The following is a 72,089-nucleotide window of genomic DNA, read 5'->3' as shown; positions in this document are numbered from 1 at the left end:
AAAGTGAGGAGAACTATGCATTGATGGCAAATGCTGATAAATCAAGTTCTGAGAGCAGTTCTGAAGCTGCTGAAACAAAGGTACCTCAGACTACTTATGCTTTTCATACTGATGATATTAATGAGTTGAGAAGATATCTTAAAACCATGTTTGTTAGTTATAGAGATCAAACTTTAACATGTGAAAGATTAACTTCTGAAAATCTTGCTTTTAGGAAAAGAAATGATTTCTTAGAAAAAGAGTTAGTCATGTTCCATCAAACTCAGCAGGATAGAGATGATGCTTTTTATGTTAGGGATGAAGTGCTAAAAATGAATGAATCTCTAAAAACTGAGTTAGAAAAGGAGAGAGAGATTATCAGAACTTGGACTAACTCTGGCAAAACAACTCAAAATTTGCTAAGCAGTGGAAACTGGAAAGAGGGCTTAGGTTATGGAGAAAATAAAAATGAAAAAGGAACTGTAGAAATTAAGCCTGTTGATAAGCAAAAGCCGAAGTTAAAACCTGTTAAGTTTGTAACTGAAAAATCTGAAAATGAGAAATCAGAAGTTAAAAAGGAATTAGCTTCTGACAAACTAAAACAGGAAAAGACAGCTGAAGTTAACATAGGCTTAATGACAAAGAAGCAGCTTAAGCATAAGCTGAAAGATGTTAAGAATGCAAACAAGGTAAAATCACCTAGGAAAAACAGGAATGGAAAGGAAGGTGTGAATAAAAGCAATAACTATAAATCTGTTCCTGATGCTCCTAGGAAAGCGTGTCATAACTGTGGAAGTTCTAACCATCTGGCTTCTTTTTGCAGGAAGAATAAGAATATTAACTCCTTATCTACAAAATCAGGAGTTAAGAGTCAGTCTGTTAGATACAAACCACAAGATCCTTGTTTTCATTGTGGTAGTTTATGGCATTCCATTTATACTTGTAAGGAATATCATAGTTTGTACTATGATTATTATCAAATAAAACCTTCTTTAAAGAAAGTTTCTGTTGTTCCTTCTAGTGTAAGTTCTGATTCAAAGTCTGGTAGTATAAGTTCTGATAAGAAAACTGTTAACATAAAATCTGATGCTAAATCCGCTGCAAATGTTAACAAACCTAAAAAGGCCAAAGGATCCAAGCAAGTCTGGGTCCTTAAAACTAATAATTAGTGGTCTTTTTGATTGCAGGGTAACAGGAAAAATATTTTAGTTCTGGACAGTGGATGTTCAGGACATATGACTGGAAATAAGGCCCTGCTATCAGACTTTGTGGAGAAAGCTGGCCCAAGTGTTTCTTATGGAGATGGCAACATTGGAAAAACTTTGGGATATGGCAATATCAATCTTGGGAATGTCATCATTAAAGATGTAGCTCTGGTCTCAGGACTTAAACACAACTTACTGAGTATAAGTCAAATCTGTGACAGAGGTTATCATGTTGATTTCTTTGCAGAACATTGTGAAATAGTTAGTAAATCTAAAGAAAAAATTGTTCTGAAGGGATTCAGGCGTGGTAACATTTATGAAGCTAAGCTTTCAACAAGTTCTGATGGTTCTGGAATCTGTTTAGTGAGTAGAGCCTCAACTGAAGAAAGCTGGAATTGGCACAAGAAACTCTCTCACTTAAATTTCAACAAGATAAATGAACTGATCAAGAAAGATCTTGTGAGAGGACTGCCAAAATCAGTGTTTGTTCCTGATGGTCTTTGTGACTCATGTCAGAAGGCTAAACAAAGAAAATCTTCGTTCAAGAGCAAGACTGAATCATCAATTCTTGAGCCTTATTATCTACTTCATGTTGATCTATTTGGTCCAGTGAATGTCATGTCTATTGCAAAGAAGAAATATGCGTTGGTCATAGTAGATGAGTTCACCAGATACACATGGGTGTATTTCTTGCACACAAAAGTGAAACTGCATCTATCCTGATTGATCATGTCAAACATCTGGATAAATTGATCAAAGATTCTGTGAAAATTTTGAGGAGTGATAATGGCACTGAATTCAAGAATCTGATAATGGAAGAGTTCTGCAAAAATCATGGAATAAAGCAGGAATTTTCTGATCCTGGAACTCCACAGCAAAATGGAGTTGTTGAAAGGAAGAATAGAACTCTCATTGAAGCTGCACGAACAATGCTTGAAGAAGCAAAGCTTCCAACCTATTTCTGGGCTGAAGCTGTGCAGACTGCTTGTTTTACTCAAAATGCAACACTCATTAACAAGCATGGAAAAACACCATATGAGATGGTAAAGAACAAGAAGCCAAATCTCAAATACTTTCATGTATTTGGATGTAAGTGTTTTGTTCTCAAGACTCATCCTGAACAGCTATCCAAGTTTGATCTAAAAGCTGATGAGGGAATCTTTGTTGGATATCCACTTTCTACAAAAGCCTTCAGAGTCTATAATTTGAGAACAAAAGTGGTCATGGAATCTATCAATGTCTCTTTTGATGACAAGAAGATCACTGGACTTGAAGATTGCATTGATCATGATCAGCTGAGATTTGAAAATGAAGATTCATATTCTGATACCTCAAGTCCTGACAGTCTAAGTCCTGATACTGTAAATTCTGATGGATTAAACTCTGATGTTATTGAAACTGTGGTGACTACGTTAAAGGAAGATGCACCAATGCAGGGGGAGCATACTCAAGATATTATCACATCTCAAGAAGCATCAGAACATACATCTGGCTCTTCAAATTCTGATTCGTCAAGTTCTGATAAGTCAAGTACTGACAGTACTGAAAAGCTAAATACTGAAGGATCCAACTCAGAGAGCATAGTTTCAGGGGGAGCATCAGAAAATGAAATCGAAGACAGCATGAATCATGGGGGAGCATCCAGTTCTAGAGAAAATCTTCCATCTGCAAGGAAGTGGACAAAATCACATACACCTGATTTGATAATTGGAAATCCTGAGGCAGGTGTCAGAACTAGAACAGGTACTTCGAATGAATGTCTTTACAATTCTTTTCTCTCTCAGTCTGAGCCAAAGAAAGTGGAAGAAGCTCTTCAAGATGCTGATTGGGTGCAAGCAATGCAGGAAGAGTTGAATGAATTTGAAAGAAACAAAGTCTGGACCTTAGTGCCAAGACCTAAGAATAGATCGGTTGTTGGTACAAAGTGGGTATTCAGAAACAAAACTGACAGTGATGGCATAATTGTAAGGAACAAGGCAAGGCTGATTGCAAAAGGATATTCTCAACAGGAGGGAATTGACTATGATGAAACATTTGCGCCAGTTGCTAGGTTAGAAGCCATAAGGATATTCATGGCTTATGCTGCTCACAAAAAGTTTACTGTCTTTCAAATGGATGTGAAAAGTGCTTTTCTCAATGGAGAATTGGAAGAGGAAGTATATGTTGAACAACCTCCAGGCTTTGTAGATTCCAAACATCCAGATTATGTCTACAGGCTTGATAAAGCACTTTATGGACTTAAGCAAGCTCCTAGAGCATGGTATGAGACTTTAGCTCAGTTTCTTCTGGAAAGTGGATTCAACAGAGGAACTATTGACAAAACACTGTTCTATCTCAACCATGGCAAGGATTTACTTTTGATCCAGATTTATGTTGATGATATTATTTTTGGGTCTCCAAATGACAAACTTTGCAAAAAGTTTGCCAAACTAATGCAGTCAAGATATCAGATGAGTATGATGGGAGAACTTAGTTATTTTCTGGGCCTTCAAGTCAAACAGAGTGAAGAAGGAACTTTTATTTGTCAATCTAAGTACACCAGAAACTTGCTGAAGAAATTTGGAATGCAAGACTGTTCAAGTGCATCCACTCCCATGGCCACTGCAACAAAACTGGATAAGGATACTGGTAATTCAGTAGATATTACTGATTACAGAGGTATGATTGGCTCACTTCTCTATCTAACTGCTAGTAGACCAGATATCATGTTTGCTACCTGTCTTTGTGCAAGATTTCAAGCAGATCCAAGAGAACCTCACTTAACAGCTGTAAAAAGAATCTTTAAGTATCTTAAAGGAACAGCTGATCTAGGATTATGGTATCCTAGAGAATCAGATTTTAAATTAATAGGTTACTCAGATGCAGATTTTGTAGGTTGCAAAATTGACAGGAAAAGCACAAGTGGTAGCTGCAGTTTCTTGGAGGCAGGTTGGTTTCTTGGTATAGCAAGAAACAAAAGTCAATTTCCACATCAACTGCAGAAGCAGAGTATATTGCTGCAGGAAGCTGCTGTGCACAGATTCTCTGGATGAAGAATCAGTTACTGGATTATGGGTTAACATATTTCAAAATCCCTATTTACTGTGATAATCAAAGTGCTATTGCTATGACAGGTAATCCAGTTCAACACTCTATGACAAAGCACATCAGCATCAGGTACCATTTCATCAGGGAACATGTGGATGAAGGTACAGTGGAATTGCATTTTGTTCCCACAGATCAACAAGTAGCAGATATCTTCACAAAACCACTGTGTGAAGCTACCTTTACAAAATTGGTAAATGAACTTGGAATGATTTCAGGTTCTTTCTCTAAATCTGCTTAAACTTGTTCTATGTTATCAGACTTTATGATCAGTATTTACAGAATTAATCTCTTTGTATATTCTGTGCATTAATTGATAAATGTCTTTAAGTACTGACTGTTGTCTGATATATGTTTCTAAACTCTGATAAGTGATATGTCTGTTTCAGTAACTATTCAATCCTATGAGGATAATTGTGCTAGATACTGACCTACTAGTCTTCAATAAACAAATGATCCCATGAAAGAAGTAATTATTTCAGTGGAAATCTTATGACACTAGCAAATTCTGATAACTGAGCTTAGTTAAGTTTACTTTGTATATCTTATTACTAAGTCACAAATTAGAATAATGCTACTCATCTGTTAAGTTCTGATACTAGTAAAACTGCTGAATGTACTAAGTGCTGATAGACCTCTCTTATTAAAAAAAAAAAAAAATCAAAGAATAAAATCAGGTACTCCTTTGAGATCTAGAGTAAAAATGTGAATGGGACGACCCAAGTTCATAGCTGGTATTAAGTAAATATGCATTAGAAAAGCAAAATATTTTTCTTGGTGACTGTTCACACTCTATGATTACTGGAGAAATACTCTGATAATAGCATAAATTCTGATAAGCAGTCGTGACTCACTTACACTGAGAAGCCACTGTAAAAGAGAATTTTAAAGATGCATAAAATTAGCACAAAAACAGTTGAGGTGGACTCATGCATGAACTCATTTATCAGTAGGTTTCAGGATAATGACAGCTCTTTAGCAAAATTTTAATTATGACTTATTTCTAAGATGTACTGAAGTAGATCAGACTTTACTCTTTGTCTGTTATTTAGCTTAATGCACACACTAATCACTCCATCTGAATGATGAAAATTTCTATGGTGGTCTATGTTATTTTAGATAAACAGTCATTGTGTCATTTTTGCACAAATTCTGAGGACAAGTTCTAGTTACACGTTCTGATGATTAAGTTCTGACGTTCATAACTAAGAACTTGTATGAGTATTTACTAAGATGAGCATTCCTTTTTCGAGTTTAGAAATTATGTTCTGATGACTGTTAAGTTCTGGTATAGGTCTAAGTTCTGATTTCTCAGTCTAATCCTTTACTTGGCTTATCTTTGAATGAAATTTAATAACAGTCTCAGTTTGTACTCGCATATGTTGAAGTGGAAGATTAATAGTCACTATGATTAGGATTAATGGTTTTGTACTTGAACAGTCCACTGTTTCTTTGAGAGATGAATCAGATTCTGAGGATCATATTCCCTCTTCAGAACCTGTGGTAAATGAAGCTGAGAAGGCAACTTCTCAGAAGGATTCTACAATTGGGGGTTCTAGGCTTCTCAAGAGGCTTAGACGTATGACGGTTCCTGAAACTCCCAAGGAATCCAAATCAACAAGGAAGTACAAGAAACAGAGGGCACAAAGGCCAGTTTCAGATGATGAGGAGGAAGCAGCTAAGGAAGGGGATCAGGAATCTCTGATCTCACAAGACAAGGAATTTGCTCCAGTCACTTCTTCTCCATCAACTCCATCTCAGGAACCTGTATCTGACAAGGCTAATTCACCTTCTATGTCTCTTGTTGATCCAGGCACAAGTGCTGAAATTGATATTCCGAACCTGGTTGTGCCTGAAATATTTTTCTTAGAAGCTCCAACAGCAAATAATCCTTCTACAACACCTGTTACTGATGCTGTTCAAACTCCTGAGTTATCACTAACACCTTCTCTGCATCAAGATGCTGATGATCAGATTTTAGGTGAGCATCAGGATATGGCTGTTGATCAGAACTTAGTATCAGATCAGCAATTAGAGGATGTTGAAGCCTCCATTGCTACTCACACAGTTGTCTTATCAGAAGATACTGATTCTCTAAGTTCTGATGCTGCAAATGTTGGAGATACTGGTGAGGCTGCTACAACTGTAGATGCTGATGAAGCAGGTCCTTCAGGACATACTCCTCCACTGACTCTTCCTAAGTCTGAACTGGTAAAGGAGTTTGTTATCAGGGATGCACCAGTACCTTGGAGTGAAACTCCTGCAGGTCAGGAGTGGACTAAGGAATGGAACTCAGTTTCATGTGTTCCAAATGCTTTACATCTTGCTGAGCACTTGACTAAAGCTGATGAAATGTTACATTCTGATGATTTTAAAACCCAGCTTAGAGTCACTGCATTGAGTACTAAACATCTACAAGGTCTTCATTCCAACACTCATGCAGAGCTACACAAGATTCAGGAGAACTTTATCAAACAGGAACAAGTTTGGAAAATTGATAAGAAAAAGTTCTTCCAACCTACCATTGACAGGGTTGCTTATATTGAGAAAACTCAAGAGAAGCAACAAGCTCAGATTGATCAAATTCTGATAAATCAAGCTTCTCAGCAATCGCAACTTACTGAAATCCAGACCTCAGTGGAACTACTTATCTCTCTTTTATTACCTGCTGATGCCAAAAAAGGGGGAGAAGGTAATTAAGTCCAAATGCAAAACCAACAAGTCACTGCAAGGAAAGGATGATGGAAAAGATGACCAAGGAAACTCTGGAATGGGTAGTGGTCATAGTCAAGGTAGAAGGTTTACATCAAGACAAGCTAGTCACAGAACAAGTTCTGATACTGGGAAAAGAATAAGTTCTGCTGCTGGTAAAAGGATAAGTTCTGATGAACTTCTAGATCTTGATGAGGAAATGTCAAGACAGTTATTTCTTCAAGAAAATCCAGGGATGGACTTGGAAAGTTTAAAGGAAGAAGAAGCCAGACTTAAATCAGAGAAAGTCACATCTAAATCTGAAGCTTCTGGTAAAAAGTTACTTCCAAAACCTAAAGGCATTGTGATCAAAGAAAGGATACATACTGAAGAAACTTTGGCTAGATCACAACCACAGATAGATCCAAGATCCAAGGGTAAAGAAAAGGTTGGTGAACCTATCAAGCCTTATGTACCTCCTGAGGAAGAAGAAATTACTGATGGAAAAGATGATCTTGCTCTGACTTCAAGAAAAGTTCTTAAAACAACCTCTGACATGGCTCAAGTTGTTCAGAGTCAAGAAATTGTAAGTTCTGATATTCAGAAGAAGCAAGTAACCTCTGACAGTGCTCAAGTTAACTTGATATCAGAAAATAAATCTAAAACACTCCTACCAGGATTCACTAAAGCAAAACAGACTGAACCTTTGAAGACTACTGCAAGTCGTTTTGAAGCTAGAGTAGTTACTGGAAAGGAAGCTAGAGATAAAACTGGATTGGGAAGTGCTGATGAAAGAAGAGTACACAACACTACCGATGATCCAACTTCCTTGAGTGAACCAGGTATTGGAGCAACTCCTGAGAGATTGAATCAACTAGAATCTGTACAGATGGTTTACCATACCTACTTGAAAGAATACATCATGTTGTATTTCATGACAGATGGTAGGGTTTATCATATAAGACAAAATGCCATTCCTTTGAAGTATTTTGAAGAATTGGAGCATGTACTTTTCTTACTTCAAGTGGATGACAGAATAACCGAGACTGCTGCAAACTACTTAAAAGAACAGATTCAGAGACAGAAAAGACTTTATTCTGTTAAGTCTGACAGCAGATATGTTCCAAAGTACAGAAATCACAATGGTGATATTGTTGATATGAAGCCTAATACTGCACAGATCAGAACATATCTTGGTATTAAGGGGCTTGAATTCAATCTAGAGTCTAACAAAGCTTATGTCATAAGACTAGATCGGGAGTTGAGAAAAGCAAAGATTAATGATCTCAAAGCTGCAATATTTCAAACTGGTGAAGATACTGCAGAGCTTAAAGATGTCAAACGGAGAATGATTGATGAACTCAGATATGCTGAGAAATGTTTGTTGAAGAATTATCTCAGAACAACTCCTGACATCAGAGAGATCAGAAAATGATGAAGCCAAGTCAAAGATCTACAACTACTTAAATTCTGATGTGTATACAGACTAAAGTTGTTATCAGAAGTTGAATTGGTAAAAGCTTTAAGGACTGTAAGTTGTAGTTATCTTGTCTATTTCTCATGCATTTGTACTTAATGTTTTTGAAATCATCAAATATCTGTTAAACTTGTATATTTTGCTAATTTACAAGTTGGGGGAGATTGTTAGATATATTTGATAATGTCATGGCTAATATGTTTTATGTTTAGATTTCAGATCTTATTTGAACAGAACAAATCAGTACTTAACTGATCAGTACTTATACTGGACGACAGAACTTAAGGGATATCAGTACTTATGTTATCAGGAGATAAGCATCAGGAGATAGATATCAGAACTTAAGTGCTGAAGGACGATCAGATAAGGACAGTAGCTGATTGAAGTTAAGAAGATCAAGATAAACATAAGAAGAGATATGCATGAAGAAGGAATTCCGTGAAGAATGGAATACTTGGAATAGAAGATATATGATTGATATATATTAGGAAGCAGAATTATATTCCATATCAATTAGCGATTATCTTGTAACTGTGTAGTATATAAACACAGACATAGGGTTTACACTATAAGTGTTATCATTATCGAGAATATTATTTACTGTAACCCTAGCAGCTCTCGTGATATTTTGTTCATCACTGAGAGATAACAGTTCCAGATTGTAACAGAGTTTATTGTTTCAATAAAGTTTGTTTTCTGTTACATAAGTTCTTGAAGTTTGATTTGATTGTAATAAACACTGTATTCACATAAGTACTGATTTGATATCAGTACTTATGTTATCAGGAGATAAGCATCAGGAGATAGATATCAGAACTTAAGTGCTGAAGGACGATCAGATAAGGACAGTAGCTGATTGAAGTTAAGAAGATCAAGATAAACATAAGAAGAGATATGCATGAAGAAGGAATTCCGTGAAGAATGGAATACTTGGAATAGAAGATATCTGATTGATATATATTAGGAAGCAGAATTATATTCCATATCAATTAGCGATTATCTTGTAACTATGTAGTATATAAACACAGACATAGGGTTTACACTATAAGTGTTATCATTATCGAGAATATTATTTACTGTAACCCTAGCAGCTCTCGTGATATTTTGTTCATCACTGAGAGATAACAGTTCCAGATTGTAACAGAGTTTATTGTTTCAATAAAGTTTGTTTTCTGTTACATAAGTTCTTGAAGTTTGATTTGATTGTAATAAACACTGTATTCACCCCCTCTACAGTGAAAGTGTGACCTAACAATACCTTTATGGTATTGTGAATCACCTTGTGCTTCATGATAAATATTGTTTATGATCCAACTTATTGAACTACATTGGTTATCATATTGAATTGTTTTAGAATTGGATGGTTTTATAAATGTGGGCCAGATTCGTGGTCAGACCAGATTCGTGGTCCTAATAGGCCAATGCGTGCCTTGGATCCAGTATATAGAGCAAAGTTGGGAGCCTTGCTCGGGGTTAGTGTGTGACTGATTAGCATCCTAACCTTAGTTTTTAAAATGAAAAGTGAATATCTAATTCTAATCATTTCTTATTCAGAAACTTGATTCTTCTGAATCATTTCAATTGGTTATTGTTTAACCTCATTTATTGCTATTATGACTTGCTGAGCTAGTTAGCTCACTCTTGCAAATCTTTTTATGTTTTCAACAGTTGAAAAGGAAATTGTTAGTAACGAGGATTCCCAATCCAGTGTGTGAGCTAGGATTCCAGGTTAAGTTGAAACGAGCTAGCAGGAGCTTTATATTGTAGAGAAGTTATGCAAGATTGTATGAACGATATCATTATCAATTGTACATTGAACTAGTTGGGATTTGGTACGATGTAATAAAAGTTAAGGTTATGGCTTGTTTTCATACTTTAACCTGTTGCGATCCGTGGTTGTGTAAAGAAGGGTCAATGCATATAATACTGTATATACAGGTTTAAATATTGTGGTGTGTTGTGAGCCCCAAACTTCTGATACATTGATTCATAAGTAGCCGAGTATGAGCAAAGAAGATTGAGAAAATTTCCTGACCTTTTTAAAGGAAGAACGTTATTAGCAAATGAGGCGATATGTTGAATGATCAGCAGCATAAGCGAAATTTGAAGTTGTGACTGTAAATCTCGTAAAGCGTGAAAATAAGGTCGGATTATAGAAATATTTAACATGAAAGCGTAACGCAAAAGATACAAGACCCAGTACAGGGGAATTTATTCTAATGATTGATTTAAGAAAGTATTTCAGAGAACTTTCTAAAGTTAATATATGACTCATAATGGGATTTATTGATCGGACAAGCGTTGAAGTTGTAAACAGATAAAATGCGGATGGCGATTAATGATATCATTTTTTTCTTATCATTCTTATAAATCTCGAGTAAAGTATGAACTTCTTTCATGATCAGCTTTATAAGGTGATTGTTGAATCCCTTTCAAATCAGTCCTTCTTCAAAATATTGTTTTCTAATTGGGACAAGCAGTGTTATGGTGTGACGATTTGTCGAAACGACAAAGAGTCTGGTGGGACGCCACCTAATCATGTGCTGTGTGCCATATGGTATGAAAGACTGGCCATCTTGTGGTTGTCTCATTTTTATTCAAATCATTATTCATTTATTCTTCTTAAATCCTGATTTGTTGATTCATGAATTTCTCCGATTGTTTCCTTGTACTCTTATTCCTTACAAAAAGTTTCTAATCAGAATCGTATACATAAATTCCTTCTTGTGTAAGGTCTATCCTTTGAATTTTTTAAAAAGGAAGTAAAATGAACCCGTGTAGCAGATGGAGTTACGTAAAAAGTGTGGACAATTGCAAGCCAAAAAATGGTAGACATTTACTTGTAGAAAGGAATCATTATGTCGATAACGGGATTGTTGCGAGGACATTATATCAAAGGCGGAAATCTGTATACATGATATGTTGCAAGTATGAAATTTTGGCGTGAATTGAAGTAATTAGCAAATCGTATAAGGTAAATTAACTAGATAAACAAGAAAGTAAAGCCGCATGTATCAGATGAGGCAAATGATCGATTGGATAATGAAGGTGAATGAAGAAATTCTTAATAATAACCAGATAATCGATTAAAACATTGTAAAAATGAAGCATACCTCAATCATGTGGGAGATATTTATCATGAAGATTCAAGATCGAAGAAATGCTAGATACGAATAAACTTTAAGTGTGTTCATCAAGGGATGGTTGGGATTTCCCACTCAAGAAAGTGAGCTGTGGTAAAATTTACGCTTGTAACAGGATCAACAAAGAAGTTTCAATATGGAAAGACATAAGAGGAGATGAATGTATGGTGGTTTGACTGCAATAATTTTTAAGATGTGAAGCTTTAAAACCAAATGAACTCATTCGCAAGATTTTAAGAGTGTTGGTTGAGACCAGGTGTTGGTCATCAGAGGTTGAACAAGTTAATTAATAAGAACAAGTGTATATTGCCAAGGATGGACGAATTGTGAAGTAGAGAGCTTTATTTAAAACATGAACTAGAAGAATTCTAGAATAATTTATAATTATACTCAGTATTGATATTCTATTATAATCAGAAGATATGAGAAATGACATGGTATCATCAGAATCGTTCGCTATAATCCTAGGTTGAGCTAAAATATGGGTTGTATTGATTAACATTACATGAGATGGTGAAATGGTGAAATGGTGAGTTTAGAAAGTGGCAGTGGATTGGTACACGTGAGGATTGATTGTTGGTTGTTTAATTGATTGTTGGTATCGGCTTGAGTCCGACTGGTAGTCAATATGCTACCCAAATTTTCAGAGATTACCCTGCTTTTAAAATAGAATGTAAACTTTCGTATGTTATTGATATTCCTGTGATACTCCAAATAATTGTGATCTTGGTTCTCGAGGGAGGTTGTTACATCCAATCTGACTATATGTAATTGGTTTTTGATTTCATTTAGCTAGTCATCACCTGGTATAATTGATCAATTAAGTAAGTTAATTGGTTAATTTTACCAATTAATGGTCAGTTAGATGGAAATCGATTCCAATTAGATTAAGTCAAATTTTGATGTGACTTTCAAATCCGAAATCAAAACAATGAGGAATTGGGAAAAAGTAAGGACGCTAGTATAATTCATAAATTGCTGTAAATGTGTGAGTTTTTACTTGGATGAGTTTGCCCTTCATAATGGACAAGAGAAATAAAAAGTCATTTGTATGGATAAGTGAGAAGAATATTTTCAAGAGCTAAAGATTTAAGATGAAACAACGAGAAGAAAGGAAGAAGGGAGATGGAATAAAGTAGAAATTAATAACTACACAAGTATGGATTTCATTAGACAGTCAGGGAGATGTTATCATTTGCAACAAAGTTTTATCAAAGGACATCTTGTTTCTGATAATCATACAATAATGATTTGTCAAGTATTTCTGTTTTGGGATAAAGTATGAGATACAGTTTTAATTCAGTTTTCGAATGATGTTGATACTTAGGTTGTTGTTAAATATTGAAAGTGGTATTAATACAGATGATTGATGTTTACTTCAGAATGGGATGTTGTGAGCATCAAAGTTCGTATTAATATCTAATTTGGTATGACGATAAAATGAGTATTAATGTCAAGAGTTCGGTTTTGAATAAGCTATGAGAATAAAGAACGGAGATAGAAAAGGAAGTGGAATCAATAGGGTGATAAAGAAATTTCATAAAATGCCAGGAAAAGTAAATGTAGTAACAGATGCATTAATCAAAAAGGAAAGACCGAACGTGTCTACAGTGTCAGAAGAATTATAAAAGGAATTTCAAAGTTGAAATTGGAAGCCTGAGTTTGCAAACCTAAAAATGCAAAGATGTATAGTATGACTTTTCAGCCGGAATTGCTAGAGAAAGTAAAAAAACGTCAAGGAGAAATAATATATCATGATATTATCGTTAGAAATATATATATATATATATACTCAAAAGGATGATTAAAGCATTCCCAGATTTTATTTCAGAATATGGGATTCCACCAGTGACAGAATGGAAGAATGGAAGTTGACAAGAAGCTCACAACCCAAGATATTCAATCCATCCGTGGAGTACCAATATGTATAGAGATTTAGAGGAAAATCATTAGTGGCCAGATATGAAGAAAGAAATAGTGGGATAGATTAGCAAATGATACACGTGTGAAGGAGTTAAGGTGGGACATCAAAGACTAGATGGATATATTTCTCCAAGAAATGTCATGGTGATGTCACCTGAGAACCAAAAGTGAGGAAAGCGTTAATTGCATTATTATTGATAGGTTATTTAAACCTGATCATTCTTATTTAGGAATAAACTGTTTATCCCATAAGTGGGTTAGTTGCTGCTTAAAAAAATGGTGGTACGTCATCAGATCCAGAAACTAATTGTAGATAATCAATATTGTGTAATTTGAAATTCGACAGAAGTATTCACAATATGATAAATTATATCGAACTAGAATGGTATGTACTACTTCTAGATGAACGGATATTAAGTAAAGCGGAACTAAAAAGATAGGAATTTGGTTAAACAATGATAACTCAAGAGATTCAAGCTACTCCGAAGGTATGATACGAGACATAGATGTCAAAGAAGACTGTCTGATAGTATGGCATAAAGAAAGAATAAACGTTATATGTGATTAGACGTCAAGGAACATATTGCAGTCAATCTCGTATGAGAACTCCTTAGAACCAAAATAAATGATAATATAGGTTAAAAGTATGCCGGTGATGCCTCCAGGTTAGTGTACTTTCTTTAAAATGGTAAGAGATCTTCACTCGATAAACATCCTCGATTGTGCTTCAAGGAAAATAAAATATTGTGATAAGTCTGTGCGTTAGTCATATTCAGTCGAGATTTTCTCATTAATTTTTAACTCTGGAGTAATCTCGAGAACGTTAGAAATAGAATACGCCATAGTTCCAGTATATCATTCGCAGATGGACGAGAAGATTAAAAGAACGACTAAAGTGCCTCGAATGCGATTCGAAGTGATTATTAACTAAGTTAATTGAATAGAGAAACATGTGGGAATGAGGTTCAATAACCAGTAGCTATTGCAAATGTTCATGAGCACGGATTACTAGAAATTATAAAGAAATGCTAATTAGTAAGCATTATGATGGTCCCTTTTGAGACAGTAAAATAGTTAGGATAAGTGTAAGTAAGTTGGCTTCATCGCCACACGTTTAGCAGATTCATACGGTATTTTTACGTGTATACTTAGGAAAAGTAATGTAGCTCCATTATATATAAAATGGAGACTCGAGTTGGGTTATATGAGCAACAGATAAAATATGATGTCAACGAGAGGTTGTTAAGTAATGGTTGATGCTGCAAGTAAAAGTTTATGAAAAATGTAAGGTTGAAGAATAAACCCGAGAAAATGAGAGTGGGATACTTGAAGGTATCACTCTCTGATCCTTAGAATGATTCTGAGGACAAAATCCTTTTAAGGGGAAAAGGATGTAACATCCGGGATATCGCGTGTAATTATTTTGATTAATAAGTAATTTTTATATGATTATTATGTGATTTTTGGTGAATTATCTGATTATTGGTGTGAATATGTGAATGCTTATATGTGATACAGTATAAGTTTGTTAATTTTATTATGACCAGAATAAAATATAGATAATTACGGTATTTTTCTGGTAATTTTTGGGCTGTTAAATGATTTTATATTGATTTATGAATTTATTAATTATTTTCCGAATAATTACAAAATTATTTTATAAAGCCGGGAATCGTCCGACTTCAACCGTTTTACATTTTTACAACCCGAAACTCTTCCGAAAACTCCTTCCTAACCTAATCTAGTAATTCTGGACATTTTCCGTGTTTTGACTTTTTCAATCTGGATTACGGTTTGACCCGTGCGCGGCCCGGCGCTAGATTTTCGATACGATAACCATCTCGGTGAATCATCAAAACCCGCATTCTCGAAACACGGGATATTATTACAATATTTTCATATAAAGTGTTTTATAAGAAACCCGGTTTGGATAATTATCCAGTACGGGTAATAAATTGGATCATTTTTGCAGTTACTTAGCGGCTAAGTAAATAATTTTTCGATCCAATACTCGTTTTTGCAGTTACTTAGTGGCCAAGTAACTAATTTAACGATCCAACACGAACTAATATTCCAAAAATATATATAGCCCTTTTATCATTTTATTTTATTCGAATAATCACAATCATTCAGTAAAACCCCGTAAAATACAGAGAAAATGTTGAATTCATGTCGTGTTCTTCATTATCAAACGTACGAAAGAAGGCGTTACCGAACTCCGATTCAAGCGTGCGATATATCAAAACGAAGCTCTCGAAAAGTACTTTCTGAATCAATCAACCATTTCAGTGCAGAAATCAAGGTGATTTTGTTATTTATTTATTTTAATTCAAATTATTTGATGATTAAAATATGAATTTGTGTTCTTGATGTTGTTGATATGATTTGATGATTCCATCATGTAGATAATATTTTGCTGGTCAGTTTGGTATATTATATGTCAAAAATAGAGTTCAATAACATATAGAAAAGGGTGTTTGATTCTCAGAAATAAAATTAGGGTTCTTGGTATGAATGTTCTTGATTGAAAATTAGGCGTTTCTTTGTGTGGGGTTATTTGTTATAATTGATTGTAGCTGATAATCTCATATTTTTGCATAATTTCATACCTATTTATTGCTTGCTTTCATATTTAAATAAATTAATTTGTTGCATTCTCATCATTTTGTAGATATTTGCAAAAATGAGAAATGTGAAGAAAAAAGGAGAAAAGGGCAAAAATGGAAGAAATATAATGTCACCAAACAACTTAAAGAAAAAGCCAAAAGAAAGAGTTGGTGGAAATCAATGGTCAAGATCAACAAAGCACACCTCTCACTTGGATGGCCAAGATTCACCCAACTCTACCCTAAACCCTACTTTTTAGCTATAAATACCCCTTTTCTCCCTTGTATTCATTACCTTAGTTTTTATCTTAGTTTACCCTAAATTTAGTAGTAGCCTCTCTTTTCAATTTCTAGATCTAGTTTTCATTTCCATTGTAGCGGCTTTCAATTTCTTGTAAACACACTCTCTTTAATTAATATCATTCAAGTCTTTTCATTACATCTTCTCCTCTACTTTTATGTCTTATTATTTTTATATTGGGTTATGATATCTTTTAATGTCACACAAGTTACATACTTGGAGATATGAAAGGAGCCCTTTTTAAATTTAGCTTTACTAATGAGTTAATTTTCTAAAAGAGTTGTGTTAAAATTAGCGATTTAAACTTTAGACTTAGTTTTAATGTTGGTGTAATCTAGTATTCCGGTAACTCAACTTATTCAGTCTATTATACTTCTTCACCAGCTTACTTGGTGTTAGAGGTTAATTCTCCCGATTATAAATTGCTCCGGCACAAACCTGTTTTCCGCTTTGGATGCTTATTTTAAAGCCTTCGAACTCATAGAATTTATTTATATATGTGTGTTTAACTATGCTTTACATTCTCAGTGGAGTTCAATTTTTTCTGTTATTTCGCTTTCTTTACTTTTTTTATGTTTACTTGTGTTTAGTGGTAGCATTGTCTTATTCATGAGTTCTTTTTATTTCGTTAGTTTATTTTAATTTATTTATTTTTGTTTTATTTCTTTTTTTCCCGCTTCTTCTCGACGTATCTTGATTTTTTACATATATTTACTGTTAGTCCATTGATGTTGCTAGAATGTATTAGTCAAGTAGTGTTATTTTGTTTTAAATTTAATTATGTAATTGTCACTTTTCTCAAACCCATTTTCATATTAATTAGTATGTTGGGTCTGATCTCTTCCTGGTCCAAACTAAAACATTTTATGTAGATATTCTTGGCGCAATTTCTTTTTCTTTGCTTTACTTTAATTAGCACTTAGCCCATTTAATTTTTGACCATTGCTGGCCCAAGCCCATGTTCCAACATACCTCTTGTTTTTTTGTTAAAGTCGTAGTTGTAGTAGTACTAATAGTACTTAGTTAATAACTGTAGTCATTAAGTTTTGACAATTAATTTGTGTTGTTATGTTAAGTGCAATTTAATTCCTATTTCAGTAGCTTTAATTAGTATAATCAATGTCTCTGTTTTATTATTATTGACCACCTTTTATATGTCTATTTTGTTCCCTTAATTTTCCCTGTCACATTCTTGTTTTAGTTAATATACATAGGTAAATAGTCCAACCATTAATTAATCATTATCTTCATGGTTCGGTATTAAATACTTCAATTATTGTTTCACTCATTTTAATTATTTGTTTTATTTGCTTTCCAAATTTAGACTTTGTCTCTTCTTATTTTTTTTCTCCTTGTAATTAATATCTTTGTTATTTAAGTAAATCAAAAATTTGTTAAAATTTTTGTTAAGTAATGCGAAAAAGTTGTATTCCTTGTGGAATGAATCTCAAAATATTAAAACGATGAATTGTGCGCTTGTAATTTAAAATGCTTATTTTTTGTACATCAAGTTTTTGGCGCCGCTGCCGGGGACTATAATTATTTTTCGCGCCTTAATTTTTAATTTTTCGAATTAGTTTTTCTTGCTCTCTTTGTTTAATTTTTCTAGGAAATTGAAGATTCGGAAAGCTCGTTGGAACTTCGGAAATTGCCAATGCTCTAAGTAATTTTTGGAAGCTTGCTTCGGTAAACCATATCTCTCTCTTTTCGTATTTTTCACTAGTTCTATAAAAAAATTGAAAATTCAAAAAAATAAAAAAAATTAGTTAAATACATAATTGTTGCATCATGCATTTAATCACTTAGGAGCACATCATCTTAGATTTTATTTTCTTGTTTTTAATTTTCCGTACCTTATAAATTGTGGTGATTGCTGGAGGACCCAAGGTACGTTAAATCTCTTCTTTTCTTTAGTTAGGACACGTAGTTTAAAGCATCCATACTTGTTTATAGCTTTTATATCTCGTTGTGTGTTGCATCATTTAAATAAATTTTAAGGGCAAAATCTCATCACAAGATAAGGGGAGGGATTTCATCACTCTTTCCTTGGCCCACAACCATTAAATTCATCATTTTGCATACCATAGCCTTTTTAATAAAATTAAGTAGACATTAGCCCCTAGGACGTCGCGCTCAACTAGAAAGAAAACCTGAAACGATCAAATCTCTAAATATTCATTCTTTGGTGTCTAGGCTAGCGAAAGCTTACCTGGCCATTTAGATTGGTGACTAGGCTGGTGTTTAGCCTCTTGGCAATGCTTGCACCTACCTGGCCAATCAGAAAGAATACTTTTAGTTTTGTGAATTTTAGTAATATCTTTTTGTTAGGAGCAAGTCTAGAGTTTTTTTTAGGGAACCATAGATTTAGAATTTTTCTTTCAATTTTTTACCCTTTCTTTTGCGTGTTTTAAATTCTTGTACTTATTTGCTACTTGGTTCATATCCTGTTTATGCATACTACGTGGATTAGAGATAATTCCTCTAGGTTAGTGAGACCAATTGAGCGTACTTCCTCATCAAAATCAGAACCCGTAGAAATTCTTGAACCCGTAGTAAACATGGCAGTTTCTCTTAAGGATCGTTGTTACCCCGCCCGTTCAGCCCAACCTTCTTGTATTACTCTTCCACCGGTTAATGGCAATAATTTTGAAATTAAAGGTCATCATATTAGCATGTTACCTAAATTTACCGGGATTGAAGGTGAGGATCCGTATATTTTTATTCATAAATTCGAGGAGGATTGTGCCTTACAAAAACTCCAGCAATTGACCGAGGATTCCATTAGGCTTAGATTAATCAATTTCGCTCTTAAAGAAAATGCTAAAAAATGGTTATATAGCCTACCGGTTATTTCTATTTCAACTTGGGAGGGATTCTTTGTCATTTTTCTAAAAAAATATATTCCAAACCATTAGACTACGAGACTTACAAATGAGATTAATCAATTTCATCAAAAGGAAAATGAGTCCTTTTGGAAATATTTTGATAGATTTAAAAATCTGTTGTCCCAATGTCCCCGCCACGGAATAAAAAAGTGGAGACTTTGTAAGATTGTTTATGAGGCCTTAGATAGTTCTATAATCGCGTTGTTAGAGTCTATGTGTCAAGGCAAATTCATGGAAAAAGACGAGGATCAAGGTTGGGAATTTTTCGAGGAACTAGCAGAAAAGACCATGTTGTGGGAGTCTACTAGGGAGCCGAATAGGGAGCCTAGTAAGCACAATGAAACACTCGGTTCATTAGCTAACAAAGGCTTGCATTTAGTTGGTAATTATATAGAAACCGAAGTGAAGTTAGCTACTCTCACTAGAAGATTAGAAGCTTTAGAAACCACTAATGCCCCTTCCCAAGCGTCTATGTGTGTGAACTATAACTCTCATAGTCATGGACCTCAAAACTTTCAAGAGTTTGAGCAAGTGAATGCTATGTTTCAACCTCGACCTAGGAATGACCCTTTTGCACCCACATACAATCCCGGGTGGAAGAACCACCCAAATTTTTCATGGACCCAAGGCCAAAACTACCAATCTCCTCAACCCACTTTTCAAAAGCCTAATCCAAACTCTTATCCCACTTCTAGTCAAAATCCTTATCCAAACCCAATTCAAGCACCCTTGAATCCTCCCGGGTTTAATGATTCAGATAAGAGACTTAATTCCTTAGAAAAGAGTATTGAGGCTTTGCTAAAATCTCAAACAAATCTGACCCAATCTCAACAAGCCTTCATGCAAACCATGACCCAAGATAGGCAATTATTGAATTCCAATGCCCAAGCCATATCTAAGTTAGAGGTTCAAATGGGTCAATTAGCTAACATGATTTGTGAGCGCGAGAAGAATAAGTTTCCAAGTCAACCCGAGGTGAATCCTAAATTTTCGCTTAATCAAAGACCTCATGATGTGAACGCCATCATCTCTCTATGGTCGGGAAATTAAGTGAGAAATCGAGTTAGTGTTGATGATAACGAAGAAGAGAATTCGAGTTCGAAACCTAATCCTTCACCTTTAAGTCCGAGTCTAGATCACTCAAAGCAACCCGAGAATTTCGAGTCTAGCGAAACACCTCATTCGATTGCACCACTTTCGAAACCTAGCCCCAATTTGTCTACTGAAAGAGTCTTTACACCGAAAGCTCTGTATCCTCAATGACTTATTTCGAACAAACAATCGGCTCAAGTAGACAAGATCTTAGAAGTTTTCAAGCAAGTAAAGGTCAACATTCCTCTTATAGATGCCATTCAACAAATTCCTTCATATGCTAAATTTGTAAAAGAGTTGTGTACTCATAAGCGAACCACTCATGTTCCGAAGAAAGCCTTTTTGACATATCAAGTTAGTTCGATTCTCTCGAATGAAATTCCCATGAAGTATAAGGACCCCGGTTGTCCTAGTATTTCTTGTGTCATAGGCAACACTTTTGTTGACAAAGCTTTACTTGACTTAGGTGCTAGTGTGAATCTTCTTCCATATTCTGTGTACCAAGAACTCGTTCTAGGTGAACTTCAAAAGACCAATGTCACACTTCAATTAGCCGACCGTTCTATCAAAATTCCTAAGGGAATAATTGAAGACGTGTTGATTAAGGTTGGTGATTTTGTTTTTCCCGTTGATTTTGTGGTCCTAGAAACTAAACCGGTCAAAAATCCTAAAAATCAAATACTATCATTCTAGGAAGACCTCTTCTAGCCACATCCAATTCTTTGATTAATTGTAGGAACGGTTTAACGAAACTAACATTTGGAAATATGACCATTGATCTCAATATTTTTCATGTTGGGAACCAACCCAATGACTATTTTGACCAACACATGGAAATTAATTTAATTGATAAAATGCTTGATCATGAAACCATGAGTGTCGATGATGCTCTTGACTTTTGCTTAAATTATTTTGGTCAAAATTGGGTTGATTCCGATTACACTAATGAGGTCAATGAGATGTTAGAGTCCACCATTCCTACAACTAACCAAGAGCTTGAACCACTCCCTTTATCCCTTTATCAAGTTAGTGAACCAGTTGAGCCAAGTCCACCAGAATTAGAACTCAAACCTCTTCCTAACACTCTTAAGTACACGTTTCTTGGTCCTAATAAATCTTTTCCCGTCATAATTGCTTTTAATTTGACCGCATCTCAAGAAGAGGAACTTTTAAGTGTGCTTAAAGAGAAAAGGAAGCCATAGGTTGGAGTATTTCTGATATTAAAGGAATTAGTCTGGTAATTGTCCAACATAGAATTCACTTGGTTGATGATGCTAAACCAGTTAGGGAGCCATAAAGGAGGTTGAATCCAACTTTGATGGAAGTTGTTAGGAAGGAAATTCTTAAGTGCCTAGATAATGGGATCATCTTTCCCATTTCTGATAGCTCGTGGGTGAGTCCGATTCAAGTAGTACCTAAGAAATCGGGTATTACTGTAGTGACCAACGAGAATGATGAGCAAGTTCCCACTCATGTTCAATCTGGTTGGACAGTGTGTATAGATTATAGGAAACTCAATTCTGCCACTAGAAAAGATCACTTTCCTTTACCATTCATCGATCAAATGTTAGAAAGGTTAGCGGGTCATTCCTATTATTGTTTCCTAGATGGTTTTTCCGGCTATTTTCAAATCCCCATTGCTCCCGAAGATCAAGAAAAGACCACATTCACATGTCCTTTCGGAACGTTCGCTTATCGTCGTCTAGCTTTTGGTTTGACCACGGCCCCTGCGACATTTCAACGATGCATGATGAGCATTTTTTTCCGATATGGTAGGTAAATTACTAGAAATTTTCATAGATGACTTTTCTATATTTGGTTCTTCTTTTCATCAGTGTCTAAACCACCTTGACCTAGTTTTGAAAAGGTGTAAAAAAACGAACCTCGTTCTTAATTGGGAAAAATGTCATTTCATGGTTAAAGAAGGAATCGTCCTTGGTCATAAAATCTCAGAAAAGGGAATTGAAGTTGATAAAGCTAAAATTGATCTCATTGCTAGTCTCCCTCCACCAAAATTGGTCAAAGCAATTCGCTCATTTTTAGGACATGCGGGTTTTTATAGGCGTTTCATTAAGGATTTTAGTAAAAAGGCAAGACTCTTGACCAATCTTCTTTCCAAAGATGTCAAATTCGAGTTCAATAGTGATTGTTTACAATCTTTTGAACACCTTAAGAAAAGAAATGACTGCATCCCCGATAATTAAATCTCCCGATTGGAATGAGCCTTTTGAGTTGATGTGTGATGCCTTCGATTATGCAGTTGGAGCAGTTTTAGGGCAACGAATCAATAAGATGCCTCATGTCATATACTACGCTAGCAAGACCTTAAATGATGCCCAACTTAATTACTCAACCACCGAAAAAGAGCTTCTAGCCGTAGTATTTGCCCTCGAGAAGTTTAGGTCTTATCTTATTGGTTCGAAACTCATTGTTTACACCGATCATGCCGCCCTTCGATATCTTTTCTCGAAAATAGACTCAAAAGCTCGTTTGATTAGGTGGATCTTGTTGCTCTGAGAATTTGACCTAGAAATTAGGGATAAGAAGGGGTCTGAAAATGTCATTGCCGATCATCTTTCTCAATTGGTAGTAGAGTCAACCGTTGACTTGCCTTTGAATGAATCTTTAGAAGGTGTGTCCTAAATCACGAGTTTAGAAGTGTCCTTTCTTTCTGTCATGATCAAGCTTGTGGAGGTCATTTTAGTGCCAAAAAGACGGCTGCCAAGATACTCCAAAGTGGTTTCTATTGGCCTAGTTTGTGTAAGGATTCCGCAGAATTCTGTGCTGCTTGTAGTAGGTGTCAACACTTAGGAAAGATCACAAGACATAATATGATGCCAATGAATCCGATCCTAATTATCAAAATTTTTGATGTTTGGGGGATAGATTTTATGGGTCCATTTCCTTGCTCATTTGGCAACCTCTACATTCTCTTAGCGGTCGATTATGCGTCTAAGTGGGTTGTGGCCATTCCAACTAAGTCTAATGATAACAAGGCCGTTCTTAAATTCTTAAAAGAGAATATATTTTCTCGATTCGGTACACCTAGAGCTATCATTAGTGATCAAGGCAAACATTTCAAGAACCATCATTTTGCGTCTCTCTTAAAAAAGTACTCGATCACTCATAAATTGGCCACCCCTTATCATCCTCAAACTAGTGGTCAAGTTGAAGTCTCAAATAGGCAAATCAAACAGATTTTAGAAAAGACTGTCAACTCGAATAGGAAGGATTGGTCAACTAAGTTGATAAATGCTTTATGGGCCTATAGGACCGCGTTTAAGACTATCTTGGGTATGTCTCCTTATCGGCTTGTGTTTTGTAAAGCTTGTCATTTGCCGGTTGAACTTGAACATCGAGCCTTCTGGGCCATTAGGGAGTTGAATTTTAATTTACCCACTGCCCGTAGTCATAGGAAGTTGTAATTGTCTGAGATAGAAGAAATGAGAAATGATGCTTATGAAAATGCTAGAATCTATAAAGAAAGAACCAAAGTTTTTCATGATAAATCAATTTTGAGAAAATCCTTTTCTCCCGGTCAAAAGGTTCTTTTGTACAATTCTCGACTTCATTTATTTCCCGGAAAATTGAGATCTAGATGGGAGGGGCCATACATTGTTAAAGTAGTTTTTCCTCATGGTGCTATTGAAATTGAAAATCTTAAAAATGGTGAAATAGTCAAAGTTAATGGACAACATCTCAAACCATTTTTAGAGTTGCCAGTCGATTCCGAGGAAGAGGTTGTTGTGCAAGACATGCCTGTATCATAACAAGACTAAGTCATACTGACAACCCTAAGATTAGTTATATTGTAACCTTCATCTGTAATTCATACTTGTAACACTTAATGTCTGTAAAATATAAATGGAGCAGACTGGAGCATTTTTCTCTGAACAGTGTCAAGCCTAAGAATTCTATCTGGAAGAAGATCAAGAAGATCATGCCTCAGAAGAATTATGAAGAATCTTGGAGTTGAATAAATCTGTTTGGTGTAAAACATTCTAAGTCAAGATCTCTACAAGTCACAGAATTAATGTTATAGAGAAATCATTCGAGAACTCCAGAACGACTTATCGAGAAGTCATTTAAACTCCAGAGAGTACCGACGGATGAGTAACATCTACCCGACGGACGAGCAATATCTACTCGACGGATGAGGAATGTCTACTCGACGGATAAACCATCACTACTCGACGGATAAGCAACATCCACCGGGTGTAGAGAACTCAGGAATTGTCTGTCGAGAACTCAGAGATATCGATAAGTAAACATTCATTAGAGTACTCTGAGTTATCGATAAGCCAAAGTCCATTAGAGAATTCTGAGTTATCGATAAACCAAAATTCACTAGAGAACTCAGAGTTATCGATAAGTCTAGGCAACAATGAAGTTTCAGAGATATCGACAAGCCAACATGCCTATCGAGATGTCGAGTTCTCTACGGATTAATTGGAGATCTCGAAGTGAAGAAATTTCTCTAAGTACAGAATTGTAGAACAGTTCAATATCCAAGGTTGCAAATCAACAAACAATTCACACAGCTGGATTGACAAGTCTACAAAAAGCAGCTTGAGAGATGTGCAAGATCAACGACAAAGATTAACTGACAGAGGAGATTAAAGTAATCACGGGAAGCTAAAGATATGCTAAGCCAGAAATGGAAGATTTGATTTTCTATAAATAGAAATGACAAGTGACAGTTTAGAAAAGCTAATAGCATGTTTATTATCCAGTGTATAAACCAGCAGTTAACTGAGTTATAAAGTTAACACCGGTCCTCTAGTTAAGTAGTGAAGAACAATCAGATTAGAAAAGTTGTGTGTTCTCTCTCAAGAAAGAAGCTAAGTTCTAAAACAAGAACTTAGAAATTTTGTAGCAAAACACTGCTTGATTTTTAATATAAAATTAAGTGAGTTTTGAAGATTTTTGTTTTACATATTTGCTCAGCTATTTATGTTTAACATCCATTTTACTAAATCATTAACAACAACCAACTGCTAAAGCCTAAGTCAATCGAAAATCAAACATTTAAGCCAAAACACATTCACCCCCCCCTCTATGTTGTATTCATACCTAACAAGTGGTATCAGAGCAAAATCTGAAAGTAAACAGATTAGATCTTGGAAAAATAAATACACATAAAATCAATATTATCAAGATTCCTCCCTTTGATAAGGCCAATTACACTTTATGGAAAAAGAAAATGTTGCTGTTTATAAGAATGACCAATCACCTTTACATTGGTATCCTCAAGAATGGGCCCTTCACTCCTGTAGTTAGAGTTGAGGAAACCACAGATGGAGATATGGTTATTCCAGCTCATTATGCTCCCAAGGATCCTTCTGAGTATACTGAACCTGAAAGAGAGAAAGTTTCCCTAGACAGTGCTTTGCAACTGATACTAATTGAGTCACTTGACAATGTAATGTATAATAACATTGTCAACTGTGACACTGCTAAACAGATCTGGGAAAAGATTGAAATACTTTATGAAGGAACTGAGGAGGTTAGGTCAAATCAAAGAAGGATATTGATTTCTCAGTATGAGGGTTTTATGGCTAAACCAAAGGAAGGTATTACTGATGTGTTTGAAAGGTTTAATAAGTTGATAAATGACTTGCAACTTCATGATAAATTTTATGATGTTGAAGAAGTGAATTTGAAATTCTTGCTCACTCTCCCTGACCATTTGGAACAAAAGATCTCTGCAATCAGAGAAGGAAGGGATTTGAGTAGAATCACACTGGAAGTGCTCTATAGGGTTCTGAAAACTTATGAACTTGAAATGATTCAAAAGAGGTCATTAAGGGTTGGTCAAGGATATGTAATGGATGGCTCAAGTGCACTGATTGTGAATGAAGGCCATACTTTTAATGATGAGCAAAGATCCCCAACTCTAGTCATTCCTACAAGTGAGAAAAGAGTCAATGACACTGAAGAGCAAGTCATACTGGAATTGGATGAAGAAGATGAGTTCTACACTCTTGATGAGCTTGATGAGCTAGACAAATCAATGGCTTACTTGGCTAGAAAATTCTCTAATATTAGAGTAAAGAAACCAAGATTTTTCAAAAGCAAAGGACAGTTCTTCAACAAAGACAGCAGCTGGAAAGGAAAAGGGAAGTACGCTCCTGATAGCAAAATTGGCTACAAAACTGAATCTGTTGATAGATCAAAAATAAGATGCTTTAACTGTGATGAGTTGGGCCATTTTGCTACAGAATGTAGGAAACCTAAGAAAACAAAGAAAGACAAGGCCTATCTTGAATTGGAAGCAAAGTATGATGCTCTTCTAAAGAAGCAACAAGGGAAAGCTTATATTGCTGAGGGCAAGTGCTGGGATGATTCAGATAATGATGAAGATGATGAAGTTGGAAACTATGCACTCATGGCCTTGGAGTAAGGAGACTCTTCATCATCTAAATCACAGGTACCAACTCTCACCACAATTGATTTAAATGTGAGTCAATATAAGGAAACTGTTGAAAAGATGAGCACAGTAATGTTCCACATTCATACAAGCATGGTTGCTGCAAATGAGGAAGTTAGCAAATTGAAAGAGATCAATAAAAAAGTTGAGAGTGAAAAACAAGAGACTGAATTGTTGTTGGTTGAGCTTGATGCTGCTAAACAAGAAATTGCATACTTAAAGAATAAATTAAAGTGTGCAATTGAAATTGAAGCAGTGTTGAGAGAAAGGATGGAGAAGAATGAAGTGAAGCTGAAATCCTTCAAAAATGCTTCTGAGTTGATTTGACAATATCATGAAAAGAACAAACCATGTGCAAACATTGCCATTGGTCTTGATTATGAGGATTTGAACAACAAGAGGAAGTCTGTCAGTGACAAAGGGAAATCAACTCAAACTGAAGATGTTCCAATTATTTTGAAGAAAGTTGAATCACCTTTGTTCAAGGCATGTGAGGTGAACTTCAGTGAAGAAGAGTTGATCATCAAACAAGAGATAGCTGATGAGGACAAGCAAAAGAAAAATGATGAGACAACTCAGTCTTCCATCTCTGTTGAAACACCAAAAGCCAATCAAGAAACTAAGGAGCCTGTGAAGGAGATTAAAGCTAAACAGGTCAAAAGGAAAAAGAATAATAGAAATGGAAAGATTGGGATAAACAAAAGCAATAATTTTGCTTATGTTGCAGATGCTCCTAGAAAGAAGTGTGAGAATTGTGGATCAATGAATCACCTAACTCATCTTTGTAAAAAGACTATTAGCAATCCACCTGAAGGAGTCTGCAAGTACAATGAAGCTAAGGTAAATGATCCCTATTCATTCTGTGACAAGTTTGATTGCATTCCCTACAACATGAAAGTGATGAAGAGTTGCTACAAATTGAGAATTGATCTCATAGAATCAAAAGTTGGTTCTATATCTGAAAGGGAAAATGCTCAACAGTCTATGAATTCCATTTTATCTCAAAATTCTCATTCTACTTCTGCAAAATCAGTTAACATGAAGAAAGTACCCAACACAGTTTGGGTAGCTAAACACACTTAATCCTCATTATGTGCAGGGCAAAGGAAAGAAGGTCATATGGATCATTGATAGTGGATGCTCCAGGCATATGACAGGTGATAAGGCCCCGCTATCACAATTTGGGGAGATGGTTGGCCCTTTGGTAACCTTTGGAGACAACAGCAAAGGATTCACAATGGGATATGGCAAGATTGTTTCTGGAAATGTTTTCATTAAAGATGTACCACTAGTTGCTGGATTAGAAGTAAATCTCCTAAGTGTTAGTCAATTTGCAGACAGAGGTTTTCAAGTTGTTTTCAACAAAGAAGATTGTGCTTTTATTAGCAAAAAGACTAGTGAAATTGCTCTTAAAGGAGTAAGAAAGGGAAGCTTGTTTGTTGCAGACTTAAACTCAACAAATAAGGATGGAATGTGTTGTTTCTACACCAAGGCATCAGAAGAGCAAAGCAAATTGTGGCATAAAAAAACTATCTCACTTGAATTTCAAAGCAATCAACACCCTAGTCAAGAAGGAACTTGTGAGAGACATGCCCAATCTGGAATTTGCTTAACTGGAAGTTTGTGAATTCTGCAAAAGCAAATACATTGTTCAAGAATTTTCAGCAGCTAGAACACCTCAATAGAATGGAGTAGTTGAGAGGAAAAATAGAACATTGGTTGAAGCTGCTAGAACTTTGCTACAAGATGCTCAGTTGCCAACTAGTTTTTGGGAAGAGGCTGTTAATACTGCATGCTACACTCAAAACAGATATCTCATCAACAAAGCTCATGGCAAATCACCATACTCAATCATGTCTAACAGGAAGCCTACAGTGAAGCATCTACATGTGTTTGGAAGCAAATGTTATATTCTAAAAGACAACTCTGAATATGTGGGAAAATTTGACTCTAAAGTTTTTGAAGCAATTTTTTTGGGATATTCATTAGAAAGAACAGCCTATAAAGTTTATGTGATTGATCAAAAGAAAATTATGGAAAGTACATATGTGACTTTTGATGATGACAAGTGTCCAGGCTTGGAATGCCTTGATGTAAATGATGTTGAAGCCCTTGCATTTGGAAATCTAACCATTGATGGTGATTCTGATGAGGAAAATGAAGTTGTGACACAGCAAGTGACAAATGAAGAGATCTCTGAACAAAATCATGAAAATGAAAGCTCTCTTTAGACACCTGAATTTGATGGCACAAACTCAGGGGGAGAAGGAGAGAATGGAAATGACAGTCATGGTAATACTGAAGAAAATGATGAAGGTATTAGTCAACAGACACACACCATAAAGTAGGATAGGAGTCATATAGTAGAAGCTATTATTGGTGATCCCTCAGCTGGTGTGAGAACTAGAAGTGCAACTGCTACTGAATGCCTACATGCATGTTTTCTGTCTCAAGTAGAGCCCAAGAAAACTGAAGAAGCCCTATTGGATCCTGACTGGATATGTGCCATGCAGGAGGAGCTGGATCAGTTTGAGAGAAACAAAGTTTGGAAATTAGTCCCTGCACTAAAGAACAGAAGCATAATTGGAACTAAGTGGGTGTACAGGAACAAAATGGATGAAAATGGAATTGTTACTAGAAACAAAGCAAGGCTGGTTTCTAAAGGCTATTCACAAGAAGAGGGAATTGACTATGATGAGACTTTTGCTCCTGTTGCAAGACTAGAAGTAATAAGAATTTTTCTGGAATTTGCTGCACACTCAAATTTTAAGGTGTATCAAATGGATGTCAAGAGTGCTTTTCTTAATGGTGAACTAGAAGAAGAAGTTTATGTGCAACAGCCACCTGGATTTGAAGATCCAGAATTCCCTAACTTTGTTGACAAATTACTCAAGGCTCTATATGGACTGAAATAGGCACCTAGAGCCTGGTATAACACACTGTCAGAATTTCTACTCAAACATGGTTTTACCAGAGGTACTATTAATAATACTCTCTTCTACAAGAAGCATGATGAAGATATGATCCTAGTTCAAATCTATGTGGATGATATCATCTTTGGATCTACAAATGAAAAGCTTTGTCAAAGATTCTCTAGGCTAATGCAGAGTGAGTATGAAATGAGCATGATGGGAGAATTGAGTTACTTCCTTGGCCTTCAAGTTAGTCAAAGAAGTGATGGTATTTTCATCAGCCAAACCAAATATGTGAATAACTTATTGAAGAAATTTGGTATGGTGGATAGCTCATCTGCATCTACACCAATGTCTATTGCAACCAAGTTAGATGAAGACAAGAAAGGCAAAAGTGTGGATATTACAAGATACAGAGGAATGATTGGTTCGTTGCTCTATCTGACTGCTAGTAGACCAGACATCATGTTTGCTACTTGTCTATGTGCCAGATTTCAGGCCAATCCAAAGGAATCACATTTGATGGCTGTAAAAAGGATTTTCAGATACTTAAAGGGAACTCCAAACTTGGGATTATGGTATCCTAAGGGAACTGGTTTTGAAGTTGTTGGATACACAGATGCAGATTTTGCTGGATGCAGGGTTGATAGGAAAAGTACTAGTGGAAGCTATCAATTTCTTGGTCAAAGACTCGTATCCTGGTATAGTAAGAAACAACAATCTGTGTCAACTTCCACAGCTGAGGCTGAATATATAGCTGCTGGAAGTTGTTGTGCTCAAGTGCTTTGAATTAGAAATCAGCTATTGGACTATGGTCTAGTGTTACACAAAATTCCTATTATGTGTGACAATATTAGTGCCATATCTATAGTAGCTAATCCAGTTAATCATTCTAGAACAAAGCACATTGATGTTATGTACCATTTTATCAGGGAACATGCTGTAAATGGTACCATTAAGCTCATGTTTGTTCCAACAGAAAAACAATTAGCTGATATTTTTACTAAACCTTTGGATGAAGCAACCTTCACTAGACTTGTGAGTGAGATTGGAATGCTCAATTCTTCATCCTAAGGCAAGAACTCAGCTAATGTTTTGCAGCAGATTAATTTCTAATAAATCAACCTAGTTTGATTTAATTGGAAATTAACTGAAATATGAATTATAAATATTTTAGAATCTTTGTATATTTATTTTTCTTTAAAAAAAAAATTAACTTAGAATATTTCAAATTCTAAGTAAACTGCTTAGTTGTTAATTTACATCTTTAATGTGTAAAATTAACACAAGGCAGAAAAACAGCACTCAAAAGTATAGAGAACTGAGTTCTCGATAAGTCAAAATGACTTATCGACAAGTCATTTTAGAGTTCTAGAGTGAGTCCTCGATAAGTCTATTTACAGACTTCTCGAATGACTTCTCGATAAGCTCTACTATGACTTATCGATAAGACCATGAAGAGTTCTCTAATAATGTAAATTCACAGAGTTCTCGACAAGGATATTTTAAGACTTATCAACAACTCAGAACTAAAATAATTTAATTCAATGAATTATTTTAGACAAATACTTTTGGAAAATTTATTCTGATTTCAATTTGATTCAATTCAAATAAATTAGAATTATTTTAGTCCATTTTCGGACAAACTGGGTATTTATCAGAGTTCTCGATAAGTCATCTTTGACTTCTCGATAAGTTACTTTTTCTATAAATACCCAGATTTCTCCATTAATATTAACTTGGAATTTCTCAAAACTCTAAGTAAACTGAATATTTATTACGTCATATCTTCAGTATGTGAACTTAATAAATAACAGATCAAAAGAAGCAAAAAGTATGAAAAACTGAACAAATTTAATTCATAAATTCTGTTCATAAAAATACTTTTGACATACTTAGTCTCTAATTTTCTCTGACTTATTGACACATTTACATGCTTATATGATTTCTTGCTTACGTGGAAATATGTTAGTCTAATGTTAGAAGACTAGGACATTATTTATGTTATTTTGCGTATGCTGATAGTGATAATCATATCTGATTGCTTGCTGATAGGGAAAGTTACTTTTTGTGTAGGGAGTACACGCTTTTTTGTATGGGGAATAGTTATTTTTAAAATAAACTAATATTCTTGAGTACTTGCATGGGGAATAGTCACTAGTCATTTCTAGCTGTCTAGTAGGCTTATGTGATTATTACTTCTATTATCCGGGCAACTCAAGAGTCTCTTGATTTCTATCTTTACTCCCTCTATAAATTAAAACACTTCACTCTTTATCACTCATCACTCTTCTACTCTCAACAAGAACATCAAATTTCAAACTCACCTTCTGTTCATCTCTCTCTCTCTCTCTCATTCAAATGGATGCCCCAGTCTTCTACAGACTTGTTAATGGAGCTTATCTACCGGTTCATCATTTGAATGATGATTTGGTGTATTTTGATCCTTTCGGACTTCGTGTCTGCATCAAGGGGGTAGTTTACAGCCCCTTTGATATTCCACTTGAGGTCTTTTACGGACTCTCGTGGGATGATCAAATCGACATTCTTTTCTTTGAGATGGAAGCCTCTTTCGAGCAGGAGAGGCGAGCCAGGGTAGCTGAGCAGCAACGCCTTGCTGCTTTGGAGCTGCAGGAGAGGATCATCTCTCTTGCACACTCCATGTCCAGGGCTTACCAGCGCAGGGCAAGGAGGTTGGAGGCTGAGAAGAAGAAGTCTAAATTAGAGTAGTTAGGATTAGGATTTACTTTATGTAATCTGCATCTTAATGTACTCTATGTTTAATATCAATGAAATTATCTTCTTCTTTATCAATTTGTTTTTGTTGCTTGATTGTTTATGTCATGATTGCCTTGTGCTTACAAATTAATTGATTATCAGTTTTCCTGTCATAATGCTTGCAACTGCATGTCTCAATGGTTATGCCTAATCAATATACTTGCAACTGCATGTCTCAATTGTTATGCCTAATCAATACAGATAAATATGTTCAATGCATTACAGGTTCAACACAATCCACTCAGACAATAACAGGAGATTCAAGTTTCAATCAACAGGTATTTGTGTTAAACTGCAGCTAAAACATTTCAAACACAAACTAGAACTTTCAGACAAGAATCAGAACTTTCATTAAATATGGAACAACAACAGCAACAGAAACACAAACTCAAACACAATCCCACTCAGGTAACTCTCAAAAGGAACCTAGTTTACAAAAGGAAAAAATCCCCAAAATGTTCTTCAGTTGTTCTGATTGTTTGAGAAAAAGGAACTGGTATCATAAACATGGAAATTTATCAAGCTTTTCATGAATATCACTTATGCACCTTCATGTGCACAAACAGTCTTCACAGACTGAAAGGTTTGAGGGTAGTACTCCTGAGGGGGAGCTATCTAAATCCTCTCCAATTCAATTGGAGGTTCCTCAAGAAGGAACAACTCCCCTCATAACTCTAGCAGATGCTGTCTCAGCAGTCAAAACTAGAAGAACAATTGCCTATGACAATGTCATAAAAAGGGCAATCTTATCACATTTATGTGACAGTGCTCTGCAAGGTGCACAAAGGTTTGAGGCTGGTGTACATGACAGTAACCCAGTCAAATCCTCTCCAATTCCAATGAAGGTTCTCACTACAAGTGGAGGACAACACACTGTCACAACCACAGAGCAATCTGTGAGTCAAACTGTGACCCCGGTCATAGATGCTTATGAAATTTTTTGTGAAATGAGTATGATTAGCCCTATATGGTTTTCCTCTAATCATATGATCACAGATTACCTCCTCTCAGCCACCTCTTATTTCTGTAGGTCAACCAACATTTGAGCCTTTCATGTGAGAATAAGAGAAAAGATTGAGTGAAAGACAAAGAATAAGAGAGGCAGGATCCTTCCTGGCAAAAGGAGAGGTAGATGAATGAATGGATTTAGTAATCCTTGTGAGGGAACTCTGACTCTCAAAAGTCATGAGACTAGTGCAGTGAGAATTGGTGAGACCACTTATTCAAAAGAACAGAGAGCTTAGGTTTTTTTATCACTAATCGATTTTTCTGCAGATCTAAGTGAAACTTCTATTGTTTGAAACTTATCACCATGAATCTCAATGAAGCTTGAAGCTGCAGATAATGTTCCAAATGGACAATGACAGCAGCTTGAACAATGTGCATTTAGCTGGATTTTTCTTCCTGGAGATAATGTCAAAAAGGGGGAGAATATATCTAAATGCCAAAACAGCTAATGGATGTTGAATAAATCTAAATGCAACTCAACAAAAGAAGACCTGATGGGAAGACTGGCTTTCGTTTCTGCATTTAGTTAAAGTTTTTGACATCATCAATCAGAACTTGTGCATAATTTCATAATGAACAAGTTGGGGGAGATTGTAATATATAATAGATGATGTCAAAGAATTATGCCTCATAAGAATGTCAAAGATTACTGGAGGTAATAATATCATCAACAGCAGGCAAGAGTAGAATATCAAAGGATGGAAGATTTCGGAATATAAAAGATGTCTCTTTGTCAAGTTACAGGATAGGGATGTTAGCTAGATATCCTAAGCCAGATTTGCTGAAACTAATAGAGGCTCTAGATGACACCCCCATCCTAGAAGAATTGGAAATACTTGTGCAAATTAAGAACATAATTGAGAAAGAATCAGATAGCTCAGTCTTTACTTAATTATTGTAAACTGTTCAATGTACAAGTGTTGTATCAACTTTTGTATCATTTTATTTTCATTCTTTAACTTGGGGTTAGTCTTGTTAACAGGCATGAATTTGTGATAAGCAATCTTCTCACAAATTGGGGGAGATTGTTGTGCAAGACATGCCTGTATCATAACAAGACTAAGTCATACTGACAACCCTAAGATTAGTTGTATTATAACCTTAATCTGTAATTCATACTTGTAACACTTAATGTCTGTAAAATATAAATGGAGCAGACTGGAGCATTTTTCTCTGAACAGTGTCAAGCCTAAGAATTCTATCTGGAAGAAGATCAAGAAGATCATGCCTCTGAAGAATTATGAAGAAGCTTGGAGTTGAATAAATCTGTTTGGTGTAAAATATTCTAAGTCAAGATCTCTACAAGTCACAGAATTAGTGTTATAGAGAAATCATTCGAGAACTCCAGAATGACTTATCGAAAAGTCATTTAAACTCCAGAGAGTACCGACGGATGAGTAACATCTACCCGACGGATGAGCAATATCTACTCGACGGATGAGGAATGTCTACTCGACGGATAAACCATCACTACTCGACGGATAAGCAACATCCACCGGGTGTAGAGAACTCAGGAATTGTCTGTCAAAAACTCAGAGATATCGACAAGTATACATTCATTAGAGAACTCTGAGTTATCGATAAGCCAAAGTCCATTAGAGAACTCTGAGTTATCGATAAACCAAAATTCACTAGAGAACTCAGAGTTATCGATAAGTCTAGGCAACAATGAAGTTTCAGAGATATCAACAAGCCAACATGCCTATCGAGATGTCGAGTTCTCTACGGCTTAATTGGAGATCTCGAAGTGAAGAAATTTCTCTAAGTACAGAATTACAGAATAGTTCAATATCCAAGGTTGCAAATCAACAAATAATTCACACAGCTGGATTTATAAGTCTACAAAAAGCAGCTTGAGAGATGTGCAAGATCAACGACAAAGATTAACTGACGGAGGAGATTAAAGTAATCACGGGAAGCTAAAGATATGCTAATCCAGAAATGGAAGATTTGGTTTTCTATAAATAGAAATGACAAGTGATAGTTTAGAAAAGCTAATAACATGTTTATTATCCACCGTGTAAACTAACAGTTAACTGAGTTATAAAGTTAACACTGGTCCTCTAGTTAAGTAGTGAAGAACAATCAAATTAGAAAAGTTGTGTGTTCTCTCTCAAGAAAGAAGCTAAGTTCTAAAACAAGAACTTAGAGATTTTGTAGCAAAACACTGCTTAATTTATAATATAAAATTAAGTGAGTTTTGAAGATCTTTGTGTTACATATTTGCTCAGCTATTTATGTTTAACATCCATTCTACTAAATCATTAACAACAACCAACTGCTAAAGCCTAAGTCAATTGAAAATCAAACATTTAAGCCAAAACACATTCACCCCCCCCCTTTGTGTTGTATTCATACCTAACAGAGGTCATCCACCTCATTGACCCATGATCAAGTAAGTCTCTTTCAATAGGTAGTTTTAACTCTCTTCATCCCTTATCAGGTATATTCTCATCATTTTTCTTGCTTATGTCTCTCTTTTGCATACATTGAGGACAATGAATGATTTAGGTATGGGGGAGGGTTTTAGTGTATTTCTGAAAAAAAAAATTGAAAAAATCCAAAAATTCAAAAAATAGAGACATTTTTAGCTAAGTTGTTTTACTCTCTCTTGAACTTTAATAGTAGTTGGTGTTAACATGTTTTTCAAAAACTTATATATATAGTGCCTTTTAGATTATTTAAACGTAGTTAAGTAAGGTGTCTTTTTGAAATTTGTGTTGAACGGTTTTCACTCTACATTCCAAGACGACACTTTTGTACAAGACCTTTTTTGGAGAGATTGTTTAGGGATGTTATTCGATACTTGAGAGAGAACCCACATGTTGAAACAATGTCGAATCAAGCCTTCGCGAAAAGAAAAAAAAGTAGAAAAAAGCAAAAAAAAAGGAGAAAAAAAAGAATGAACTACTTCAATACCCATTGTTCTTATAAACAAAAATCTTTAGATAATGGGCACAAGTAAAATTGACTAGTCTTGTTTTGTGGCCTTTGTTACTCGAGTTATTAAGTTCGTCGGGGGATTTCAAAACCTAGTGCCCTAAAACCATCTGGTTTGGGAGTCACTGACCTAAAGCTCGCTACATGGGTAAAATAGAAAGCCTAAGAAAATAGACATCATAAAGTCAATTGAAAAAAAAAAGAAAAAGAAAAAAGAAGAAGAAAAAATTAATTTTGTGAAGTTTGGCTAGATACTTGTTTTGATAGAGAATGGGTCTGTTCAATATTAGTTGAAAAAGAGAAAATGTTCTTAGACAGTTAAATCCATCAAAGGCCTTAAATTCACTACACATCTTGGGATCTTTTGTAAAAATTCTAAGTCGACATAAGCATATTTGAGTCACCTACATCTTGGCTATTATTAGAATACTCTTTAAGGTACATATTTTCCTTATAAAATCTTTTTGTTGACACCAATGAACATTAGAGTAAAATAGAAGTAGATGCTTGTTAAATTGTCTCAAAGATTTTATTGGTACATCTTCTGTAAACCCTTCGGAGACAACACTCCTCCTATAGAGATCGTCCATGGGTTTAACGGGTTGGTAAACCTAAAATTTCCCGTCACGCCTATGAAAAGGAGCATAGGATTTTTCTTTGTTAGCATTTTTATCTTTAATTTTACTCGACGACGAGCAAAAGATAGGTATGGGGGCATTTGATAATCTCATATTTTTGCAGAATTTCATACCTATTTATTGCTTACTTTCATATTTAAATAAATTAATTTGTTGCATTCTCATCATTTTGTAGATATTTGGAAAAATGAGAAATGTGAAGAAGAAAAAGGAGAAAAGGGCAAAAATGGAAGAAATATAATGTCACTAAGAAACTTAAAGAAAAAGCCAAAAGAAAGAGTTGGTGGAAATCAAGGGTCAAGATCAACAAAGCACACCTCTCACTTGGATGGCCAAGATTAAGCCAACTCTACCCTAAACCCTACTTTTTAGCTATAAATACCCCTTTTCCCCTTTGTATTCATTACCTTAGTTTTTATCTTAGTTTACCCTAAATTTTGTAGTAGCCTCTCTTTTCAATTTCTAGATCTAGTTTTCATTTCCATTGTAGTAGCTTTCAATTTTTTGTAAACACACTCTCTTTAATTTATATCATTCAAGTCTTTTCATTACATCTTCTCCTCTACTTTTATGTCTTATTATTTTTATATTGGGTTATGATATCTTTTAATAACACACAAGTTACATACTTGGAGATATGAAAGGAGCCCTTTTTAACTTTAGCTTTACTAATGAGTTAATTTTCTAAAAAAGTTGTGTTAAAATTAGCGATTTAAACTTTAGACTTAGTTTTAATGTTGGTGTAATCTAGTATTCCGGTAACTCAACTTATTCAGTCTATTCTACTTCTTCACCAGCTTACTTGGTGTTAGAGGTTAATTCTCCCGATTATAAATTGCTCCGGCACAAACCTGTTTTCCGCTTTGGATGCTTATTTTAAAGCCTTCGAACTCATAGAATTTATTTATATATGTGTGTTTAATATGCTTTACATTCTCAGTGGAGTTCAATTTTTTCTGTTATTTCGCTTTCTTTACTTTTTTTATGTTTACTTATGTTTAGTGGTAGCATTGTCTTATTCATGAGTTCTTTTTATTTCGTTAGTTTATTTTAATTTATTTCTTTTTGTTTTATTTCTTTTTTTCCCGCTTCTTCTCGACGTATCTTGATTTTCTACATATATTTACTGTTAGTCCATTGATGTTGCTAGAATGTATTAGTCAAGTAGTGTTATTTTGTTTTATATTTAATTATGTAATTGTCACTTTTCTCAAACCCTGGGTCTGATCTCTTCCTGGTCCAAACTAAAACATTTTATGTAGATATTCTTGGCCCAATTTCTTTTTCTTTGCTTTACTTTAATAAGCACTTAGCACATTTAATTTTTGACCATTGCTGGCCCAAGCCCATGTTCCAACATACCTCTTGTTTTTTGTTAAAGTCGTAGTTGTAGTAGTACTAATAGTAATTAGTTAATAACTGTAGTCATTAAGTTTTGACAATTAATTTGTGTTGCCATGTTAAGTGCAATTTAATTCCTATTTCAGTAGCTTTAATTAGTATAATCAATGTCTCCGTTTTATTATTATTGATCCACCTTTTATATGTCTATTTTGTTCCCTTAATTTTCCCTGTCACATTCTTATTTTAGTTAATATACATAGGTAAATAGTCCAACCATTAATTGATCATTATCTTCATGGTTAGGTATTAAATACTTCAATTATTGTTTCACTCATTTTAATTATTTATTTTATTTGCTTTCCAAATTTAGACTTTGTCTCTTCTTATTTTTTTTCTCCTTGTAATTAATATCTTTGTTATTTAGGTAAATCAAAAATTAATGTTAAAATTTTTGTTAAGTAATGCGAAAAAGTTGTAGTCCTTGTGGAACGAATCTCAAAATATTAAAACGATGAATTGTGCGCTTGCAATTTTAAATGCTTATTTTTAGTACATTAGTAGCAACGCGTAGATCGTCCAAAGACGATTTGATTGATGTATATATAAAGAACAAACGATTATTGGAAGGGTGTAATTGGAAAATCGGGGTTTGCCGGCCGCGAAACTTCGATTGAATTTTCCGGTTAATTCCTTGATTATTTGGGTGAAATGAATCTGCAGATACGTTCCTGAAGCAACTAGCGGTATTTCCTGTTAATTGGAACCATTTCTGAGTGGTTTTTCAGTCACCGGAAAAGCTCATAGACGGCGTCCATGGCTTTCCGGCGAGCTTGGGGGAGATGACTGTAAAATTTACAGTTTAGTCCCCCAAGTTATGCAAACCTTGCGTTTTTGATACTTCTGTTTTAAAGATTTTTACAAATCAAATTTCAGTTTTAAAAATACTCAAAAATCAGATTTTTGTTTTGTTATTTTCAAAAATTATACTTTCTTTTTTATAAAATTTTCAGAAATTGATTTTTATTATTTTAAAACTTCAAAAAAAAATTATTTCTTTTCTCAAAATTATTTTAATTACAAAATAAATCTCAAATATTTAATTATTTAATTAGTCAATTAATTTAAATATTAATTGATTAATTAATTTAATTAGTTATTAATTAATTTTAATTGATTATTTAATTGGATTTAATTTGTTAGATATATTTGTGATGTCATATCTAATAACAATTTGTGTTTAGTTTTCAGATCTTAACTAACAGGACAAATCAGGACTTAACTGGAAATCAGTACTTATACTGAAGTTAGAACTTAAGATACCAGAAGATATTTATCTGGAGATAATATCAGGACTTAAGAAGACATTCAGATGAGGAAGACGACTGATTGAAGGAAAGAAGATTAAGACAAACAGAAGAAATGATATGCATGGAGAAGAATTCTATGAAGAATACTTGGAAGAAATGATAACTAGTTGATATATTTTAGGATGCAGACTTATGTTCGATATCAATTAGAAGTTTATCTTGTAACTGTGTGTCTATATAAACACAACATATGATTTACATTATAAGTGTTATCATAATCGAGAATATTATTCATTGTAACCCTAACAGCTCTCGTGATATTTGTTCATCACTGAGAGAGAACGGTTCCATTGTAATACTGTTTCATTAATAAGATTATTTTGTGTTACATATTTGTGTTTTTAATTTGATTTGATTGTACTAGACACTGTATTCAACCCCCTTCTACAGTGTGTGTGACCTAACATAATTATTTAAAATTGATTTAAAAATTCCGAAAAATAGTTTTGAGCTTCAAAATATTATTTAAAATTATTTTCAAGGCTCGATAACTATTATAAAATTATTTTAAAGTCAGATTCGGGTGTTGAACCTTATTATTTAATTATAAATTGATTCGGAGTTCCGTTTTAATTCCGAAAATGTTCAAAAATTCGTATTAAATACCTGAAAAATCATTTTGACCCCGAATCTTCTTTGAAAAATTATTTTGATCGAATATCTTGCGTGCTATGTGCTACATGCTAACTGATTGATGTGTTATATGCCTATGTGGTTATTGTTTGACTGTTTTAGTCATAACTTTTAATCCGTAAATCGGATTTGGGTGAAACGAAGGGTAGATAAAAACTTATGACGTCTATGTGACGATTAGAATAATATGAGTATGAATAATTGATAGATACTTGTGATACCTAGTAGAGTCAGCGAGGCATAGAAAAGGAAACCAGTGATCTATAAATAGAATCAAAGCGTAGAAAGAGAAGGAAAATGATTGATAAATAGAAGCAAGGCATAGAAAGAGAAGAAAAATGGTTGATGAGTAAAACTGTTAGATGAGTACAAGTAAAGTGGAAATCGTCGATGATAAGGCAAGTACTTCTGAACTTCTCTTCAAGATGTATTGCAAATATTTTCGAACTGTTTTCATAACATGTCGCTATTATTCAAAATAATTCATGTTTTATATTGCAAGTGCTTTAAACTATTTAACCTTGAACCCTGATTCTTCTTGATCTTAAGCCATAAGCCTTGTTCTTCATAAACCATTGATTGTTGAATTTTCAGATACTATCCAAACACATACGATACTACTCCACAAATACATATCTACCACATACTGAATTCTGATATTGAATTGCTTGATATACCAACCCTTATTCCTTGTTTAACAAAAGACCAATACTTGGAACCCTTGAACCCCTGGTCTTCTAATTTCTGATTCTTTCCTTGATTGAAAGCCAAACTTTTTGAATCTCTTGTTATAACTTCATGCTATTTAGAATCACCTTGTGCTTCAAGATAAATATTGTTTATGATCCAGCTTATTGAACTACATTGGTTATCATTTTGAATTGTTTTAGAATTGGATGGTTTTATAAATGTGGGCCAGATTCGTGGTCATAATAGGCCAATGCGTGCTTTGGATCCAGTATATAGAGCAAAGTTGGGAGCCTTGCTCGGGGTTAGTGCATGACTGATAAGCAGCATAACCTTGGTTTTTAAAATGAAAAGTGAATATCCAATTCTAATCATTGCTTATTTAGAAACTTGATTCTTTTGAATCATTTCAATTGGTTATTGTTTAACCTCATTTATTGCTATTATGACTTGCTGAGCTAGTTAGCTCACTCTTGCAAATCTTTTTATGTTTTCAACAGTTGAAAAGGAAATTGTTGGTAACGAGGATTCCCAATCCAGTGTGTGAGCTAGGATTCCAGGTTAAGTTGAATCGAGCTAGCAGGAGCTTTATATTGTAGAGAAGTTATGCAAGATTATACGAACGATATCATTATCAATTGTACATTGAAATAGTTGGGATTTGGTACGATGTAATAAAAGTTAAGGTTGTGGCTTGTTTTCATACTTTAACCTGTTGTAATCCGTGGTTGTGTAAAGAAGGGTCAATGCATATAATACTGTATATACAGGTTTAAATATTTTGGTGTATGTTGTAAGCCTCAAACTTCTGACCCGGGTTTGGAGGGTGTTACAATAATTACAAGGAACAAAGCAAGGCTGGTTGCTAAAGGCTACTCTCAATAGGAGGGTATTGATTAAGATGAAACATTTGCACCAGTTGCTAGATTGGAAGCCATAAGAATCTTTTTGGCTTATGCTGCTCACAAAAAGTTTAAAGTCTTTCAAATGGATGTGAAAAGTGCTTTTCTCAATGGAGAATTGGAAGAAGAGGTTTATGTTGAACAACCTCCAGGCTTTGTAGATTCAAAATTTCCAAATCATGTCTACAGGATTGATAAAGCACTTTATAGCCTTAAGCAAGCTCCTAGAGCATGGTATGAGACTTTAGCTCAATTTCTTCTGGAAAGTGGATTTCACAGAGGTACAATTGATAAAACAATGTTCTACCTCAACCATGAAAATGACTTACTTTTGGTACAGATATATGTTGATGATATCGTATTTGGTTCTACAAATGCCAAGTTCTGTGAAAGATTTGTAAAGCTAATGCAGTCAAGATATCAAATGAGTATGATGGGAGAACTTAGCTATTTTCTTGGACTTTAAGTCAAGCAAAATGAAGAAGGTACTTTTATCTGTCAATCCAAGTACACCAGAAATTTACTCAAGAAATTTGGAATGCAAGACTGTTCACCTGCATCCACTCCCATGGCCACTGCAACCAACTTAGATAAAGATACTTGTTCATCAATAGATATTACTAACTACAGAGGTATGACTGGCTCTTTACTCTATTTAACTACAAGTAGACCTGATATCATGTATGCTACCTGTCTTTGTGCAAGATTTCAGGCTAATCTAAGAGAACATAATCTAATAGCTGTTAAAAGAATTTTCAAGTACCTCAAGGGTAGAGCTGATCTAGGATTGTGGTATCCTAGAGAATCAGATTTTAAGCTAATAGGTTACTCAGATGCAGATTTTGCAGGATGCAAAATAGACAGGAAAAGCATTAGTAGAAGCTGCCAATTTCTTGGAGGCGGATTAGTTTCTTGGTTTAGCAAGAAACAAAAGTCAATTTCCACATCAACTGCAGACGCAGAGTACATTGCTGCAGGAAGCTTTTGTGCATAAATTCTTTGGATGAAGAATCAGTTACTAGATTATGGGTTAACATATTCTAAAATACCCATTTACTGTGATAATCAAAGTGTTATTGCTATGACGGGTAATCCAGTTCAGCACTCAATGACAAAGCACATCAGCATTAGGTACCACTTCATAAGGGAACATGTGATGGAAGGTACAGTGGAATTGCATTTTGTTCCAACAGATCAACAACTAGCAGATATCTTCACAAAACCACTATGTGAAGCTACTTTTACAAGATTGGTAAATGAACTTGGAATGGTTTCAGGTTCTTTCTCTAAATATGTTTAGTTTATGTTCTGATACATCAGACCTTATAATTAGTATTTACAGATATTACTATCTTTATGTAATCTGTGCTTAAATTGAAATTTACCTAAGTGCTGATTATTTTCTGATGTGAATTTCTAAACTCTGATAGTGATATGAATGTTTATGTGACTATTCAATCCAATGAGGATAACTGTGCTAGATGCTGACCTAGTAGTCTCTAATATACTACAGATCCCATGTTTGAAGTAATTGTTTATTTGGAAATCTTTTAACACAAGCAAATTCTGATATTGAGCTTAGTTAGGTTTACTTTGTGTATCTTATTACTAAGTCAAAAACTAGAATTATGCTTCTTATCTGTTAAGTTCTGATGTTGGTAAATCTTATGGATGTACTAAGTGCCGATAAGCCTCACTTATCAAAAGAAAAAGTAAAGAAAAGAAATAAATATCAGGCACTCCTTTGAGATCTAGAGAAAAATGTATGTGGAAGGGAAGACCCAAGTGCATTGCTGGTATTAAGTAATATGCATTAGAAAAGCAAAATAAATTTTTCTTGGTGACTTTTCACATTCTTTGATTACTGGAGAAATACTCTAATAATAACATAAATTCTGATAAGCAGTTGTGACTCATTTACACTGAGGAACTCCGGTGAAAAAGAATATCAAAAGATGTAAGTGTTTGTTCTTAAGACTCATCCTGAACAGCTGTCGAAATTTGATCTAAAAGCTGATGAAGGAATTTTTGTTGCATATCCACTTTCCATAAAAGCCTTCAGAGTCTACAATTTAAGAACAAGGGTTGTCATGGAATCTATCAATGTATCTTTTGATGATAAGAAGATTACTGGACTTGAAGATTTCAATGATCATGATCAGCTGAGATTTGAAAATGAAGATTTAAATTCTGATTCTGTAAACTCTGATGACTTAAATCCTGATTCTATAAGTTCTGACGGGTTAAATTCTGATGTCAACTCCAAAGGAAAATACACCTGTCCAGGGGGAGCAAGCTGAAGATCCTACCACGACTCAAGACTCTCAAGAAGCATCAGAACCTATCACTGGCTCTTCAAGTTCTGATTCATCAAATTCTGATGAGCCAAATTCTGATACTTCTGGAAACTCTGATACTTCAAATCCTGAAGGATCTAACTCAATTTCTGAAGTCTCAGAGAGCATAACTACAGGGGGAGCATAAGAAAATGATGATGGAGATAGCATGGATCATGGGGGAGGATCTAGTTCTAGAAATCAACTTCCATCTGCAAGGAAGTAGACCAAATCACATACACCTGACTTGATAATTGGAGATCCTGAAGCAGGTGTCAGAACTAGAACTTCAACATAAAATGAATGTCTCTATCACTCTTTTCTATCTCAGACTGAAGCAAAGAAAGTGGAAGAAGCTCTTCAAGATGCTGATTAGGTGCAAGCAATGCAGGAAGAGTTAAATGAATTTGAAATAAAAAAAGTCCGGACCCTAGTGTCAAGACCAAAGAACAGATCAGTTGTTGGCATAAAATGGGTGTTCAGAAACAAAACTGACAGTGATGGAATAATTACAAGGAACAAAGCAAGGCTGGTTGCTAAAGGCTACTCTCAACATGAGGGTATTGATTATGATGAAATATTTGCACCAGTTGCTAGATTGGAAGCCATAAGAATCTTTTTGGCTTATGCTGCTCACAAGAAGTTTAAAGTCTTTCAAATGGATGTGAAAAGTGTTTTTCTCAATGGAGAATTGGAAGAAGAGGTATATATTGAACAACCTCCAGGTTTTGTAGATTCAAAATTTCCAAATCATGTCTACAGGATTGATAAAGCACTTTATGGCCTTAAGCAAGCTCCAAGAGCATGGTATGAGACTTTAGCTCAATTCCTTCTGGATAGTAGATTTCACAGAGGCACAATTGATAAAACACTGTTCTACCTCAACCATGGAAAGGACTTACTTTTGGTACAGACATATGTTGATGATATCATATTTGGATCTACTAATGCTAAGCTTTATGAAAGATTTATAAAGCTAATGCAGTCAAGATATCAAATAAGTATGATGGGAGAACTTAGTTATTTTCTGGGACTTCAATTCAAGCAAAATGAAGAAGGTACTTTTATCTGTCAATCCAAGTACACCAGAAATTTACTGAAGAAATTTAGAATGAAAGACTGTTCAACTGCATCCACTCCCATGGCCACTGCAACCAAGTTAGATAAAGATACTGGTTCATCAGTAGATATTACTAACTACAGAGGTATGATTAGCTCATTACTCTATTTAACTGCTAGTAGACCTGATATCATGTATGCCACCTGTCTTTGTGTAAGATTTCAGGCTGATCCAAGAGAACCTCATCTAATAGATGTGAAACGAATTTTCAAATACCTCAAGGGTACAGCTGATCTAGGATTGTGGTATCCTAGAGAATCAAATTTTAAGCTAATAGGTTACGCAGATGCAGATTTTGCAGGATGCAAAATAGACAGGAAAAGCACTAGTGGAAGCTACCAATTTCTTGGAGGCGGATTAGTTTCTTGGTTTAGCAAGAAATATAAATCAATTTCCACATCAACTGCAGAAGCATAATATATTGTTGCAAGAAGCTGTTGTGCACAGATTCTTTGGATGAAGAATCAGTTACTGGATTATGGGTTAGAATTTTCTAAAGTACCTATTTACTGTGATAATCAAAGTGCTATTGCTATGACAGGTAGTCCAGTTCAACACTCAATGACAAAGCACATCAGCATTAGGTACCACTTCATAAGGGAACATGTGATGGAAGGTACAGTGGAATTGCATTTTGTTCCAACAGATCAACAACAAGCAGATATCTTCACAAAACCACTATGTGAAGCTACTTTTACAAGACTGGTAAATGAACTTGGAATGGTTTCAGGTTCTTTCTCTAAATCTGCTTAGTTTTTGTTCTCATGCATCAGACTTTATGATCAGTGTTTACAGATTTTCTTATCTTCATGTAATATGTGCTTAAATTGAAATACATTAAATGTTGATTGTTATATAATGTGGATCTATATACTCTAATAGTGATTTGAATGTTCAGTGACTATTTAATCCAATGAGGAATACTGTGATAGGTGCTGACCTAGTAGTCTTTAACATACTAGAAATCCCATATTTGAATTAGTTGTTTATGTGGAAACTCATTAACACAAGTAAATTCTGATTTTGAGCTTAGTCAAATTTACTTTGGTATCTTATTACTAAGTCACAAACTAGATTCGTGCTTCTTATCTGTCAAATTATGATGTCTATAAATCTTAAGGATGAACCACATGCTTGATAATCCTCATTTATCTGAAGAAAAGAAAAGAAAATTAAAGTCAGGTACTCTTTTGAGATCTAGGGTAAATATGTGGAAGGGAAGACCCAAGTGCATTGCTGGTATTAAGTAATATGCATTAGAAAAGCAAATAAATTTTCTTGGTGACTTTTCACATTCTTTGATTACTGGAGAAATACTCTGATAATAGCAATAATTCTGATAAGCAGTTGTGACTCACTTACACTGAGAAGCCACTGTAAAAAGGAATTTCAAAAGATGCATAAAATAAGCACAAATAGTTGAGGTGGACTCATGCATAAATTTATCCTATAGTAGACTTCATTATTAATGACAGCTTTTAAGCACTTTTCTTAGCTATGCCTTATTTCTAAGATGTACTGAAGTTTATCAGACTTTAATCTTTATATGATATTTTTACTAATGCACACACTATCACTCCATATGAATGATGAAAATTACCGTGGTGATCAAGTTGTTTCAGATAAATAGTTAAGTGTCATATGCATAAATTCTGAGGACAAGTTCTGATGGAAGTTCTGATGATTAAACTCTGAAGACACAAGTCAGTATTTGTATGAAGAATCACAGAACAAGACATTCACTTTTTGAGTACAGAAGCCATGTTCTGATGACTGTCAAAATCTGATAATAGTCAAGTTCTGATATTAAATCCTGATGGAAACTCTGATGCTTACATGGTATTATTCTTTACTTGACTTATTTGTGGTAAATACTGTAACGGTCATATTTAATCAGAATATAATTAGGTGAGATAAAATCAACCATAATCATTTGGGTTAGTGGTAAACGTGCTTGTCGTGAAAAACTACATGTGCACAGTAATTATTGCTTATTTTCCGTGCCCACTAACTCTGGTTTAACTATTTACTGGCTGACAGGTGTACAAGTGTCTGTTTTACTTCTAAAAAGGACTGTTGAGTGGAGAGAGTATATATATGGGAGTTAAAATATTTTCTGATCTTTTATCTACTTTTCTATTTTTAATCTCTCTTATTCTCTCTCTCTCTCTCTAATATTCTCTAAAGCTTTTTCATACAGGACTTTTATCAAACACCTTGTGCACAATATATTTTCTCACTTATTTCTTACAGAAATGGCACCAAAAGACATATTTCAAACCAACACAGTCATCTCAACCTCAACCATCAGCACATACAATCAGACGTTCATCTTCCAAACCTAAGAGGACAAAGTCTGTTCCTCAACCTCCACAAAAGAGAAGGAAAATGATTCTCAGGGATGAATCTGATAGTGAAAAGGAAGCACATGCTCATGCATCAGAACCTGTGATAGTTGAAGCTGAGAATGTCACTTCTCAGAAAGAAACTGTAGCTGAAGATTCTGATTCTTTGAAAAGAAAGAGAACTGTAAATTCTGATGCTGCTAAATCAACCCCTTCATTGGCAAGGAGATTGAAGAAAATGAGGGCAAAGAGGTATAATGCTTAGTCTCCATCAGAAGATACTGAAGAAGCTGAGGAAGGAGATCAGGAATCTCTGATCTTAAAAGAGCCAATTATCATTAAATCTCTGCCACCTCCAGCTAAAGGTCAAGACACTGTTTCTGATATAATGGTTATACCTCCAGTCTCTCCTCTTCATGAAGATATTACAGTTGAAAATTCAGGCTTAAGTCCTGAAATTGACATCAACAGGCTGCATACTCCTACTATTCATTATTTGGAAGCTCCTATAGCAGCTCAGTCATCTCAAGTCAACCCTCCAATCTTAAATGCTAAAATACCATCTACACCAACAACACCAATTCTGGAGATAAATTCTAATGCTCAGAATTTAGATGAGATTGTTCCAGAATCTCCAGTTGCTTCACACACTCTAGTACTGTCAGAAGATAATGAGTCTTCCTCAAGTTCAGAATACAGTATTTCTGTTGATACTCCTGCTCCCATTCTAGGAAAGGAGGCACTAATTGAGAAGTTTGTTGAGCAAGCTGCTCCTATTCCTTGGGAAGATACTCACAGAGGTGTGGAGTGGACCAAGAAGTGGAATGACACTGATTTCATTCCAAGCTCCAAAGTATTGACAGACCATATTAGTAAAGCTGATGAGTTACTCACAAATGTTGATTTCAAGACACAACTCAAAATTACAGCTCTTTCTACCAAGAACCTTCAAGGTCTACACTATGCTACTCAAGAAAAGGTTGCTAAGCTTCTTGAAAAAGCTGAAAAGCTAGATATGGAGAACAAGCTTGACAAAAAGAGGTTTATCGGGCCTATCTCTGAGAAAGTAGAACAATTGAGAAAGCTCAAGAGAAGCAACAGGCCCAAATCACTGAGGTTCTGACTAATCAAGCTTTTCAACAGGCTCAATTGGATGAAATTCAATCTTCAGTTGAACTTCTTCTCTCACTACTACTCTCAGATGATGCCAAAAAAGGGGAGAAGATAGTTAAGTCCAAATGCTCAAATGATCAATTACTAAAGAAGAAAGATGATGAACTGATCACCAGGGAAACCCTAGTAAGGGTTGAGGTTAAGTTCAAGGAAAAGAGCAGAGCAGCAAGGTTTCTTCAGGGAAACTAATTACTGATGCAAGCAAATCTTCTACTCAAAAGAGGACAAGTTCTGAAGCTGCTCAAACTTAAAATCTGATAGTAAGTACTGAAAACTCAAAATCTGATATCAAGTTCTGATGAGCAAAGTATAACAAAGCCTGATGTTCTAATACAAGGTAGAAGTCAAGATTCTCAAAGGTTTATACAAAATCTGAAGCTCAAGGGAAAGCAGACTAATGTCTACTACAAAGATCCCAAGATTCAGACACTTGATGAGGAAATTGCTAGAAGATTATTTCTGAAGCATAATCTAGGAATAGATTTAGAAAATCTCAAGGAGGAAGAAGCTAGATTTAAAGCTGAAAAGAAAAATCTAAATCCAAAATTTTATTTTGCAATGAAACCTCCAAGGCCTAAGGGAAAAGGCATTGTGATCAAGGAGAAGTACTGAGGCATCAAGACCCAAGACTAGACCACAATCTGAGATTGATCCCAAAGACAAAGGGAAAGGAAAAGTTGATGAACTAATCAAGCCACTGGAGATGAAAATTTCTCAAATTCTGATAAAGCCGGTGTGCAAAATGGTTCAAGTTACTGATGATATTCTTGCTAGAGATAAAGATGTTCAAACTCTGAAAAGAAGGAAGATTTCTGAAGAATCAAAGACAACCTCTGACAATGCTCAAGTTATTCAAAGTGAAGAACTACAAGCTACAACAGAAACAACAAGTTCTGATAAAGTCATCAAATCAACCTCTAACAGTGCTCAAGTTGATTTAGACAAGATGAAAGTAGCTGATAAAAAGAAACTCCTATGGAAAAATGTCAAACCATCAGATGCAAAGAAAAGCCAGTTGTTATCTGATTTCATGACTGTTGGATTGAAAGCCAGAGAAGTAAGAGACAGAGCTGGACTAGGTTCTGATGAAGCTAAGATTAAAATAGGAGTTGAAGTGCTGACTAGAGATCCATTTTTATTGACTGACAAACCTTTTGAAGATGTTACACTAAAACACCTTGATAAGGTTATCTTTGTTCAAGTGGTACTGGATGCTCATGACAAGCACAATGTAAAGGAAAATCTGATTCTATTTCTTGAAGATGGAAGGACATATCAGATGTCAGAATCAGATGTATTAAACAAATCAGTGAAAGAACTTCAATTCTTTCATTACCTTTTAGAGGTAAAGTCTGATATTACCAGGAGATGGTCAAACTTCATATTGAAGACCATTAGAGATAAAGAAAGAATTTATGGTTCAAGAGTTATAGAATTCATTTCTAGTATTGTTGAAAATGATGGAAGTGAAATTCTAATGAAGAAGAATTCTGCTAAGCTTGAAGTGTTACTGAATGAGAAATGTCTGTGCTACAATGAAGATTCTTCTCATCCAGGGTAATAAGACTGAATGATGGTTTAGAAAAAATCATATCTCTTCTTTAAGGACTGCAATCTATTAGATTTGAAGTCAGAATGAAGAGATAAAGCAAGTTAAGACTACACTCTCTCATGTCCTGAGGATTAAAGAAGAAGAGCTGATATCAAGCTTTGTCAAGAATCATCATGGATTCAAATTGACTCAGTGAGATTGGTAAAAGCTACAAGGACTGTAAGTTGTAGTTAGTTATCTAGTTAAACTCTTATTGCATTTGTTCTTAAATGTTTTTGACATCATCAAATCTATTAACTTTTATATTTTGAATAATTTACAAGTTGGGGGAGATTGTTAGATATATTTGAGATGTCATGTCTAATATGATTCATGTTTAGTTTGTAGATCTTAATAAACAGGACATATCAGGACTTACTGGAATCACGACTTACTGGAAGTCAGAACTTAATATCAGAACTTAAGGTCATATCAGAACTTAAGTGCGGGAAGACTTTCATATAAGGAAGGAAGCTGATTTATAGTAGAAGATCGAGACTAAAACAAAAGAAGATATGCATGGAAAGAGTTAAAAGACTGGAAGACTTGTAGAAGATATCTGATTGATATATTTTAGGAGACATAATTATATTCCATATCAATTAGAAGTTATATTGTAACTGTGTACTATATAAACGCAGACTTTGGGTTTACACTATATGTGTTATCATTATCGAGAAGATTATACATTATAACCTAGCAGCTCTTAGTGATATTTGTTCTTCACTGAGAGAGAACAGTTCCATTGTAACAGAGTTTATCTTGTTGAATATATCTATTTACTGTTACTTGTGTTTAAAATCGATTTGATTGTATTAAACACTGTATTCAACCCCCTTCTACAGAGTTTGTGTGACCTAACATTTATATTTTAAATACCTATGTCTTATCTGGAACCACTACATTGAACCTAGTTCGACTTAGTTCCTTTATACTATCCAATAACCCTGTTAAACCGCAATACCAAATCCCTTGTGAATAGAAACTTTGCAATTCCATTCGATAAGTTATCATTCTAATTGATCATGCCCTTAAAGTTTATTGAACCTATTACATGTGCTTCGAAGTTGATCTAGAACCCTTGATAAAGATGTTCACTGTTTAAGAAATTAACCGTCACTTGGCATCAGTTTTTAAAATAAAAAGTTAAAAGTGGATTTTCAGTCCCAAAGGGGGACAAATGTTTTCTTTAGATAGTGGATCTGGACTGAGACGCAAGTCCTTTCCGCTTTTAAATTATAGGCTTAAAGGTTTCCTAGGGATCCCACTAATGTTCTAGAACCCAGCGAGGTTCGGGATTACTTCGTGGCTAATCACCGGCTGTAATCCGTAACGTCATAAAATGGTTTTAATAAAGAAATGGTTTCTAATTGTTTTGTTACAAATAAAAGATGCCATCACCCTGAAAGTTTATCTCTTGTCACTATATGGTTGAATCTTTCATTTCCATTGTTATTTTATTATGTTTATGTATATTATAGCACTTGTTGAGCATTTGACTCACTACTTGCTTTCACCCTGATATTTTAGCTAGCAGATATTGTTAGATTCAATCAGACAGCATGTAAGACTTGTGATGCTGATTCGTATGTTCGAGCTCACGTAGATTAGTGATCATTTTGTGTGAGGACTCGATATTGAAATCAGGTTGTAATAGTTAATAGTATTGGGCTGTTCCAAACCCTAAACTGTAAGATCTTGGTTTCGGTGTATATATTTCCATTTATTAACTATTGTAATTATTCATATAGTTTTCTTTTGTTAAAGTTGGGTTGTGACAGAAGCCACATTTGAAACATTTGAATTTTGACTTATCAACCATGTTTCTGTTTGGCTTGGCTGCTCCAAAATTCTTCTTGAATTTGAGCTTGGAAAATCTCCTAGATAAGAATGCTAGATGCTCATCAATATCATCCATGTCATCTTGGATTAATTGTTCTTCATTTTCAGCTACCAGCCCTTTACCCTTGCTTTCACAGACCTTTGATGTAGACTCAACAGCTTCCACCTTCATTTCTTTTTCCTTTTCCAAATCAACAATAAGTGCAATGGATCCTCCCTTGTTCCTTCCTTTCTCCATCCTTTCATCTTGCTCTATTTCAAGATCATAGGTTTTCAGGATGCCATACAGTCTCTCCAAGGTGAACTCCTTGTAATCTTGTGAATCTCTCAGTGAGACTGTCATTGGCTTCCACTCTTTTGGGAGAGATCTAAGGAACTTGAGGTTAGAGTCTTTTGTCTGATAGACTCTTCCATGCAGTTTTAGAGCATTCAACAGTTTTTGAAACCTACTGAAAATATTAGTGAGTGACTCACTTTCTTCACAGTGAAAATGCTCATATTGCTGAATCAGGAGCTGCATCTTGTTCTCCCTTACTTGCTCAGTACCATCACAAATAATCTGTATTGTGTCCCAAACTTCTTTAGTTGTTTTACAATTAATGATGTTGTCAAACATATCACCATCAACACTATTAAACAGTATGTTCATGGCCTTCTTATCTATCCTGACTTGTTCAATGTCTGGATCAGACCATTCATGCCTAGGTTTTGGAACTGATGGTTCATTCCCTGTGGCAGCTCTCATAGGGACATGAGGACCTTTTTCAATGAAATCCACATAAGCTTCATCTTGAGAGAGAAGATGTAGGTGCATCTTCACTTTCCAGTGGTGATAGTTGTCTTTATCCAGAAATGGAATTTTAACTCCAACATCCTTTTTGTTCATCTTGTTAATTGTTGTGAATTTTACACTCTTTGTACTTCAAGAGCTTGCTCTGATACCAATTGTTAATCCCTAACAATACAACAAGAATTACAGGGGGGTTGAATGTAATTCTGACTCCTTTTCTAATTGTAAAATTGTTCTAACTCAATATATATAACAGTGTTTGATTTACAGTAGTGCAGAATAGAAGAAAAATAGAAATCAAAACACCAAGTAATAAAAACAAGCTTTAAAACTTTCTGGTGGATTTGAAAGTATCTACTAGATTTATATATATATATCAGATTGAGAACTCTGTAATGCTTTGAATAGCACACAACTGCTTTTACAACTGAACAAACAAACTACAGAGAAATTCTTAATAAGTATAGCTTTATTTATCTCTTCTGAAAAATGTGCTTGCTTTGTTAATTGTTCTACTTGCTGCACTTGGTTTATATATCACCAAGTTACATGACAATAAGACAAGACAATAAAACAAAATGAATCTAGTCTAATATCATGTTACAACATTACTCTATCCAGTATCTTTGAATATCTTCACATTTGCATGGAAATGGTAATGCTTCTTTGTTCTTAAAATCCTGCTTAACAGGCTGCCACATTCCTTTTGCAAACACCTGACGCATGTGACTGTGTTGTCACTATCAACAACTATTTTGAATATGATCATCCGCCGGGAGCCTTGTAGATCATCCACCGGGAGTCTATCTGTCACTTGACTCCATTTCACTTATACAAAATTACAAGACATCTTATATTTACAATTAGCCAACCTATTCTGCATATCAATCTAGTAGTCAACATGACTTAGAAAATCCTAAAGGATCTACCAGACTAAAACTTTGTTGTTTGCAGAGATGTGCTACAATACTTATTATTACATAAGCTACACTCTCGATGGATGTTTAGTTATCCGTCGGGACTATAATAAAACATACGTCGAGAGCTACAAAACTCACTAAGTTAAATCTACTAAGGTGTTTTGTTTAACTTATCATCAAGTTCACAACATATTTCTAACAATCTCTCCCCCTAAGATGAAGAATCCCTTCCTTAGTATAATAAAGTTAGAAATCCCTCTTCTTAGTTTCAGAAAGACTATTAGTCCATAATCTCTTTACAATATTTCCCTTTTAGTTGAGTAATCCTTCAAAATGTATCCAGAGTAGCACCTTAGGATCAACCAACCAAGTGAAGAAATTATTTGATAACCAATTCCTCACAGTGCAAGTGTGTGATTTCTGTTTAGTGATCTCACATTGTGTTTCACTCCACTCTACACTCAAGTGTTTGTCACTCAGTCTCATAGTGTGTCACTCACTCAAAGCTCCAAACATCCAAGTGTACCTGCAAGGAAATCCTTTTCATAGAAAAGTTGCCTTCCGCCTTCAAGGATGGAAACTCTCAGTCAAGAGATTGAGAAATGTTACTTCTGAGAGGGGAAATTAGGATTCTTTCAAGTGGCAGAATTCCTGATATCCCTCAACTTCCATGAAGAAGTATCCCTCATAAACTCGTCAGATAATATCCGAGTCCTTATTTACGAGCTGCACAAGTCAAAATCATTTCCAGATTTAAATTCTGGGAAGATAACCAATGATCAATGATATGCCATTAGGGATCAAATATTTCTTCTAAATTCTGTGAGGACTTATCAGAGTCTCCAAGATCTTAACCCAAAAGATCAGAGTCCAAGATCATTTCACATATCATAGACTAGGATCTAATAATTAAAATAGAGCAACTTCCAGGATCATATGTTCTTATTCAAGATCAGAGATAAAGAGCAGAAACATGATCCAAGATTTCAACCATTTCCATTGACCTTGATATGGTTTAACAATGATTGCTATGTTAATACATTCCTTGTGTGTGTGAATCTCACATGTGCATTGGAAATATATTAACCAAGGGGTAGTGACTCTTATACAGATGCCCTGGATAATAGGCGAATTTTTAATAGATAACATTCTGGTGGGAGAATGCACATAGTAACTATTTATATGCCTTTTCAGCTCTATATCCTTTTGAGAGAATAATGATAAGTGGATTTTATATCCACTTGGAACACTTCATATCAGCTTAAGTTGATGTTTTGGACTCAAGTTTTTGGTATTTTTGATGTGTTTTGTGTTGAGTCATTTCAGGGCACTAGTCGGAGGTGTTAATGAGCTTTCAATTGATTTTATATTGATAAGAGATCAGGGAATGGAGTTGCGGAGGTTTGCAAGAAAATCAAAGCACAAAATAAGAAACTACAGAGTTTTCTACAGAAATCAAGTGTGCCCGCTCCTGAAGGAGCGCGCCCGCACTTGAAGGAGCGCACCCGCGCCAGTTAATCCAGTAAGACAGCATGCCCGCGTCATACACTTACTACAGAATCCTGATTTGAGTCTGATTGGGTGATTTAAGAGTCCAGGTCAACCGGGGGCTTATATATAATGAAAAGTAGACATTTTTAATAAGGAGGAAACCAGGGAGAACATAGAGAAGACCAAGAGCACACGAGACGGATAAAGAGAAGAAGATTTAGTTTTCACTTTTGTATTCTTCGATTTAGGCGATACTTTTGGATGCTTGTTTTTGATTTATTCTAAACCCTAGTACTTTTATATTATCTCGTAGTATTGTGAACTTATTTATTATAATGTGTTCATTGGAACCCATGGTGATGATGTGTTCGATCATGAACTAATCGTTGTCATTGTAGGATTTTATTCATCACAGAAGCATGGTAAAACATTTTCTTGATATAAAATCCATATAAACGCATACAAATCGTGAATAAATCGAGGGATCGATTACTAACCTTTAATAGCGATCCAAGAACGATGAATGGAGATCCCTAGCAGTTGCTCTTCAATTGTGAAGCACTCCACCGGTATCCACCAAGAGATCAAAATAATGGAGAGAGGAAGAGGTTGAGAGAATTAGTTGCCTCCTTTTCTTTTCTACTTTAGAATTAGGGTTTATTATTTGGGTTGAGGCAAATAGGGTTTATAATAGTATATTTATAGGCAAAATTTTCAGCTGAAATTTTTTCCATAAAATATTATTATTATTAACCCTTTAATTGATTATTCTTATTAACCAATTAACTAATAATTAAAACACCTTTTAATCATTAACCCCTTTTCTAAACACTTTAGAAAAATAATTCTCTCACTTGATTTAATTTCCAAAATTAAATTCTTAATTAATAATATTAAGAACTTTTCTTAATTAATTTATAATTAATTAAATCTCATTTAATCAATTATTAAATTTTCTAATTAATTATTTATTTCACAAATAAATAATTACCAGCCATTATTAATTAATTCCTCCACCATTAAATCATTCTCTTTTATGGTGTGACCCTGTAGGTTCAATATTAAGCTGGTAGTAGAAATAAATAATAATAAAACTATTTTATCATTATTTAAATAAATTCTCTAATTTATTAAATATGATTAATTAATAAATTAATCATGTTTATTCTACATCATGAGGGATATTTCTCAGCATATCGCGACTATCCGGATAATACGAATTCACTGCTTAGAATACCAAGAACCTATTCAGTGAATTGTTACCGTACAATTAATTCCTTCTACCCTGCAATGTCATGATTTAAATACAAGGCATGGAACTCGTGTCAAGCCTATCTTATTTAATCATATGCTTTCCCATTTACTATGCTTAGTTCTAATGTGAATTAGAAACTCCTTTCTAATTTCATTCACTCTGGCCAGAGATTCCTGAACTAGCATAAGTGGATCAGCATTGAACATTCTCTTCCTTTCACTGGAAGGGGTAGATCCTTTATTGATTATACACTATCTTCCTGTACAAATTCCTACACCCAGTAGAGCCCTTATTATTATCCCTGGAGACTAAGAACTAAACCAAAGTATAGTTCAGTGTACACAAGATGACTATGATGACCTCAAGTCTAAGGATACTTGTACAACTATCACTATGTGAACATCTGCTGACACGTGAGTGAACTCCATCAGTTGTTCAGCTGTGTGAGTCATGTTCAGTAAACTTATATTATAATAAGCACCTACATACTAGCTATAGTGTCACCACACAAATGTCTATGAGAACAGACATCTTTCATAATGAAGCAAGCATAGTATGTACCGATCTTTGCGGATTACTAATTACCAGTTAGTAATCCTATGACCTGGAAATATTTAAGTTCAGAGTTATCATCTTTTAGGTCTCATTATTACGATCTCATCATAATCCATAAAAAACTTTACTCTAAACTATGGTATATCTTATTTAAACATTTAAATAGATAAAGCCCGCAATAAGACCAAAACAAGTCTTTTATTAATATCAATGAAATCAAAACAGATTACATAAAAGTTATTCCTAAATCATCATACATGATTAGACTTAGGACACATCTCTTTCAATCTCCCACTTGTACTAAATCCAATCACTCTGGTATCTAATACCCATCTTGTCTTTATGACGAACAAAGTGACTTTGAGAAAGTGGCTTTGTTAAAGGGTCTGCTATATTGTTATGTGTGTCAACTCTCTTGACGTTGACATCTCCTCTTTCAACAAACTCCCTAATCAGATGAAAGCGCCGCAGGGCATGCTTGGAATTCTTATGAGATCTTGGTTCCTTAGCTTGTGCTATTGCTGCGTTGTTATCACAATACAACACAATAGGCTCCTCAATGCTAGGAACAACTCCCAACTCGAAAACAAATTTCCTCATCCAAACGGCTTCTTTTGCAGCCTCACTTGCAGCTATATATTCTTCTTCCGCTGTGGAGTCAGCCGTTGTAGACTGTTTGGAACTCTTCCAACTAATCGCACCACCATTCAGAGTAAACACATACCCTGACATGGATTTGCTATCATCACTTTCTGATTGAAAACTAGAGTCAGTATAACCCTCTATTTTCAACTCAGATTCACCAACAAAAACAAGAAAAATATCCTTAGTCCTTCGCAAGTACTTAAGGATGTTCTTCACTGCTTTCCAGTGGTCTTCACCTAGATCGGACTGATATCTGCTCGTCACACTTATTGAATAAGCAACATCAGGCCTAGTACATAACATCGCGTACATGATAGATCCTATTGCTGAAGCATAAGGAATCTTACTCATACGCTCTCTTTCCTTAGGTGTCTTAGGAGACATCTTTTCAGAAAGGGACACTCCATGGCTCATCGGTATGAGACCTCTTTTGGAGTTTTCCATGTTAAACCTTTTAAGCACTTTCTGGATGTATGTACCCTGGGTAAGACCTATCATTCTTCTAGATCTATCTCTATTGATCTTCATACTGAGAATGTAGGATATTTCTCCCAAGTCCTTCATAGTAAAGTTCTTCGATAGCCACACTTTGACTGATTGCAGCATCGGTATATCATTTCCTATAAGAAGTATGTCATCCACATACAATACAAGAAATGTCACCGCGCTCCCACTAACCTTCTTGTAGACACATGGTTCATCTATGTTTTTGATAAATCCAAACTCTTTGATTGTCTCATAAAAACGGATGTTCCATCTACGAGAAGCTTGCTTTAAACCATATATGGTTCGCAGCAGCTTACACACTGGGTGTTCATTTCCTTTGGAAAGAAAACCTTATGGTTGTTTCATATACACTTCCTCTTCAAGTTTTCCATTGAGGAAGGCCGTTTTCACGTCCATTTACCAGATCTCATAGTTGTAGTAAGCAGCAATCGCAAGCAAAATCTGAATTTATTTTAACAGGGCTATAGGTGAAAAAGTTTCATCAAAGTCAATCCCTTGCCTTTGTTTGAATCCTTTAGACACGAGCCTGGCCTTATAGGTCTCCACCTGGCCATCTGCTCCAATATTTCTTTTGTATACCCATTTGTACTCAATAGGCTTCACACCCTCAGGTGCTTCAACCAAAGTCCATACTTGGTTGGAATACATAGATTCCATTTCGGATTTCATGGCACTTTGCCATTTCTCTGAGTCAACACTACTCATAGCCTCATTATAGGTCATAGGGTCGTCATCATCAATTATTGACAACTCATTGTCATTCTCAATGACAAGGCCATAATACCTCTCAGGTTCGCGAGACACTCTCTCTGTCCTACGAATGGGCTGTTCCACAGAAGGTTGTTCAGTCTGAATAGGTGTTTCTACTTAAACCGTAGTAGTTTATGCTTCTTGAACTTCATCAAGTTAAACAAGGATAAACTGCTTTTCCAAGAAGGTAGCATGTCTGGAGACAAACACCCTATGATCGGTGTAAAAGTAATACCCTAAAGTCTCTTTAGGATATCCCACAAAATTACATTTTACGGATCGAGATTCCATCTTATCTGGGTCAACTTTCTTGACATAATCTGGACATCCCCAAATCTTAACGTGTTTAAGACTCGGTTTCCTTTCTTTCCATATCTCATATGGAGTTTGAGGAACAGATTTGGAAGGCACCTTATTCAGTAAATATGTTGAGGTTTCCAATGCATAACCCCACAGGAATACTGGAAGATTCGCATAGCTCATCATGGACCGAACCATGTCTAACAAAATTCAATTTCTCCTTTCAGATACCCCATTCAGCTGTGGAGTATATGGAGGAGTCCACTGGGAGACTATACCATTTTCTTTGAGATAAGCTAGAAACTCTCCATTCAAGTATTCACCACCTCGATCTGATCGAAGAGATATAATACTATGTTTGGTTTGTTTCTCCACTTCATACTTATATTCTTTGAACTTTTCAAAGGCTTCAGACTTGTGTTTCATCAAATACACATATCTGAATCTAGATCGATCATCTATGAAAGTAATGAAGTATGAAAATCCACCCATGGCTTGCGTAGACATTGGTCCATATACATCTGTGTGTACCAATCCTAGCAAATCTGCAGCCCTCTCTCCATGTCCACTAAATGGAGATTTGGTCATTTTACCCAATAGACAAGACTCGCATGTAGGATATGATTCAAAATCAAAGGGGTCAAGTAACCCTTCCTTATGCAATGTTCGCAGTCTATTTTAACTAATATGACCAAGTCTGCAGTGCCACAAGAAAGTAAGATTTTCATCATCCCTTTTTCTTTTATTAGTATGTTCAATTTATAGAAAATTATGCTCTACGTCACATACATACAGACCATTGTTTATAATACCACTTCCATAAATAACATTATCTCTAAGAATTGAACATTTATTATTCTGAATAACAAACAAAAATCCAGCCAAGTCTAACATGGGAATAGAAATAATATTCCTCATAATTGAGGGAACAAAATAACAATTATTTAAAATAATAGTCTTGCCCATAGGCATATGTAAATGAAATGATCCTACAGCTTCAGCAGCAACTCTTGCTCCATTTCCCATCCGTAGAATCACCTCCTCTTCTTCAAGAGTCCTACTTCTCCTTAGTCCCTGTAACGAATTGCAAATATGAGAACCACAGGCGGTATCTAATACCCAAGTAGAAATTTGATTTAATGACATATTCAATTTAATCATTAACATACCTGAAACAGAAGCGGTAGTCTCACTACACTTCTTCTTCTTCAATTATGCAAGGTAAACCTTGCAGTTCCTCTTCCAGTGCCCCACTTTGTTACAGTGAAAGCAAACAGCTTTGCTCTTGGGGTCTTCAGCTTTTGGTGGAACCGGATTTTTTTCACCTACGTTTTTCTTCTTAGAAGGGTTCTTCTTCCTTTTCTTAGGATTGGAACCTTCACCAATTAGAAGAACAGAACTCTTCTTAGGGGGAAAATTCGATTCCGCAGTCTTCAACATGTTGTGGAGTTCAGACAGGCTAACATCCAGCTTATTCATGTGAAAGTTCATAACAAACTGCGAGAACGAACCCGGAAGTGATTGCAACACCAAGTCTTGGCTCAGCTCCCCATCCATGGCAAAACCAAGTTATCCAAGACGTTCAATCAAATTGATCATCTTAAGTACATGGTCATTCACAGATGATCCCTCAGACATCCTACAACCGAACAGCTCCTTCGATATCTCATATCGAGTTATCCTCCCTGCCACATCATACAACTCTTGTATATGCATAAGGATAGTGTGAGCATCCATATGCTCATGCTGCTTCTGTAGCTCAATGTTCATGGAAGCTAGCACGATGCATTGAGCAACATTTGCATCATCTATCCACTTACGATACACAACATGTTCATCATTATGTGCATCGCTAACAGGTTCAGTAGGCTTAGGTGAGTCAAGCACATATTCTAGCTTCTCAACCCTGAGAACAATTCTCAAGTTTCGAAGCGAGTCAGCAAAATTAGGACCAGTCAACTTGTGAGCATCTAGTATACTCCGGAGTGATAGTGCAGAAGACATAACGTATATAGTAAATCTGTAAATGATGAACACATAACAACACTTAGCAAATATTCAATTTCATTTCAAAACACTATATGAATCGGGTCTTTATGTATAAGTGGCTCCCACTAGTTTATCTAAATTATATAACCCCCTTAAGTGAAAAATTAAGCATTCATAATGCTAGTGGGAATAGGGATCCTATATTCCATCACACAACCTCGACTATAGCACGAAACGTCATGTGATGTTCAATAGATAGACAACTCTTGTCAATTACATCTTATGTTATTCCCTAATAAAACTTTAGCCTCTTGAATAATTGAGTCACGGCTGTAGCACGACAGACTCAATATTCTAAGTCAAGTCTAACCCAACATTTCGTACAATTGAATCAGTCTCCAACGGCCCACGGCTGCAGCACGTAACGACCTTTAGATTCTAATTCAATGTACACATCTCTATGTAATAGACAAGTATTTCTTGTTTCGAAATCAAAGCCCTCGGCTGTAGCACGAAACGACAATGATTTAAAAATAAGAACTACTTTCTACCATGTTGGAAGGCTTTGACCGACATAAGCCTGTTGTGTCATTGGCCAATTACTACTTGATATTATTTAATTTTAGAGGGATTATATTATGTTATAATCATAATCATATTATAAAGAGATTCTTCCTTTTAAATTAAATATTTCAAATCAATAATCGATAATCAGATGATTCTCAGATTGGGGGGAGCATTGTCAAGAGGCGTCACTTAATACCCCTTTCTTACAGATAGAAATCTGCTTTTGACAGAATCATCCTTTCTCTCAATATTGAAAATTCATATTTAATTACGTGTTTCATAAACACAAGAATCTCATGATTGTATTCATAATATTATTGTTAAGGCAAGAAACGATTCATATTCTAGATTTTCTAGAGCACGCCTTATATTGATTTAAGTTCACCTAAATCTATCATTGCATGGTAAACATAGGCATATATCTCATATATAAAAATAAATAAACAAGTAAGCATGCAAGCAATATCATGTCACACATTGATATAATGATGTATGAATTTATTATAGCATTTAAAAGCAATTAAAACATGCTTTAAAACATGCTTTAAAACATGCTTTAAAACACTTTTGGGAATATAAAAAGTTCAAAACTTTTATATAAAAAAAAAATTTGACCACTCCATTAGATCCGTCTCGGAAAAACGAATCCAACGATATATTGCACGCCCAAAACGGAGTTACGAAACTCCCAGAAATCAAATTAAAAAAAAAACAGATTGGATGTAACGCATTATAGGAACGCGTTACAAGCCCTATAACGCATTACCCCTTTTAAGCCATTAAAAGGTGTAACGCATTCCGTGAATGCGCCACAGGGTGTACGCATTCCCGGAATGCGCGACACCCCCTTTCCCCGCGTGCGCTGCACGCGCCTGTTCCTTTCTCTCATGCGCCTGTCAGCTTCTGCTTTTTTTTATTATTATTAACAGCCGCCGCCGCCGCTTTTTAGAACGCCGTGCCACCCACCTTTTCCTGATTACAGCAGGATATAACATATATATATATATATACATAACAGATTACATATATATATACATATTTAATTACGAATTTTAATTAAAACAACTTCAAAAAATCATAATAATTAATCCACACATCAGAAAATTATGAAAAAAATACCCAGACGATCTACAACACTTGTAGAACCCAGATCTACAGTCAAAATCATTTTGAGAAACAATTTCTAATTCAACCATAATTAATCCATGATATAATTTGCAAAAATCATAATAAATTCATACAAGATCATAAAATTCTGAATTTTTTATCACAGATCTATATGCATACAACCTATGCTCTGATACCATTGTAGGATTTTATTCATCACAGAACCATGGTAAAACATTTTCTTGATATAAAATCCATATAAACGCATACAAATCGTGAATAAATCGAGAAATCGATTACTAACCTTTAATAGCGATCCAAGAACGATGAATGGAGATCCCTAGCAGCTGCTCCTCAATTGTGAAGCACTCCACCGGTATCCACCAAGAGATCAAAATAATGGAGGGAGGAAGAGGTTGAGAGAATTAGTTGCCTCCTTTTCTTTTCTACTTTAGAATTAGGTCTTATTATTTGGGTTGAGGCAAATAGAGTTTATAATAGTATATTTATATGCAAAATTTTCAGCTGAAAATTTTTCCATAAAATATTATTATTCTTAACCCTTTAATTGATTATTCTTATTAACCAATTAACTAATAATTAAAACACCTTTTAATCATTAACCCCTTTTCTAAACACTTTAAAAAAATAATTCTCTCACTTGATTTAATTTCCAAAATTAAATTCTTAATTAATAATATTAAGAACTTTTCTTAATTAATTTATAATTAATTAAATCTCATTTAATCAATTATTAAATTTGCTAATTAATTATTTATTTCACAAATAAATAATTACCAGCCATTATTAATTAATTCCTCCACCATTAAATCATTCTCTTTTATGGTGTGACCCTGTAGGTTCAATATTAAGCCGGTAGTAGAAATAAATAATAATAAAACTATTTTATCATTATGTATATAAATTCTCTAATTTATTAAATATGATTAATTAATAAATTAATCATGTTTATTCTACATCATGAGGGATATTTCTCAGCATATCGCGACTATCCGGATAATACGAATTCACTGCTTAGAATACCAAGAACCTATTCAGTGAATTGTTACCGTACAATTAATTCCTTCTACCCTGCAATGTCATGATTTAAATACAAGGCATGGAACTCGTGTCAAGCTTATCTTATTTAATCATATGCTTTCCCATTTACTATGCGCTTAGTTCTAATGTGAATTAGAAACTCCTTTCTAATTTCATTCACTCTGGCCAGAGATTCCTGAACTAGCATAAGTGGATCAGCATTAAACATTCTTTTTTCTTTCACTGGAAGGGGTAGATCCTTTATTGATCATACACTATCTTCGTGTACAAATTCCTACACCCAGTAGAGCCCTTATTATTGTCCCTGGAGACTAAGAACTAAACCAAAGTATAGTTCAGTGTACACAAGATGACTATGATGACCTCAAATCTAAGGATACTTGTACAACTATCACTATGTGAACATATGTTGACACGTGAGTGAACTTCATTAGTTTTTCAGCTGTGTGAGTCATGTTCAGTGAACTTATTCTATAATAAGCACCTACATACTAGCTATAGTGTCACCACACAAATGTCTATGAGAACAGACATCCTTCATAATGAAGCAAGCATAGTATGTACCGATCTTTGTGGATTACTAATTACCAGTTAGTAATCCTACGACCATGAAATATTTAAGTTCAGAGTTATCATCTTTTAGGTCTCATTATTATGATCTCATCATAATCCATAAAAAACTTTACTCTAAATTATGGTATATCTTATTTAAACACTTAAATAGATAAAGCCCGCAATAAGACCAAAACAAGTCTTTTATTAATATCAATGAAATCAAAACAGATTACATAAAAGTTATTCATAAATCATCATACATGATTGGACTTAGGACACATCTCTTTCAATCTCCCACTTGTACTAAAGCCAATCACTCTGGTATCTAATACCCATCTTGTCTTTATGACGATCAAAGTGACTTTGAGAATGTGCTATTTATTCTAGCACAAGATAAACAGAGTTATTCTAGCATAAATAGAGAATCAGAGTGACCAAGGAATCCGTTGTCAGAGTTGCCTAGGGTCTGAAGCTCAAAAATCATACATAATTACTCAAAATACATGATTTAATCACACAAAAACTAATCAGAGTACTCAAGCTAGTTGCACAGGATCTAAAGCAGGATCTAAACCTATAAATCAGAGTTATGATAAGATCACAATAAGATTACATGGTCTTAGATCAGAGTACAAACAATACTGAGATGTGTGTGTGTGTGTGCGCTAAAATAAATATCAATATCATGAGTATTTTTATCAGAGTAAACATATAATATGTAAACATTCATACAACTCATATATTGTATCAAAAACTCTAATTTACTTACCACTAGCATATAACATGTAACACATGGTATTCAGTTAGCTTCAAAACAAGTTTACAAACATGGATATATATAATGAAATAGATATGTGAACTTATTTTCCCCTCAAAACATCATCATTAGGGTAGTAAAGTTTACCCGCACCAAATTATTTGTTGATTTACAATTAATTAGACAAATTCAACATGCTAAGTTCACTAACCAACTTATTGAAGGTAGGTTCATCAAGTGTCTTTTTGAAAATGTATGCAATTTGATCCGTTGTGGGAATATAATAAAGTTCCACAATACCATTCATTATATGCTCTCGAATGAAATGATACCTTATACAAATATGTTTGGTCCTTGAATGTTGAACAGGATTGTTTAAGATTGCTATGGCACTTGTGTTGTCACAGTAGATAGAAATATTCTTCAAATCAAGTCCATAGTCTCGGAGTTGGTTTCTCATCCAAATAATTTGAGAAGAGCAGCTTCCAGCAGCAATGTATTCCGCTTCAGTGGTAGAAGTAGAAACTGAATGCTGCTTCTTACTAAACAAGGAAACCAATCTTCTTCCAAGAAACTGACAGCTTCCCGAAGTACTCTTTCAATCAATCTTACAACCAGCGTAATCAGTATCTGTATAGCCAATGAGATCAAAGCCTGTATCTTTGGGATACCAGATACCTAGATAGGTGTACCCTTCAGATATCTAAAAATTCTTTTGACAGCTACCAGATGATATTCCTTCGGATCAACTTGGAACCGTACACACAAGCATATAGCAAATATAATATCTGGATGACTTGTAGTCAGGTAGAGTAATGATCCAATCATGCCTCGATAATAAGTGATGTCCACCTTCTTACCAGACTTGTCTTGATCAAGTTTTGTGGCAGTTGCCATCGGAATCTTAGCAGGTGTTGAATCTTCCAACTGATATTTCTTCAGAAGATCTCTTATGTACTTTATTTGACAAATGAAGACACCACCTGGCTTCTGACTCACTTGAAGTCCAAGAAAGAAGTTCAACTCACCCATCATACTCATCTCGTACCTACTCTGCATAAGATTAGAAAACCTTGCACAAAGTGCATCATTCATAGACCCAAATATAATGGCGTCAACATAGACTTGCACAAGTATGATATCATTTTTATTATTCTTATGAAACAGAGTCTTATCTGTGACACCTCTTGTGAAACCATTTTCAAGTAGAAATTCTGAGAGAGTGTCATACAATGTTCTCGGCGCTTGCTTTAGACCATAAAGAGCCTTGAAGAGAAAATATACAAAATCTTCAAACTCAGTATCTATGAAACCAGGAGGTTGCTCCACATAGACCTCTTCTTCAAGCTCTCCATTCAGGAAAGCACTTTTCACATCCATCTGATATACCTTGAATTTTGAATATGCTACAACTGCTAAAAACATCCTAATGGCTTCAAGTCTAGAAAATGGTGCAAAGGTTTCATCATAGTCAATCCCTTCTTCTTGAGAATATCCCTTAACAACCAGTATCACCTTTTTCCTTGTTACTACTGCATCTTCATCAAGCTTGTTTCTAAAACCCATTTTGTTCCAGTCACTGATTTATCTTTAGGTCTGGGTACAAGCTTCCACATTTTCTGTCTTTTGAACTGATTGAGTTCCTCTTGCATTGAAATCACCCAATCAGGATCCCCAATAGCTTCATCTACTTTCTTTGGCTTCATTTGAGATAGAAACCCATAATAGGATCATTCATTTGCTGTAGCTCTTCTAGTCTTAACTCCACTATCTGGATTACTGAGTATCAAGTTCCGAGAATGATCTTTACTACATACTCTATGTCTTGGTAGACTAGCCCTTGATGACTCAGCATTTCCATAGTCGTGTTGTGTCTGACTACCGGATCCTTGTTCTTCTCCTTGTTCTGCTCCCCCTAAGTTATTTCCAGCTTGATCTCCAGAATCTGAGGCTTGAGGACTAGTCCCTGAGATAGTGTGACTATCATTACTTGTCTCATGACCATTACCTTCAGAGTCTGCATCAGAATTATGATCCTCAGGATCATTTCCATTGTCATTGTTTTCTGGAATAACTTCAGGTTCATCTTCTCCATCAAAAAGATCTTCAACATCAAGATTATCACTATGATCTTCCTTCTGAATACATGGGAGCTTGGCATCATCAAATGTTAAATTATGGATTTCCACAACCTTTTGATCACTAATCATATACACCCTGTAAGCCTTTGACTCCATAGAATATCCCAAAAAGATACCTTCTTCAGCTTTAGCATCAAACTTTCCAAGATGCTCATCGTCCTTAAGTACAAAGCACCTTCCTCCAAACACGTGAAAGTATTTCACCGACAGTTTCTTGTTGGCCATTAACTCATATGGGATCTTCTCGTACATCTTGTTTGTTATTCCCTAACAATACAACAAGAATTACAGAAGGGGGGTTGAATGTGATTCTGGCTACTTTATCAAGATTTCGAAATAGTTCTAACTTGATAAATATAACAGTGTTTGATTAGCAATGGTGCGAAATAAAAGAGTGATAGAAATCAAAACTCTTAGTAATAAAAACATAAGCTTTTAAAACTTTCTGGTGGATTTGAAAGTATCCACCAGAGATATATATATATATATATCAAATTGAGAACTCTGTTAAGCTTTGAATAGCTCACAACTGCTTACAAGTTTGAACAACTAAACTTCATAGAAATACTTACAGAATACAGCTTGATATATTTCTCTGGAAAAATGTATTTGCTTAGTTAATTGTTCTACTTGCTACACTTGGTTTATATATCACCAAGTTTACATGACAATAAGACAAGATAATAAAACAAAACATATCTTGTCTAACTCCATGCTACTTCACTTCTCTATTCAGCATCTTTGAATATCTTCACAATTGCATGGAAATGGTAATGCTTCTTTGTTCTCGAAATCATGCTTAACAGACTGCCACATTCCTTTTACAAACACCCAATGCATGTGAATGGGTTGTCACTATCAACAACTATTTGAATTTGATCATCCGTCGGGACTATGTTTGTCACCCGTCGGGAGCTTTGTTGATCATCCGTCGGGAGTCTATTTGCCACATAAATCTATTTCACTTACACAAAATTACAAGACATCTCATATTTACAATTAGTCAACCTATTCTGCATATCAATCTAGTAGACAACATGACTTATAGAACCCTACACAATATACTTAACTAAAACATGTTGTTTGCAGAAATATGCTACAGTTTTTATTGTAACATAAGCTACACTCTCAATGTATGTCAAATTGTCATCCGTCGGGACTATATTAGATCATCTGTCGAGAGCTACAAAATTTACCAAGTTAAATCTACTAAGGTGTTTTGTTTAACATATCATCAAGTTCACAACATATTCCTAACAATCTCCCCCAATTTATGTCTACTGGAATTGTAGCCATAAATTAAGAGAAACTTGATGATAAAAAAACACCCTAAAAATATAGATTAAAAAGTAGTAGATAAAACTGATAAGTGCTACAATTTTTATTGAAAATTGAACAAAGCAAAGTGTACAAAGAGTTCTCACAATCATTTTCAAGGTGCTCATCTAGCCTGAGCAGATGATTCTATTTCCTTGATTGTCTGGATTTCTTCCCAAGCTTCCTGTTGTTTTCTTATATTTGATTCTGGAGTTGTCTATGGAATTCAAGTTCATCAGCTTCAGATAGATCCAGCATTTCTTGCATTTCCAAAAGAGTCTCATTGCTAGAGATACTGAATTGATCAGCCAATCTTGAGAATCTTCTTACTCCCTTATAATCCATGAATTCCATTAGCCAATAAGGCCTCAAATGCACTCTCTTTCCTATTAAGGGGATTGTAAGAGTTCTTGGAAGTGCATTCTTGGTTTTATTACTCCTCAGTTCTTCTATCTTCTTTAGAACCATTTTCCTTGCAGTTACATTGAACCCAAAATTCTTCCTGAATGATGAGAAGACTTTTATCAGAACTAATTGGCTTTCTTGAAGAATCATGTGAAGTGGCCATGTGATTTCTCTCCCTCCCTTGTACTTGAACACCAGCCTTTCAGGAAGATGTCTGTGAGCATCAATCCCTCTTACTTCTTTCAATCCATCCAAGTAGAGATTTATTTTAGAGAACTCCTTGATGTCACAGATGTATAAAAGGTCTCCCTTGTTGACTGTAGATTGAGATTTGGTTAGGGTCTTGGATCTAAGAGTCACAGGATTCAATTTCTTGATTGTTCTAGTCTTTATTTTCTTTGGCTTGTTGAAGACAGGTAAGTTGAGTTCAGGAATTGGAAAACTTTCCCAGTCTATTGGCTCATCCTTGGGAACTATGGGCTCACCATGAAAGTTCTTTGTAGGATCTACCTTGAATACTTTTAGTACCACTGGTGGCTTGGATGACTGAGTTTTAGATATAGACTGTTTGGGAATGTAGTCTTCCATTTCCTCATCACTAAAGTCTAATTTTCTCTTGATTCTTTGCTTGTACCTTGGTTTCTTTATCTGTTGGGGTGCATCTTGCACTTTCTAATCTTTAGCTTCAGTAATCATAGATGGTTGTGCAGAAATCTCTGTTGTAGTCTTCACAGCTTGAAGTTTGGCCAAGATAGCAGCTTGCTCCTTCTTTTATTTGAGCTTCTTAGCATTTAGAGCAGCCTGCTTATTTTCTTGCTTGATCCCTCCTTTTTCTTCCTTCTTAGCTTCCACAAACAGAGGGTGTCTAGCCACCACGCAGATTTCCTTACCATTTCTGTAGATTTTGGCAATTCTTCTTTTAAGTACTGAATCAGTTGGATCCTTGAAAAATGCAATTGACTTAGCCAACAGCTTTTGTTCATCTATCCTAGGTGTCTTAAGCAAAAGATCCACAGGATTTTTATCTGAGAACTTTGAATATTTTCTTTTAGGCTTCAAGACCAGATTTGCCTTTGAAGATTTGATGCAAGAAGTTTGGCCTTTTTCCAAGTTGCCTAGACTCATTTCATGCACTGAGATGTGTTTGACTTGAGAATGGTGATGAAAGGTCTTGTCTGGCTTCTGTAGCTGACCGAATTTCTCCTGAATAGCTGCATCAATCTTCTTCCATTTCTCATCTAGTTCCTTCTCAATAGCTGCAACATCAAGCATCTTGTGATTTGTCTTTGACTCAAGTTTAGCAACTGCTATTTGGATCAGATCAATGATGTCCAATACTGGTGACTTTGGCAGAGTAATTTCTGGAACAATTACTTGACTAATCTGCACATTTATCACATGCTCCCCCTCACTGGTTAACTCTTCTTGGCTGACTTGAATTGTTGATTCTTTCTCCCCCTTTTTGTTATCATCAAGTAGAGTGGAGGTAGAAGATTGTGTAGCCACCAGGTTTTGTAGCAACTGAGTTTGTTGTGCTTGATGAAGATGAATGGTTGTTAGAGAGGCTTCCACAACTTACAATCTAGTGTCCAAGGAATCCACTTTAGCTACAAGATTTGAATTTCTTCTCAACTGTCTATTGATGTCAAGCATTGTTGTATTTGGAAATGTAGCATCCAATCTTTCAAAGACACTCTTCTTCACTTGGTCAATCTCTGTCTTGATTGAACTGACATCTTGGTTGTGTTGAAGAGATTGGATTTGATGTAGTTGCAGAGAGTTGAGATGTACCTGTACAAGCTTCTTGGTGCTAGCATTGGTAGTGGCCTGAAGAGCATTGTGTGTCTGTTGGATGATGTGGAAAAGAGTTTTCTTGAAATGATGCTCATCACACTCTTTAGAAAACACCCAAGAAGGAATGTTTGATCTAGAGCTAGGGCATGCTTCTCCCCCTATGTCCATGAGCTCTTCACTATCATCACCATCATCTCCAAAGAAATCTGCAGATTCACCAGTACCATAGTCAACATCATCACCAGCTCGAGGTGGCATGGCTGTGATGGCATCCTTTGCTTTTTGCATTGATTGAGTAGAATGCACCAAGTTCAGCATCTTTTCTGCATTTTCATTGCCCTGTCAAGCCAAAAGTTGATATGCTAGAACAGGATGAGTAAATGTCTCAGCATCCAAAGAGATGGAATCTATGACAGCTTGATCATGCTGAGATAGTTTCTCTCTGTCTGCATCATTGACATTTATTGACTCACTAACAATGATGTCCATCCTTATTTCTCATGTACATGCATTTCTCTCATTTTCTCTCTATTCTTGCATCAAGGGCTCCCCTTGGCTCACCACCCTCACACCCTCACCTTCACCTACTAAGGTGGAACTCCCCTCACTCACTTTTTCCAGACCTGAAGAAATGGTCTGCATTTGATCACTCATTTCCTCTTCTTTTTCCTGGGAGCGACCCAGCCACTCACTCAATTCACTCCCCGCCCTCAGTCCTAAGAGTGATTATACTACTACTAGGTCATCTGC

General features: G+C 35.1%; 1 non-coding gene and 1 pseudogene across 1 annotated transcript; one reads left to right on the top strand and one right to left on the bottom strand.

The window, feature by feature from the left end:
* Positions 1–19,330: 19,330 nt before the first annotated feature.
* Positions 19,331–19,437, bottom strand: LOC141716018 (small nucleolar RNA R71). The gene has a single exon (XR_012572753.1). It is a non-coding gene; the product is annotated as a small nucleolar RNA R71 (small nucleolar RNA).
* An 88-nt stretch (positions 19,438–19,525) lies between these two features.
* LOC141714302 (uncharacterized) lies at positions 19,526–63,193 on the top strand (annotated as a pseudogene).
* Positions 63,194–72,089: the final 8,896 nt, after the last annotated feature.

Source organism: Apium graveolens, chromosome 3 (assembly GCF_009905375.1).
Source record: "Apium graveolens cultivar Ventura chromosome 3, ASM990537v1, whole genome shotgun sequence".
NCBI classification, from domain to species: Eukaryota; Viridiplantae; Streptophyta; class Magnoliopsida; order Apiales; family Apiaceae; genus Apium; species Apium graveolens.
Note: the sequence above shows the minus strand (reverse complement) of the source record. Positions and strands in the feature narration are given on the sequence as shown.